The sequence below is a fragment of the Gossypium raimondii genome, chromosome 10 (assembly GCF_025698545.1).
Source record: "Gossypium raimondii isolate GPD5lz chromosome 10, ASM2569854v1, whole genome shotgun sequence".
Taxonomy (NCBI): Eukaryota; Viridiplantae; Streptophyta; class Magnoliopsida; order Malvales; family Malvaceae; genus Gossypium; species Gossypium raimondii.
Window position 1 is genome coordinate 48,665,542 of NC_068574.1, and position 72,089 is coordinate 48,737,630.

The 72,089-nt window shown below is 31.5% G+C and overlaps 6 protein-coding genes across 9 annotated transcripts; 1 reads left to right on the forward strand and 5 right to left on the reverse strand.

The window, feature by feature from the left end:
- The first annotated feature begins 9,684 nt into the window (after window positions 1-9,684).
- Window positions 9,685-13,907, forward strand: LOC105777227 (protein REDUCED WALL ACETYLATION 2). 2 transcript variants are annotated; one of them, XM_012600364.2, is made up of 16 exons: window positions 9,685-9,964; window positions 10,075-10,166; window positions 10,261-10,404; window positions 10,497-10,553; window positions 10,657-10,729; window positions 10,992-11,150; window positions 11,357-11,506; window positions 11,585-11,840; window positions 11,921-12,036; window positions 12,143-12,229; window positions 12,307-12,395; window positions 12,484-12,546; window positions 12,634-12,690; window positions 12,814-12,910; window positions 12,991-13,149; window positions 13,573-13,907. In XM_012600364.2, the coding sequence occupies exons 1-16, from the start codon at window positions 9,932-9,934 to the stop codon at window positions 13,576-13,578; spliced, it is 1,638 nt and encodes a 545-aa protein (XP_012455818.1). In that variant the 5' UTR covers window positions 9,685-9,931; the 3' UTR covers window positions 13,579-13,907. The 2 variants fall into 2 exon arrangements, with proteins under 2 accessions (XP_012455818.1, XP_012455820.1); XM_012600366.2 differs by having other exon boundaries at window positions 10,264-10,404.
- On the reverse strand, window positions 13,899-15,791 carry LOC105777228 (uncharacterized). The gene is made up of 5 exons (XM_012600367.2): window positions 15,675-15,791; window positions 15,014-15,141; window positions 14,730-14,925; window positions 14,577-14,596; window positions 13,899-14,116 (listed from the first exon to the last, which is right to left on the reverse strand). Exons 2-5 carry the CDS (start codon window positions 15,127-15,129, stop codon window positions 14,086-14,088), a joined length of 363 nt encoding a protein of 120 aa, XP_012455821.1. The 5' UTR covers window positions 15,130-15,141; window positions 15,675-15,791; the 3' UTR covers window positions 13,899-14,085.
- A 3,133-nt stretch (window positions 15,792-18,924) lies between these two features.
- LOC105776630 (protein REGULATOR OF FATTY ACID COMPOSITION 3, chloroplastic) lies at window positions 18,925-21,220 on the reverse strand. The gene is made up of 5 exons (XM_012599402.2): window positions 20,881-21,220; window positions 20,537-20,591; window positions 20,378-20,434; window positions 19,681-19,758; window positions 18,925-19,534 (listed from the first exon to the last, which is right to left on the reverse strand). Exons 1-5 carry the CDS (start codon window positions 21,136-21,138, stop codon window positions 19,038-19,040), a joined length of 945 nt encoding a protein of 314 aa, XP_012454856.1. The 5' UTR covers window positions 21,139-21,220; the 3' UTR covers window positions 18,925-19,037.
- Window positions 21,221-21,547: 327 nt separating this feature from the next.
- LOC105776629 (uncharacterized) lies at window positions 21,548-26,996 on the reverse strand. Of its 2 annotated transcripts, none has more exons than XM_012599401.2 (10): window positions 26,591-26,996; window positions 25,066-25,959; window positions 24,658-24,787; window positions 24,120-24,571; window positions 23,792-23,872; window positions 23,615-23,713; window positions 23,264-23,422; window positions 23,020-23,106; window positions 22,726-22,797; window positions 21,548-22,362 (listed from the first exon to the last, which is right to left on the reverse strand). In XM_012599401.2, the coding sequence occupies exons 2-10, from the start codon at window positions 25,846-25,848 to the stop codon at window positions 22,042-22,044; spliced, it is 2,184 nt and encodes a 727-aa protein (XP_012454855.1). In that variant the 5' UTR covers window positions 25,849-25,959; window positions 26,591-26,996; the 3' UTR covers window positions 21,548-22,041. The 2 variants fall into 2 exon arrangements, with proteins under 2 accessions (XP_012454855.1, XP_052477546.1); XM_052621586.1 differs by having other exon boundaries at window positions 25,066-25,982.
- An 18,078-nt stretch (window positions 26,997-45,074) lies between these two features.
- On the reverse strand, window positions 45,075-47,481 carry LOC105777984 (F-box protein At5g49610). 2 transcript variants are annotated; one of them, XM_052621583.1, is made up of 2 exons: window positions 46,141-47,481; window positions 45,075-45,291 (listed from the first exon to the last, which is right to left on the reverse strand). In XM_052621583.1, exon 1 carries the CDS (start codon window positions 47,207-47,209, stop codon window positions 46,142-46,144), a length of 1,068 nt encoding a protein of 355 aa, XP_052477543.1. In that variant the 5' UTR covers window positions 47,210-47,481; the 3' UTR covers window positions 45,075-45,291; window position 46,141. The 2 variants fall into 2 exon arrangements, with proteins under 2 accessions (XP_052477543.1, XP_012456976.1); XM_012601522.2 differs by lacking the exon at window positions 45,075-45,291 and adding an exon at window positions 45,304-45,603.
- Window positions 47,482-58,717: 11,236 nt separating this feature from the next.
- On the reverse strand, window positions 58,718-60,699 carry LOC105775073 (UDP-glycosyltransferase 73C6). The gene has a single exon (XM_012597612.2). The coding sequence runs from the start codon at window positions 60,438-60,440 to the stop codon at window positions 58,974-58,976; it is 1,467 nt and encodes a 488-aa protein (XP_012453066.1). The 5' UTR covers window positions 60,441-60,699; the 3' UTR covers window positions 58,718-58,973.
- Window positions 60,700-72,089: the final 11,390 nt, after the last annotated feature.

Sequence of the window (72,089 nt, forward strand, 5' to 3'; positions counted from 1 at the left end):
TGACTAAAATGTTACAACATGTTAATATAAGTGACTAAAATATAACATGAGGTAAATAAAAGTGACTATTTTACTTTATTATAGATATAGATATACATAATTATTCATTGGAAAACTACTTTTATATTTTTAAAATTTATCTTATTTTTATTTTAAAATATAATTATTTTCTTTAAAAAATATCTATTCACTTGAATAATTCAAGCTTCTTCTTCTTTTTTTTTTTTTAACTCCAATTGTTAATGGATTTCTTTTTAGTTAAGAAAAGGAATTAAAATTATAGTCAAATATGCCAAATGGAGCGGTGAATAGTCATTTTTAAACTGATGTGATGCATTTTGGTGTGTTGGACTTTAGTATTCCAGTGTTTATTGGCTCTACACTTTGAAAGCTACATGCAATGAGGAAACGCCGTCGCTTTCAAGCTTTCCACAGTCCAGATATTTGACAAAGCGGAACATCCATCATTTACTTTGGTTCATGCTAGAACTACCTGAGAATTTTGTTAAAGCAGTAATTACTCCATTTGGTAGGACCCTATTTTTTAATCTTTGTAGAAAATATGGAAAGCCATCATTTATCTTGTCCTTTCGTCTCTCTACTATACTTTAATTTGGAGATTTTCTTTTTCAGTACTTTGAGCGGAATCTTTTTAGTGAAAAATAACTATTTTGATACACATAATTTACCTTTTAAATGAGATATAGAATTTAGGTGAAGACGAGGTAAATTCATTTAACATACTTTAATTTAGATTTTTCTGCACAAAAGTGGTATAATTTTGGTAAAAATATAGGTTCAGAAAATGGACTTGAATAAAAAAAATAAGATCTATTTAGAAAATGGGTCAAATCTCGAGTAAGTTATTTTTAGCCCAGGCTTGATCCGGCCCGAATTTGTCAAAAAAATCTGTTGTTTTGCCACTATTTTACTTTCATTTTATTACTATGTTGCTATTATTTTATTTTTATTGTTTAGATATTGTATAACTCTTGCTTTATTATTTATTTTGCTACTATTTTAGAGACATTTGCTTGTTAAGTTACACCTATATCAATGTTATTTAAGTATAGAGACTTTTTTAAATTTATTTTCAATTTGTTGGGAAACATTTATTTTATTGTTTTTAGTATTTTGATGTATTATATTCTTTTTAAATGTTTTTATATAAAAATAAAATAAAAAATTTAATACGGATAAGTTAGGCCGAGCCCAAATTTTAATATTTTTATCTAGATCGGGTTTGGGCAAAAATCAAACCTAAAATTTTGTTAAAACCTAACCGACCCAACCCATGAACAACTCTAATTTAATTAGAGTTAATTATTATGTGTAGTTGAAATTTGTGCACATTCAATCTTTTTTTTTTTTTTAATGTTGTGTTTGTTAATAATTTGATTCTCTTACCATTCTGAAAGTCTCAAATGTCGGGAGTCCTTTTTGAGATAATTAAACATCAATATTAATTTTTCTCCGAGGATTTCTGGCTGTCCTTAATGCCATGTTGGATTTGGATTTAAAATTTAAATTTTTATTTGGATAATAAATTAAAAGTAGGGTTTTGGACAAATTGAAGTCTAATTTCATAATAGTTAAATTTTAGATTTCAACGTCTAGTTTAAAATTTGGAATTTTCAAAATCTAAGATTAATTAAAAATATGAGAATTTGTTTGTTCTTTCTTCTTCCACCCTTCTTTCAAAACCCAAACAACAAATAATTAATTATTATAATAAATAATTTTCAGACCATTGGTTCTCGGTTCAATCTATACAATTGGTTCGATTGAATAAATTATTAAAAATAAAAATATTTAAAGATAGATAAAAATTGGTTTGATTGGTCCGACCAGTTTAACCGATTCATGAGTCAATCAATTTAACCTCTTACTCCGAATTTTCATCCCTAATTGATTTCTTCTAACACCCCTAACCCGTGTCTGTCGCTAGAATAGGGTTACCAGCAATACCGTAAGAACGTAACTTTAAAACATACATTTTACATCTCAACATAAACATGATACAAACCTTTTATATACATGCATATCGTCCCTTAAACGAGCCCTCGAGGCCTCAAAAATACTTTAAAAATGATTCGGGACTAAATCAAAAATATTTGAAATATTTATGAAAAAGTTAGAACAATTGAACTGCAGTGGTCACACAGCTGTGTCTCAGGCCGTGTAACAGTCGAAATGGGAACACCCAGTCGTATCCCAGCCCATGTCTGTGTCCGTGTTCGTGTAACTCTTTGAGTTGGGTCACACGATCAAACTACACGCCTGTGTACCAGGCAGTGTAACACTCGAAATGGCCACACACGCCCGTGCGTCAGGCCGTGTGCTAGGCCGTGTAACAGCTGAATTTAATGCCTTAAAACCTACAGGGGACACACGACCATGACACATGAATACGATTGAGACACACACCCGTGTCTTAGGCAGTGTGGACATGAAATTGGCCACAATCAAGCCATTTCCATCACCCTTTCCGAGCTTGTACCTAAATACATTTTGCACATATGACCAATGCATCATAAACATACCAAAACATACATAACATGACCAATTCAAATGACCAAATTCCATTAAACTAATATGCCATATAAGGCACCTCAAAAGCAAGCATTCACCTTAACTACGCGTATGCATATTTGGTCACATTGCTACCATTTCAAAACATATCATATTTGACTTATACCATGTCAATATAACTTACCATTTGAACCATTGCTCTCATGCATCTCACACAATTTAACCATTACCAAAATGGCACCAAACAACCAAAATATAGATATACATACCAAAATCAACATCTATTAAACATAAGTCCATCTATACATGTCATTATAACCTTGGCCAAAACATAAAAAAAATTACCGATATAATTATTGGATAGTGTGATAGATCTCCGACGAACTTCCAAACCGATCAAACTTCTGATAATCTGAAAAGTAAAAGAAAAAAAACTACGTAAGCATTAAATGCTTAATAAGCTCGTACAAACTATAAACATAATATCCCATTTCAATAATGAAACTTTGTAGAGTAAGTATAAACATATACCAATGCCACAATATTTATCAACTATATAATCATCAACTCACAAATGAGTAAATCCATCCACATCATATATATTTTCATTCCTAACATAATAGGATCTTATAAGACATATTATACAATCCTTAACCTTTTCATAAGACTATGAACCACTCCGCTTATTTACTTGCCATTTCATTTACTTACTTTCCAATCTATTTACTTAGCATAGCTTAAATAATATTAACAATTCACTAATTAGTGTATTTATTCATGTCATAGGTAAATTCATCTCAGTAGCATAAGTAAATTTATCACACATAAGTACGTCATTTAACTAATCAATCCTACTATATCATCATATTACATCTCAATTATGAACTTACCGTCTCGTTACCTTTTCTTACCCATTTCATTTCCATAAAATAAAACATAAGCATAAACATCAACCTTAACTACAAGCTTGACGCAAGCCTAAACATCATCATCAATACACAAGTTAGTGCATTTATACATAATTATTTTGAGATAAATCACATGATAAGCCACTTCATAAGAAAATATATCTTTTAATTCATATAACCTTTTCATGAACATAAGCATATTTCCATTTAGACACTTACCATTTCAATATATATCATTAAAATTAAGCATAATATAATCCAACCATAAGCTTGACACAAGCCTAAACACCATCAACAACACATGTTAGCATATACAAACATAATCCATATGAATTTAACATAGGTAAACCATTACACGTGAACATAATTCATTTGAATTCGTTATTTTCCTTAACATATCATACTTTCAATGAAACTTACCATTTCAACCCTTTTCATAAATACATAGCATAGTTTCTTTTAAACACTTACCATTCCTTTCCTTTTCATGCCCGTTGAACCGTTTAAAATATCATCAGATACGCGAGATAGTTCACACGAAGTGTGCTAAACATGTAACCGTAACCTTTCCTTTCCTTTACATTATTACTCACACGGTTGTGGATCGGAATGTAAGCTACACAATGCTGTTCACATGAGCTGTAGAGTATCCACAACAAATGCAGGACCTCAGCCATCGGTAGGACATTCAAGAGTAGCACCCGAAGCATGAAAACCCTAATGACATGTCATTTGTATCCTACGAATTCCTTAAGTTCAAACGGGGCTCGATAATCATCGTGACATCGTTAGATTTACATCATTTGGTTACATAGTAATCAACATATTAACATATAGATCAATACATAGCATTGAAATGGTATATATAATCATACGAACTTACCTGGCTAAATTGTAGAAATGTCAAAGTACAGGGGCTACTTGGTAATTTTCTCTTCTCCTCGATTTTCCACTCGTTCTTGATCTAAATTAATAATTTCATTAAATTTATTAATTCAGGTAGAAAAACCAATTCAATTTATACAATTTAGTCTTTTTCGACATTTTTACAAATTGCCCCCAAAATTTTACTTTTATTCAATTTAGCCCCTGAGCCTAAAACATGCAAATTAACCATTTTTATTAAATTTCAAGCTTAGCCGAATCGTGTGGAACTCCTTTACAACCCATATTTGCTTTTTTTCATAGCAAGTCCTTATACTTTTACTAATTTCACATTTTAGTCCTTAACATTAAAAATTACCAAAAATTACTTAATAAAATATGTCTATTTAACAAAAAAAAGCTTAAAAATATATCATAAAATTTCACAACACCTCAAATTTATCCATGGTACATTCTAAAACATTTGATAATTTTGAAAACAGATGTACGGGTTAGCTAGAACTAGTTGCAACAATCTAAAAAATATAAAAATCATTAAAAATGGTTGCAAAATGGACTTACATGCATAAATTGAAGCATGGTTGAACCTAACTTCTCCATGGCTATGGTTTTCGGTTGAAACAAAGAAAACTTAAGGTTGAAGATGACTAGTTTGTATCATTTATTAATTTATTAACCTTTTTTACTTTATTTTAATAATAAAAATAACGTATAAACATATAAAATTAAAAAAAATTTAAAGCTTAAACCGTACACCATCTTAAGAATGGGTAATTTATCCATTAAGGTCATCCAAATATGTTTCTTTAATCAATTAACACCTTTAAACTAATAGCGATTGACATTTTCAACTATTATGATTTAGTCCTTTTAATTAATTAACTATCTAAACATTAAAATTTCTTAACGAAACTTTAATACAACCTTAATAACACTCCATAAATATTTTTAAATATTTACAACTCAATTTATAGAAATGAGGTCCCGATACCTCATTTTCTAAAACCACTTGACTTTAGGGTCATACCACTTAAACCTAATTGTTCTTCCATTTAACCAAAAATTATTAAATCAAATTTTATTATCACACCATAAATTATTCGTAAATATTAAATAATAATATTTACAAACTTAGACGTCGGATTTGTGGCCCCGAAACTACTATTTCCATCACCACTGAAAAACAGGTTGTTGCAACTTTTACCCCTTAAGAAAATTTTGTCCTCAAAATTTCTCACCTGATAATAGCCATTAAGTCGGGTCTTTCTTTCACCTTATCAATGCAGTAGCCTATAAACAAAATAAATCATAGCTCATCTCCAATTAGAACTCATATATGAACTCATATCAGAATTTGGTACTATACCTTAACTTAACTGAACAATTATGATGCTCTCCTGTCATAGCCTTACCATTAGTAGTATAACTACCAAGAAATTCCCAGTAATCATCTGTCAAAACATAACCGAAAAAACTCAGATTATCAAACTCTAACTGATGCTTCCAACACATTTGCATTTGTAACTTCTAATTGATAAATGTTCCATTTCATGAAAAGCTTCAAACAATATCATTTAAATACAAGTGTGATAGTTGTAACTATCGAGACAATTTTAACCCATAATAACATTTCCTGATTCTAGAGATGAACTCAAATATATATAACTCATCTAACTTTTCAAGTGATTAATCCGTTCTGACTAAAAAAAACAAGTCGATCTTGTCATTCAATTAATAGCATTTCAGAATAATTCTTTCTTCTTGTTGTCAAGATAATCTAGACACATAGTCTACCGTAATTCCCTCAGAATACCAACCAAAGATCACCATAAACTGCATTAAATTATACAAAACATGATATCCTGTTTTGACTCGTTGACATAATCTGAGATTACCTGAGTAATGAGAACAAATATGTGAGGTTAAGCTCGATTTTCCACCATCTATACTTTTGTCATTATCTATCCCCTTCATGAAAGCTAGAAATGGGATACATAATAAAACTATTTCAATTATTAACATCAAAGCTTTGAACTATACTGGAGCTGCAATCTTCAAATGAATTAAAACCATAGTGCTATAATAAGACTGACATTACAGCCATATAGATAGAACAATACCTCAAACATCAATAGTGCACTCTGAAACAAAAGAGAGAGAAAAAATCAAATGTAACTCCAGTAACAACCAGTACAGCAACACAACCGCTATAAATTTGAGATTTGTATCACCGTGCTCCCATGATCCAACCAGGAATTATAACCGTAATAGATGTAATTACCTCCGGCCAATGAATATCCTTTACAAATGAACCATGTTTGATAGATTAAACAATAAGAATAACAAGATAGCCAAGATAAAGAAGTCTAATATGTAAAACTCCACTAAATGTCCAAGAATATAACCCATAATAATTGATAAAGAGAACGATGATATCCTAAAGAAAAGTCCAGAAGAAGAATATCACTCATATGCGCCGGAACCAGAAGAAGAAAAATTTAAAATAAATTACTAAATTATGCCACATGGCACAACCATGACGTGCCATGTGACAAAGTTAACGGTGTCAAAGGATGAGGGCTTAATTGATTGCTTAAATTCAATTGAGGGCTAAGTTAAGTGTTGTTTTTGATTGATTATTGAATTATTTTTAAGGGGATTTTTATATAATAAACCTTAAAATAATTTTATTTTTTTACAAAATTATATTATTACGAGGATATTTTTGTTTTTATATTTTTATATAAACTCAATAAAATTCACTCAAATAAAATTTGAACTTGATAATTTAGCATTTAAATCATAATAGTTAATATTGTATCAGTTCATAAATATCTGATGAAAATTTATTACAACAAAATATTTATATACCATGATAATTTAGCATTATATATATACATGAAATTATAACATTTAGAATAATCCTAAACTGATATCAAATTATTTATATTTAATTCTGATCAAAATTTTAATACGTTTCGATAATTTTGATATATTTCGACACGATAAAAAATAATTAAAAACCTTAACTTTACTATTTCAATTGATTACAATCTTTCAAATAAATAACTTAAATTTTGATTTTGATGACATGGTGGAGTGTGCCATGCCCAATGGCCCATGATATAGTTGATATTGAAAGTTGAATAAAAACTATGGAGCGACGGGCTGAGGGTCTACAGTTAGAATGGGCTTATAGGTTGATGAAAATTGGATGAAGGTTGAAAAGAATGGACAATGGCAGCCAGCCCTAAACAATACGTGGTTGGGGGTTATCACTCGCACTGTTCATCCTCAATTCATGTCGGTGGCATATCAACACCAACACGCCCTTCACAATTTCCAACTTTCTGCCGACACCACATCCCATCACGCGTCTTTTAAATTATTATTCTATTTAATTTCTTTAATTCATTAGTTATATCACATTTATTAATATTAATTTTTTAAAATATAATAATTTATTCAACCTTTCATTTTATTTTTTTCTCTTTTACTTCTTAAACTCACATTGATTACCAAATCACTCAAAATGAATAAAAAATTAATATTTATTAACATCGTAATGTGGCATTCACGTGATAGTTCATATATAAGTCATACTAGCATTTAATTAATTTTAAAAAATTAAAAATATTTATGTTTTCTATACATTTTAGTTTTTAAAAATAATTTTAATTTTTTATAATTTTAAAATTAATTAATTTTAACATATCATCAACGTACATGCCACATTGATAAAATTAACCAACGTTAACTTTTTTTCATTGTAAGGTGATTTGATAAATAATAAAATTAAAAATTAAATAAAATTTAAATACAGCCTAATTATTATTATTACTTTTTAAAGTTGGAAGGTAAGATTGTGTCAATTTTTTATTAATAGTTTTGAAGTTACCAGTTAAATAAACCAATACACCATAGTCAAATTTATTAAAAAATTAATATTATAACGTCAACTACTTCTCTAAAATTTTAATTAAAAATTATAAATATAATTACTTTTTGGTTTTTAAAGTTATTTTTGTTTTTATTTAAAGTTTCACTTTTTAATTCTTAAACTTTTCTTCTTTATTTGTCAAATTACCTAAAATATTAACATACAAGTGAATGAAATTTCAGCATTTAATTAATTTTAAAATATTAAAATTACCTTTTATATTTTGTAATAATTTTAATGATTTTTGAACATCATCATAACTTCATAAATTGACACTCAAAACATGACAGATTCCATTTCCCTACTCCATTCCTACATCTCACGGCTATGAAAACAATCGCCTTTTTTTTTAATATATATAATATATAATATATAATATATAATATATAATTTAAATTTAAATATTTATTTTGGTTAAATTCTGTCACTAGTCCCTGTATTTTGAAAAAGTTATTGATTTAATTTTTTATTTGGTCAATTTTAGTCTCTGTACTTTTTAAAATTTAAAATTTTAGTCCTCACCAAACAATAACTATTAAATTCATTAAGTAAAGTTCTACTATTTCTAAAATCCGATCGCTAAATATATTATAATGTGTCTAATACTATGTAAGCTTATTATTTCCACATATTACTTACTAAAAATTAGTTAATGGATTAACAATGTCAATTGCATCAAGATTGAAATTTTAAAATTCAAAAGTATAGGGACTTAGAATGATCCAATTGGAGAAATTGGACTAAATCTATAATTGTACGCATGGTACAATACTAGTAATTGAATTTAACCAAACGTATATTTGAAAAGTACAGGACTAAAAGTGACCAATTTGAAAAGTAAAAGAATAAAATTGATAAAATAAAAGTTTAGAGACTAAATCTACAACTTTCACAAAGTACAAGGACTAATAGAAAAATTTAACCTTTATTTATTGTTTTATTTTCCTTTAATTTATTTAGGCAAAACTATACTATAAGTCCCTATACTCTTTGCAAATTTGAAATTCAATCCCTATAATTTTATTTTCAAAATTTAATCTCTATACTTTTATAATTTCAAAATTGAGGTCAAATTGTTAAATATTGTTAAATTTTTTGTTAAGTTTATTGGTGTGACATTTTAAAATAAAAAATCCAATTGATAGCCATGTAACTAAAAAATAAGTTGTAATGACCCTAAATTTAACAAAATAAATTTTAACAGTGTTAGCAAATGAACTTATATATTTTAATTTAAATAGTAAAGGAACTAAATTTTTGAAATAAAAATATAGAGATTAAATTCTAAATTTACAAATAGTACAGGTAGTTATAGGACATTTTAACCATTTATTTGTTATATAGTACGGAAAACACAGGTCTCTCGGTTATCAACTCTGTTTCTTTACATTTTATTTAATTTTAATTAATCGTTATTTATTTATTTTTTCCTTTCTCTACATGCCCTGCTAGTTTTGAATCAATCCATCTATTGTTGTTCTTCGCTTCGTCGTCTTTATCATTTCTTTTTCTTTTCCTTTCCACTCACTGGCTAGAAAAACCAGATTTCTATCAGATCTGTAAATTTTATTTTTAAACTCATCTGTTTACGCTCAAATGCGCCTGATTTTGGCGGCTTAACTTCACTTTTCATTTTGTTTCTTCGTTTGCCGAAAGTTTCCAAATAATGATGATCTTCGGCCCGATCACTCCCGGTCAGGTGCGTTCACTTCAGCATTCTCCAACACTCTCGGATCTTGCATTTTAAACTTTCTTCTTTTTTATATAAAAAAGAAAATTCTTGTTTTTTTTTTTTTGAATTTTTTCTAGGTTTCGTTTTTTCTCGGCGTATTTCCGGTGATTTCAGCTTGGATCTATGCAGAATACTTGCAATACAAGAAAAATTCACTTGCATCCAAGGCGTAAGCTCTGAATTTTTACATTTTGTGACGCGATTACAATTAATTAACGTACTTTATTGGTGAAAAATTAATTTTCTGTTTTCATGTCTGTTAGTAGGCATTCTGATGTGAGTTTAGTCGAAATTGGAAATGTTGCCGTTAAGGAGGAAGATAGAGCGGTTTTACTGGAAGGCGGAGGTCTTCAATCTGGTTCTCCTAAAGCGCGGTCTTCAACATCTTCCGTGTCTCCAATTCTCAAGTTTGTCATTGGAGCCTTGATTTCTTTTCTTTCCTTCTCATTTCTTTCTATTTTGATCAGGTACTGAATTTATATGCTTTGATTTTGTTAAGGTTTATTATGATGGATGAGACTTTCTTGATTGAGAATCGGTTGACACTTCGAGCAATGTAAGTGAATTTTTTATTTGTTGATTAATATTTGAATCATTTCTTTCAGAGAATTAATAGTATGTAACTTAACTTCAATTCTTTTTGTTTTTTCGTCTTATAGATCTGAATTCGGTGTTCTTTTGGCATACTATTACATATGCGACCGTACTGATGTATTTGCCTCTTCGAAAAAGGTGAAGATGATTACTTCAGTATATAATTCATAGTTATAGTATTGTGTTTAAATAGAATAATAGGTACTTGTGAAAAGATAAAAATGAACTTTAATTGAAGTTAACAACTGCTGAGCACTCTATTCTTCTTATAAAATAGTGCAGTAAGCCATGCATTTCAAATTTAGTTTTACTGCAATAAATAATCATTTAAAACTATGTTATTGCTTGCTAATTAAGTTCTTGCTAATTAAGTTCTCTATTTCATTGTATGTCTATCCAGAGTTACAACCGGGATCTTTTCTTGTTCCTCTACTTTCTTCTCATCATAGTTTCGGCAATAACTTCATTCAAGATACACCATGATAAGTCACCATTTTCAGGGAAATCTATACTTTATTTGAACAGACATCAAACTGAGGAGTGGAAAGGTTGGATGCAGGTTTGTAATTCTTTGAAATGATGCAATAAACCTGCAAAATCTTCTTCTTGAAAGATCTTCATTTACTTGTAATAATAGAATGTGTTGGATTGCATAGAAAGTGCAAACACTTGTGGCCAATGCTGCTTACACGCAAATTGTTCCAGCATTGCTAAACAAGGATTGAAGATAGTCTTGTGCTTACTTTTCCCCCATTTATTTTGCAGGTCTTATTTTTGATGTACCATTACTTTGCAGCATCAGAGATTTACAATGCTATCCGAATTTTCATTGCTGCTTATGTTTGGATGACTGGATTTGGGAACTTCTCATATTATTATGTGCGCAAAGATTTCAGTCTTGCAAGGTTTGCACAGGTATGAGTTCCCTAAAGTAAAGATCATGTAAACTACTCCATGTTCCAAGTTCCAACATTGAGTGTTTTGATTGAACAGATGATGTGGCGGCTCAATTTCTTGGTATTTTTTTGCTGTGTTGTCCTCAATAATAGTTATATGCTGTACTATATATGCCCCATGCATACTCTATTCACTCTTATGGTTTATGGGGCACTTGGTATTCTGAACAAGTACAATGAGAAAGGGTCAGTCATTGCTCTAAAAATCATTGCCTGCTTCTTGGTGGTTATCTTAGTCTGGGAAGTGCCTGGAGTATTTGAACTTCTCTGGAGCCCGTTCACCTTTTTCCTTGGTGGGTAATTTTCCAAAGCATGATTTCTATTTACACAAATTTTGGTCATATTGACGGGAAAAATATAAAAACCATTGCAGGATATACTGATCCGGCAAAGCCAAACCTTCCCCTCTTGCATGAATGGCATTTCCGCTCAGGCCTTGATCGTTATATTTGGATTATTGGGATGATATATGCATATTACCATCCAACTGTAAGTTCTAATGCAATTATTTTTGATCTTTTCATTGTATCTTGCTATGAATTAATGCAATTTATTTTTGGAGTTCATAGCTAGATATTGGGATTTACTATTGCAGGTTGAACGATGGATGGAAAAACTCGAGGAAACTGAGGTGAAGCGGCGAGTATCAATTAAAATAGCTGTGGCAATAATAGCCCTGATGGTATCATATATACCCCTTTTGACTTGCCATTCCTTTTCCTAGAAACTCTTATTCATGAGGTTTCAATAAACTTGTAGGTGGGATTTCTATGGTTCGAGCACATTTACAAGCTTGACAAGGTCACCTACAATAAATACCACCCTTACACGTCATGGATCCCGATAACGTAGGTCTCATGTCGACTGTGTTGATATTTTGACATATCTGAACATTTTGGCTTTTACCGATAAATTTTTGTTCCTTGTTTTCACCAGTGTGTATATATGTTTAAGAAATGTTACTCAATCCTTCCGAAGCTACAGTTTAACCCTTTTTGCGTAAGTAACCCTTAATCGTCTCTTGTTTTATTGTTTTGTTTTCCAATGACCAATAAGGTGGAGCTAATATATGTCTTTCATTTCCAGATGGCTTGGAAAGATTACACTGGAGACCTATATCTCGCAGATTCACATCTGGCTAAGGTAAGCTGAAGTTGACAACATGAGAATTCTTGGTGCTTCAACTGCTCTCTAGGAGTTGATCCGAATTCGAACCTCTAAATCATAGCATATGAATTTTTAACTCAACATCCGATCAATGTGCAGATCCGGGGTTCCAGATGGTCAGCCTAAGCTGCTCCTTTCTCTGATCCCAGATTACCCAATGTTGAATTTCATGCTTACGACTTCCATATACCTTGCAGTAAGTAAATCGTTGTCATCTTTGGGAACTGAAAATATCTCTCATTAGTCATGCCCTGACATTTTTTTTCTTGCCTGCAGATTTCTTACAGACTCTTTGACTTGACAAATATACTGAAATCAGCTTTTGTACCTACCAAAGACAACAAGCGCCTTCTCCACAACTTGATTACTGGTGTTGTAGTCTCGAGCATAGTATACTCTCTCTCTTTCGTGTTCCTAAGAATCCCTCAGATGTTGGTAAGGTTTAGTTCAAATTAATTTAATTGTGTCACTTGAGAGTAGGCCTGTCAATTTTGATCTGAATTTTAAAATTCAAAACTAAAACGACTTGGAACCTAAAACAATCCGAACAAGTAAACCCGAAATGACCTTCATTCAAAACAGTCCAAACAATTAGCCCAAAATTTCCCGAACCTGAATGACAAAATTCAAAATGATCCAAACCCAAAATGGTTTGAATCGAATGGGCCCAGACTTAGAACGAATTGACCCTAAATTATTAGAACTCAAAATGACTTGAAAATTTTAAAATAAAAATCAATCTGACACAAAACCGAACTGATTTATTCAATTGACAGGTATAACTGAGAAAACAGCAAATAGTGAGTATAATACTTGAAAATCTGAATCTGACGACCTTTACTGTATTGGAATTTGCAGGTGTGAGAACTATAAATATAGAGATAGTAGGAGGCAGCCACCATGACCTTGTTCATCACTGTGTCTTTGGAAGTATTTTCCTTCACAATGGAAACGTAAAATTGCAGAATTCAATAGGAGAATACGTCTCCTTGATCAGATCATGCGGAATCTCGGAACATGGAAGGTTAAAGTCGGTATAAAACCTCCAATTTGAGGTTGGTTATTTTTGGTCACTATTATTGTTTTCTAAACACACGATATAGTTACTACATGATTCGTTACCATGTCTAAAACGTACACATATTGGTTTGCATTACATCCATCTTATTAAATAAAGATTTGCCTTTAATTAATATGCCTTACGTTTTATTCCAAGATTTGTTGAATCTAGGAACAAAGGAAAATGGAAAATAAAATGCAATAGAAAGTAAAGAAGAAAAGGTAACAAAAATATGGAATCCGATTGCAAATGCCAGCAGCAAGGGAAACAGAACAGCTTCTTTTCCAGCCGAGATCATAGGAGATAGTTCCTCAGAATATATGCACGATATCATAAGCAAGTCTATTCAAGTTAAAGAAAGTAGTAGAGTATTAAGATATGAAACAAAAGATATTCAAACGTAGCTTACTATTAATCGAGGTTGAATTCACCTCAACAAGGCTACCTCAAATTCTAGTAACCAAAACTTTTGTAGGATTTAAGAAAGTTTCATTATTCAATTAGACACTCGTAAGCTACTTGGACAAATATGATCATTGTTGTACTAGGCTTGAGCAAGCCATCAATTGAACTGAGCTTGAGTAGGTTCGAGCAGCTAACAACCTACTCGACTTGAATTTGCATATATAACGAATTCAAACTGAGCTCCAGCTTCTATACTTGTATTCATTTGAGCTCGAATCTTGTTTCGTGCAATCAATTTTGAGTTGAGCTCAAGTTTTTTTTCCGATCGAGTTCAATTAAGCATGATTACAAAACGCAATGTTGTGTAGAAAGTTTCTAAATCTAAAGAAAAGGATACGTCCAGAATAGCACAAATGACTGCAAAAATAAAAGAAGAATATAAGCCAAGGAAAAAGATGAAAGGCTAGGCAAAGCAAAAGAACAAAATTTAGATTCATTGAAGATATGGGAATACGTAAAGCAAGTCAAAACATTAAAGAAAAGGCTTTACCATAAGCCCACCCAAGAATCCATCGAGTATAATCCGATTCCAGCAATCAAAATAAGAATGAAGGGAGAACTTTGCCTTTGCTATGAGTCCAATTGAAGTAATTGCCATGACAATGAAATACAATATAAAACCCACAAAGCCTGTCAACCCTAAAATCCCAGCAATAGCCCCTCCGATTATCGACAAAAATGTTCGGCTGCAAATGAAACCACAATGCTTATCTCAAGTATTGGCTTTCAACACACAACTTTTAGTATCTTCACTAAATGTGAGCACAGACATACCTGTAATATACAACTTTCATGTTATTCTGCAAATTCTCTGCTCTAAAAGTTGATACATCATTCATAACTTCCTTTGATTTCTTCTCAGATGAACTTGAATCACCCTGTCCTGCCATTACCTGTCAATTCTGCAATCAAATCCCAAAAATAATTCAGAACGACAAATTTTGAAATGATTTAAATCCGTAAAAAATCAAAGCATCAAACACTAATCAAAATGATTTGGAGTCAAAATAATCAATCCCATCCATCCAATTGACAGGCTTAGTAAAAGAAAACGAAAAAGAAATACCATATCAGAAGGTGAATTACCCAGTGAAGCACAAGCGAAATAGTTGAGAAACAATTATAAAGTCCTTACTGCGCTAATCTAAAAGATCAATGCAGCATTACTGATATGAAAAACAGATTCCGAAAACATTTATCGTATTACATGTTCCTTTGACCACGGCAGAGCGTCTCAAATTTTGGAACTTCGATCAAAAGGCAGCGTAGATATACATTATCAAATTTCGAAAATTTCAAGTGATTAATATGAAAGAATATAAGAATTTTACATCCATGATAATTGAAACGTAGGGGATAGTAATGGATCTAAGCATCAACAAACCATTCAAAAACAGATAAGAGAATACAAAAAAAGAAAAAAAAAAGAGTTTACCCAGATGATCGGAGAATACGAGACCCCTCTACTGAGAATTTACTTCGAGATAGCCCACTCGAAATTTTTATTTTATTTTAATCAAGTCTTAAATAATCCCGTCTTTCCATTAAATGCCATTACACTCCCTTTACTTTTTCAAAATTATAAAAAAATCCACAGAAATAAAAATTAGCATTTTTTTTGGTTTTATTTTTTATGAATTATTGTTTAACCTTAATTAAACTAATTTTACAAGAGATGTATTTGTATCATCTTTAAAACATCCACATCGTGCGTATTTATCATTTTTATTATTCAATCTTTATTGTTTTGGGTAAATTAGTCGAATATGCCAATTTCAAAAGATATTAAAGAAAGTAGGCCAATTAAACGCATCCCTATTGCCATCTTAGCTGAAAAAGGATGCGTTTTCGTCCAACAGTAACTTTTCCTAACGGTCAAGAAATCAAACTAATACGGTGTCCACCCATGCTTGGTGTTGGGTTAATTATTTATTTATTGACTAAATTATAGAGTAAAAATTTAAAGGCTATAATTTGCTCAAAGTTCTCGTACTCTTTGCATATTTGAAATTTAATCTTTCTACTTTTTGAATTTAAAGATTTAGGTTCATCTGATAACACAATTAAAATCATTTTGTTAAATTTGTTGTTGTGGCATTTTGAAATGAAAAAAAATACTCATTTAGTATCCATGTAAAAAAAAACATTGCAACGGACCTGAATTTAATAAAAATTAATGGTGCTAACAATTCTTAAAAATTCATATCATCATTTTAATTAGAATAAAGTATTTAGACTAACTAATGACATTATAAAAGTTGAGGTATCAAATTATGACAAAATTAAATTATATAGATTAAATCTCAAATTTAAGTGAAATATGAGGATCAAATTGAAATTTAACCATTCTTATAATTGTAAAGAAGTAGAGGATTGGAGTTGAAATTTACCCATATGTTCTCATGTAAAAAAGAAAAGGAAAAACAATGGACAAGTGTCCATGGATCAAATTGAAATTTCACCATTCTTATAATCTTAAAAATTAGAGGATTAGAATTAAACTTTACTCATTATGTTCTCATGCAAAAAGAAGAAGAAGATGAAAGAATGGACACATGTGTCCACTAATGCCTTCCTTTTATATATGGTAGTATAGTCTAGCATGGATGCTATTATGCTTCGGATTAGATTAGTTATTAATTATTTTTAGGTTAAATTCTAGAATAAATATTTGAATATTAAAATATGCTTTGAAATTTAGTATTTTTATTTTTATTTTTATTTTAGAAATTTAGTTCCTTTGCCTTTTAAATTTAAAAATTCAGATCTAATTGTTAATACTATTAAATTCTTCCGTTAAATTCATTGATGAAATATTTTAAAATTTAAAAAAATTTAACTGCAATGTATTTAAAAACATGATATTGTAATGTATTTTAATTTAACAAATAACTTTAATAGCATTAATAACTCTAAAAGTTACATCATCAAAATAAAATATTTGAGTTAATAAATGACATTGTGAAAAATTGAGTTGCCAAATTACATCAAAAAGTAGAAGTATAAATATTGAATTTTAAATTGGAGTGTAACATAAGGATTAAAACTGAAATTTGACTATTATTTCATAATCTAAAATTTGAGTGTAGCATAAGGACTAAAATTGAAAATTTATCATTATCCTATAAAAAAATAGAGGCTATAATGAAAATAAAAATTATCATTATTATATAATTTTAAATTTGAGAATTTAAAATTTTCCTATAAAATGTAAAAAGAAAAAAGGTAAATAATTTTATATTTACATTATATTAAATTTTCGTCTATTTTTATTTATTTTATACTTTACCCATATATAATGTGTATAGGATTAGTATAAGCAATATTTTGTGAAAAACAAATTGTTTTACTTCCTTCTCATAAAGACTATCAAATTCTCTAAAATAAATAAATGATAATTATAGGTAGTTACAAATATTTGGAAAAAGGCTTATTGGATTGAATTAAGATGTTTAAATTAAGGTGAAACAAAAATAGGTTTGATAAGTTATCATAATTTTATAAAAATTTAAATTAAAAATAATTATTACTTAATTTAATGTACTTTTAGGTAATATTACATTCCATCAACTAATCACTAAAATTCTTACATTCCCGCCCATGATCCAAACAAGTAATGGAACATTTCCGATAATGGCTATATAATATTATATCCCCGTAACCATATTGCAAAAGTAATCCTACATTTTCGAGGATAAGGTAAGATTCTGGAATAGCATTCTATTTAGATTTCAAAGATTACTTTAAGTCGATAATATCACACTCTACTACTGCTAAGATTTTAAAATATAGGGGATAATCGATAATCTGAACACCACCTCTTCCTTAGTTAATCCTACATTCCCATGATAATGTGAGATTTTAGATAATTTTACCCCATTTGTAAAGACTTAAATCAAAATGATAATTTTGTTTATCCTTTGATATATTTGTAAAGTAGATGTATACATGTACCAGATTGAGCCAACACAAGAAGTTTCTACCTATTATCTTTACTCAAGCTTGGCCTGGAACTGCTGCTAGAGTAAGTACAAAAAGAAAAATTCCTATCACTTTTATATATATATATATATAAAAAAAGCCCCAGCTACTTATTCATCTTCGCTAATTTCCAATTTATTTATTTAAAAACTAGATATAAAATAGTATAAGCTTAAATAGCAGCAATCTTATATTTTAGCTAAATGAATTTAAATAAAAGAATGTATAACGTTCTAAGTAATCTAATATTATGTGAACCTGAGGCGCTTTAAGGGTGCATTTAATTCAAGGAATATTATATTCTCAATAATAATGTGAGATTTTGGCATATAATTCCCAAGTTTGAATTTCAGATATTAACAATGGATGCAGACGAAATGGAAGTAACCATGGGTTTTTTTTACTCTCAATTATTACTCACGGTGTACTTGGTTTTGCTAGTGGTAGTGACTTACAGGTATTGCTTAAAGGGCGAAGTGGACCTCAAAGAAAGCTAGTAGTGTTTATCTATTACTCGGGATGACTGGGAGGAGTTTGGTTCTTCTAATTAAGCTGGCATTAAATTCTTAAATTATTGTTGATTCAACAAAAAATCAATGGCTGGGTCAGCTGAAGTGTTTTCTATCAGTAATTTTAACCTGCCATTGGAAGTGTTGTCATAGCAAGTGTGGGTCTTGAGGTTTGTAGATGATTTCCATTGCTCGTATCAAAAATATAATTTCTTCATTTAATACTAAAAATAGTCATGAAATTTCATAAACATACAAACCTTCCAAGAACACCTGAATGCTGAGAGAGATTTAAGAAGAATGTTTACCTATTTAGAAACTTTTTGAGCTTTAAGATTCCTTCTACCTTCATTCCCAACACTACCTGATTTGTGATTTGATTCTTCTATGTAATCATCATCTCCAGCAACAATACCATCTTCAAAGATATCCACATCATCTTCTCCATCCCAATCCTCCTCCTCCAGCTCTTCATCATCATCAACTTCATATACATCATCACCATCATCATAATCTTCATCATCTTCGACTTCAGCTTCATCATCACCACCTGCACGAACAGTGTGCCAGTCGGGTGGAGGTGGACAATCCTCAGTGATTGCCTCGTCTCTTTTTATCACCAGATGCCGAATGACTCTTTCATCTTGGTCTAACATGGTCTTAAACTCATTAATCCATCTAGCTTCCAACTCAAAGTTCATCAAGATGTAGTGGGCATTCTTAGCTTTCTTTATCTTGTATGCTAGTCTCCGAAGACCCCAATCATTCAATCTCCATAACCTGCCTTTCTTCTCCCTCAAGAAATCTGCAGATATAATATAAGAAATTTACACCAGGTTACCTTGAACTTTCTCATTGATTCTTTCAAAAGAATATGTTGGGAATTCAATAAAAGGATACTAATAGCCCAAAATGAAAAGAACAATAAGCATACAATTTACACCAAGTTACCTTGGACTTTCTCATTGACACTTTCAACCTCTTCATCATGCTTCTCATGAACTAAATAAACAACCTCGTAGTGCCGCACTGTATAAACAAGGAGAATAATGAATCATAACAAAGTGAACAGATGTCAAACAACATTGAAAAAAGAAAATCCACGTTATCTATACAATGATAAAAGGTTTGCTTCTCCATATTTGACAGAAATCAGAACCCCAAAATGCAACTTTGATATTACAAAGGCTAATAAAACCATGAGTTTCCCTGAATTATTCAACTCCCATTTTAAGATATTCATATTCCATCTCCTTGGAAGGCTGCCAAGATGTTGATATCTTTGGCCTCATATTCAGGAGTTCGATAAATCAATTTATACTTTCTAAAATCAGCTTTGAATCCAACACTTGCTGAAGTCCTTGTTAGTAGTGACATAAGTTCATCCTACAATTCATGAATCAAGAATTCTTGCAACAACATGGTCCGCTCAGACAAATACGAGGAGTCAATTAAACCATTTCAAAGATATTTTTCGCTTTTTAAAAGGCAAGAAGCAGAGAAAAGAGTATAATTGTGAAAACCAAATAAAAAGCTTGATGACTATGATAGAATAATAAATTTTTCAAGAAAACAAGCATAAATTTCTTTATGTTTAATCCTATCATACTAGCAGAAACTACAAAGTAACTACGAGAAGTAGGCTTACTGCGTTCCAAGTTCAATGAGCTTTGCAGCTCAAGGTTAAGAGATTCATACAATTCTTCTGCAAATTTACAAACAATTTTCATGAGTACAACGCGGCTATATTTATTCATCTGAAATATAAAAGCAGGTTATACAAACTTAATGACCACAATTGACTTACGTTCTTCTTCGTCAGCAAACTCTGGGAGAAGTCTACCATCTTCCTGAACTTTCTTCTGCAATTCAAAGAGAAAACCCACACCTCAAATTCCATGAAAAAAAAAAGATTAAGCAGCTAAAATTTCTCAAACGGAACACAAAAACAGTACGTGAAGCAGTGGTAGTTCACAATAAGAAAGCCTTGGCCTTTTCTTCTTACTAAGCAAAAAAAAAGGGGAAAAAACTCTTATCTTTACTGAACATAGATATATAACCCAATTGATATTGCAGAGTTATAATAACACAGAGAAAGAAAACATAAAAAGGAGAAAAAAAAAGGAACAAGGGTTTATGCAGAAAAGAGACCTCTTTGAGAAGAACAGCTTCAGGGAAGAACCCAGTGGTCTCATCTGGTTTGGGGATAAAACTGTGACTGTCTTGCTTATTATCGTAGTTTTTGTTCTTCTTTGCCTCCACAATAAAAAGCTTTCTACGACCAAGGCAAGAGTTTTGTTGCGGGAATATGGAAAAAGAGTGTTGGTTTCCAAAGAACCCACATTTTATTTGAAGTTTGGGTAGGGTGGGAGCAACAATTTTCGTAGAAGAGTGTAGGAGTGACTCCATTGCAGGAACTTGAAGAAGTTGCAGAGTCTAATAACATATATCTTTAAATCTGGAGTTATGGATAAAAAAGATGGTTAATTCACCACCCAATACCCACCTCTTAAAGCCCATTTATGAGACGTGCGAATTTCATTTTTTTAATCACATAGTTCGCAGTTGGTAAAATTCGATTATTAGCCCCTACACAATGCATAAGTTATAGATTTAGATTCTTTACTTTAATTTTAAAGTCTGTTTTGAGCCAAACAGCTAACAGTAGCTGATAAATCCTTTGTTATATCAAATTCAACATGAAATCTTTTTGTGATTACACAAAATTTTAAAAATAGTAAATTTGACAACTACCGTTTAATTCAAGACTTAAAACTAAAACTGAACAAATCAAAATAAAGAGAATAAAATTTGGATCGTACAAGAACTAATAGGAGTATTTATCCTCAGAAAATACAATATCCTTTCAACTTCCATTTCAGTAAAGAAAAAGGGAAATTGTCCTGAATTATAGTTCTACCATCTTGTGTGGCAATTGAGAGTATCGTCAGGCATTTCTTCAAAGGAAAAAAAATAAAAATTGAACTAGAAATTCAGTTGACGCTTTGATCAGGATACTGACAACAAAATGAAATGAAGAATGTGTAAGAAGAGAAGTGCAAATTTTTTTAGTAATACTATAACCGGGAAGATTACCCTCCAGGGTCTGCAATCTATTTCATATTTGGTATGATGCTCCATATCTAATTATTTGAAGGAAGATGATAGTAAATGCTATACAAAATCTGCATGAAATATGCCCCACGGCCCGAGAACAAGTTAAACATGGATTCAAGTTTTCTGGATGTTTATGGCCAAAAATTGCTTTCTCTCTCGACAATCCGGGGCTACACAAATCATGATGACTGCAGCTTACCATTGTTTCTTACCCTTTTTCTTTCTCTTGCTTCCACTACCGCTGCTGCTGCTCTTCGAGCTGCTTTCTGCTTTCGTAGATGGATTTTCAGCAGAGGTGCTGCTACCATTAAAGTTGTCAAACATGCCTCCTTGTACTGCATTCTGTAACCACGCTAAGAATTCTTCTTCGGTCATCGTTTCTTCCAGATTAGGAGGAGTTGGCATTGTGCCACCTCTCTGTCCTGAACTTGATCCCTTGCCGGTAGCATGCTTGGATGTCACACTAGTGTTCACATGAAAACTTGGCTTATGTGTGTTAGGTGGACATCTCATTCCCTGCAACATAATCCAGCAGTATTGAGTGTAGACATGATTCATATCAAAAGACTAATACAGTCTCATACACGAAGGAGATGGATGTCAGTGGGTACAACTTGTGAAAATTCCATGTGAAACCCATTTAGCATCCTATTCAACTCCAGATATCTTCGTATTAACAGTTCCCCATAGGTATTTTTTGGTCGAAGTCAAACTTCTTACTAACAGCCAAAGATCGCCTTAAACTTTTTTAGGCAACCAGAAAAAGAGCAGTAGCTCCTGTTAATCTTTTGAATAAATGCTTCAATCCTCCTTAGAAATGCATCCATGATGGGTGGCAGATTAACATGATAACAAATACCAAGTGAAAGTTGACTTTACCTGACAAATATACCATTCAGTAGCATCGTATATCTTGCTATCAGCACAGACATAGGCAGAGGGAGCTTCCACCTAGACCGACAACCAATTAACTTTATGTAAAAAAAGTAGAAACAGATCTTAAGAATATCAACTCAAACAAGACTTGACCCTCGACTAACTGGGGTAAATACTTCTAAAAGCAATCCCTATAACTCTTTCTTTTTCAAGAGATTGTATTATCACTTGTGTCAAATCAAAGAAATTGAAAAATGGAATAGTATCTGCATGTAATGAGAGGTGGACAGTGCATACCTTAAGCAAAAATCCGAAAAATAAGGGCTCTGACGATTGTTCAACCCATCCATCACCATCTTTTGCTTGATGAAAATCTTTGCATTCCTTAGGTAAGTTCCAAAAACAATATTAATTTCTTGTTAGGGAACAAATGAAATCGTCAGACATTAGGGGATCTCATGCTCGATGAGAATGTGCTAATTGTCAAAGTCATAAACAGAACAAGCTAAAATGATACATGTTTTAGGGAGCAAGAAAATACCTGGCACCATCTTGCTCGAGATTTTGATTTCTTGGTGTGTGCCCAGACATGAAAGTTACCACATTTTTTGCAGGCAATACGCCTGGATTCTCCAAATGGTTCCTCCCCATCAGCCTCTGACCGTGCAGATCTAGAGGGAAAGAAACCATGTCTGCCATTCTGGCGATGAATTGCAGAAAAAGATCATGTAAGATGCAATGATTGATATATCTACTGCAAGAAAAAGATTTTATGGATGTACTGCTTAAGACAGTCATTTCCTTGCAAGAATCAGCAGAAACTTTAAACTAAACTCTACAAGATAGTCTTTCTTTATATTCAAGTGAAAAGTTGCAGGATGTATGCTCAGACCTTTTGAGAAGCATTTTGAAATCTACGGAAATAGTTTAACAGCTCCTCCCGCCTAAGCTCATCATCATATGTTTTTCGCTTCAACGAATCAAGTAAAACCTATAAACGAAGCTCTATTATTATCAGAAAAGAAATGCCAATCCACAAGGGGGAGAGCATAATAAACCAAGAGATTACCTCATATGCATTTTGAAGCTTTTTAAAAGCTTCTGCAGCCTTTTCATTGCCCATGTTCTTATCAGGATGGACCAGCATTGCCTAGCAAACAGTCTGCAAATTTCAATACCGTAGACATCTTGCTCCTATTTTTTGTTAAAACAATTTGAAAACGATAAAAAAAAAAACAGTGGGTATCAAGGGTAAGCTGATCCAAAAGAACTTTCACAAAGGCTCACTTAGATTTTACCCAATTGACTAGATACATTTGGCTAATAAAGCTCCAGAAAATTTGAAGAAATACTCAGAATGAGTGACCAACACAATGCAAAATAAACACAGGACGTACCTTTTTTCTGTATTCTCGTTTCAGTACATTAACATCGACATTCTGATACCGTGACAAACCCAATGCAGAATAGTGATCAGAGCAGTTCAACAATCGAGCAACTTCATCTTCAGAAGTCATCACAGTGTCAACCCCACTAGTTGAAGCTACCCCAGGACCATGGTTTGCAGAAAACCCTGGGACATTTTCAGAGAACGAACCATGCACTGACTCGTCATTGAAGAAGCCTGAATGACCATACATTCCATCGGTTTGCTCAGGGTTTCCATCTGGTGCTGCTTGCTGATTTATGTGGTTCTTTAGGTAGTAGATCAATGCATCACTTGAGATAAATGATAGATTAAGAGCCAAAAGCAAACCAAGCCATCCGGCATACATCCAAGCACAGTATACAGAATATATAGTGGCGACCAATAATGCAAGACGCTCATGGCTAAACGAAAATGCCAATCCTGAATTGCAAAACCAAAACTCCATAAATTTGGTGGAATAAATTAGCAAATAAGACTAATCCAACCAGAAAAAGAAAAATAATAACCTCCAAGGAAGATCACCATAAGTGTTGTCCAGAAACTTCCATAAAACCACAGGAAAATAGTTCCAAAAACAGCTACTACCAACATTGCGACAGTGAGCCCAACAAAAACTGCTGTCAGAGCAGCTATGGCCTGAGCAATCAACATTTACACAAGTAATAAGAACCAATAACTTGTCAATAGCTCAAGAAATGTCTCAAAATATTCAATAAATCATTGAAACATTACAGAGACTTAGCAATCAGTAGTCCAGGAAATTCCTCAACAAAATCAAATAAATACTTGTGAAAACATAATTTTATGCAAATGGTGGTTCAAAAAAATCATCAATATGCAAATTGAGGGGCGTCATGATCTCACGGAAAAGGAAACCTTAGGAAAAACATTGATGACATAGAACAAGTGCTTACCAACACCAGAAGAAACTTCATCATCCCAACCATGGCAATTACTGAGAAGATACTGCACCATATAACCAGAAAAAGAGATGCTGTACCCAAGCGGAGGAAGGAATCAATGCCTCTAAGAGCACAGTCCAACCAGATTATTGACAAAAGAAGCATTATATTTCCAAAGTGCACAAGCCATTTCAAAACAATGGGATATAATCTCTCAAACTTTGCTCTGACATGATCTCGAGCATTATACACATTAGTTGTTAGGGAAATTAAAATTGGTCTTTGTCTCTCAAGCCACTGGCTTATCACCTTGAAGGTGGACACAGCTATTGCTCTCGCATTCCTTACCGCCGCAGTATCAGAAAAATCCACATTATCCATGGCATTTTTAAGATGAAAACCATTAAGCAAGCAGCCCCAAGATCCGTTTTTATGTTTCAGATTAAGGTTCCCATCAGGTGAGATTTCATTTTGTTCCCTTCCACTTGAAGCTTCCTTTGAAGGTTTGTTTTCAGTGCAAGACCCTGAATTACTCCCAGAAGATATTGATTGGCCAAGATCCTCAGCTGAATCTCCATGCTTCTCCGTTGACACAAATTTCTCAGAATTCTGCCTATATTTATTCTCAGTCCCTGCACGATGACCTTTAGTAACATTCTCCTTTGAAGGATTGCCATTTGGTAGTTTATCTCCAGAAAAGTCCTTTACCTCACTTGTTTTCCCCCTTCCTTTTGCATCAGTGACTTGATGACCTGCCTCTGAACCCCTTTTTTTCCCATTCTTCCCCCGAGCCATGAAATTATATGTATTCTTGTAGCTTCTTAAGAAAGGAAATAACTTTAAGCCATCCCTAGCATATTAAGGGAACAGACAAAAATAGCTCTGACATGAAAGAAACCCTCACCTCTGAACAAAAAAAAAAAAATCACCTGTCACCAAAGAACGAAACCCAGCAATAACAGTGTAAGCCTAAGAATTTAATTGCATGCACTAAGTATTCAAAAGATTTTATGTTGCAACCTGATACCAAACAGAAAAAGAAACAATAAGATCTAAAGTTACCAATTGAAAAACTACCGAAAGAAAATATATCAGAAATGTATATATTTCAGAACAGCATCAACCAGGGTTCCAAAGGGGAAAACAAAAAATCATACATATATCAGAAGGGAATTATTTCATAGAAAGAACACCAAACCTTGCTTGCAATTTCCACACGAAATGAACAAACGAGGGTTTTTATTTTATTTTTTAATTTCCAGGAATAACAACCAACTTTTCATCAATATGTTACTAAATACAGCCTATACGGAACATTTCATATCCCTCTCTCAACCTGGCAGATGTAATAAGCAATAATAGCAAAGAAAACTCATTTGGGAACCAAAACCCATAAATTCCATAACAGAAATAGGGAAATACTTGAAACAAATATGTATGATACCAAGTACAAAATGAAGAACACCACAGAGTCAATTCTTGCAAAAATGGAGAGTTGATGTTTAATAAAGGAAATGGTAGGCAAATGAAGAATCACCTTGAAGCAGTGCAAGTGGAGTCAATAGAGAGAAGGAAGATGAGAAAACCCAATAAGCAGAAGTAATAATAATAAAAAAAAGCCCTAAAAACGGGAATCAAAGAAAAGGGGGTCCAGAAAGTATGAGATTCTTTTGGTCTTTATACTGTAAGCTAAAATTTGGGTTTTGTCGAACCTTTTTTGCCCACTAATTGAAGAAAAAAGAGGAGGGTTAATCGAGAGGAGGGTATTAAAGAAATTAAAAGGTGTGTCGATGGAGGAGGTGAGTGAAAAACAGATAAAATAAAGAAAAAGCAAATGCAGAAAGACAGTGATAAACAGAGGGGGAGTAACGAAGCTCTAAAAACAGATTGGATGTTGTTGTAGGGTTCTGTTTGGTTGCTTATCTCCGCTTCAGTTCTGACTCGGATTTCTTATTCCCGGTTGTTTTTATTTTCAATTTGTTTTCTTAATTTTTATTTTCTTTTATTTAAAGACACATGACATTATTTTACAATTTTTTAACCATTTTTCAAATATCAAATTTCATATTCTAGTTAAAATTCAAATATGTCTTCATTATTAAAAATTTATGAAACATAATTTTCAACTTTTAAAATAGGAAATAAAACATATATATATATATATGCAGGTTAATATATTTGCAAATATTTATATATTTTAATTCAAATAATATTATAATTTAAATATTAAAAGTGCGTTTATTGATTGGGTCTTAGTTCAACTGACATGAGTATTGTTGTCAACGTAGAAAGATGTAAGTTCGAGTGTACTTTAATACATTATCCTCCTATTTATAAATTGGGGATATGATAAAAGAATAGTAAAATATGTTTAAACACCAAAATAAAAAATAATAAACATCCTATTTGAATTATGCAAAACGAAAATAAATACGAGATAAGGATATCCACCTAATTTCTTCTCTACGAAGGGTTTTGTAAAATAAATGTGTGGATGTATTTAAGAGTCAAATAGTTTGTACAGTCTTAATTAATTAAATTATAAATATTAAGGACGATTTAAATGTGTGCCAGCAAAAGTTTTTTTATCCTAAAAGTATAATTAATAAAAATAATGTTAATTGCACTATACATACTAAAATTATAACTCAATTTTAAATAATTTTAATTTTTATTAATCAAGACTTTTATCAATTAGCTTAAACATTAAATATTAACTCAAATATAATTTGAAGAATATTTATAGTTTATGAAAAATATTTTATGTATTTTCTTATTCTTATAGAAAATAATTTGGTCAACCAAAATAACTTTCTTTTCTTTTAAAAGCTTGCTTTCATGCTATTTTTAAGAAGATCACCCTTACAAGGAACTTTATTTTTGTATGAAAGTTAAATAAAATATTTATATAAAATATTAATCCTGCATTGCTTATTATTAGCTTCATATAAAATATTAATTATTATAAAATATTGTCTTATTATAAAATAAATTTCAATTGTTAGAAAATAATGTTTTAATAATATTTTGTAACAAATATATTTTATATTGTGTTTGTTTCACTAAAATTACTTTTAAAATTGATTTAAAAAATTGTCGAAATAACGGAAAATATTTTACATAGGATGATCCAAATACCAAAAAATCAATATATTTTTAGAAGTCATTTTTAGAAAATTATTTTCGTGAAATAAACATATTCTTAAATTTTATTTACTTAGATTTTCTAACACGTATATAGCAACTACATGAACAACTTGGAAATGATGTATTAAAAATATATATCCTTCCTAAAATACTACACAAACAATTTGGAAATGATGTATTAAAAAAGGATATCACTCCTAAATTTTATTGACTTGGATTTTTCTAACACGTCACATTAACATTGTCAATGCGGTAGGTACATACATTTTACACATTGATCCATATATTTTAAATATGCTCCATGTTAGATCTAAAATAGTTATCTGACAAAAAAACCTAATTGATACAATACTAGTAATTTGAGTTCAGAATCAATTGAAATATTTTGAAGTTTAAATACTTATTTAAAATTAGGACAATAGTTTAAGAATGTTTGATGAAATTAATCCAATAAAATATAATAAAATTGAAAGGAAAGGAAATTTGCGAAATATAATAGTAATAATTATCCTTTTTATTTCTTTTTATTAATATACTTGGGGAAAATCATATCCAATTTCATTATTCAATTATCAAAAGTTTGAACCCAATGATGGATATATATATGGGGTGTCGAAACCGTTTTTTTTTAAACAAAAATTTAGTTGTCGACTTTAAAAACAAAACTGGAGTCGCCACCGATCCTTTATTAAGGTGTGATCGGCTCATCTTAAAAATTATTTTGGTCTACGAGTTTTAAGAAAACGAGTTCGGGAGTCAGTTACGTACGAGGAAGGGTTAGCACCCTCGTAACGCCCAAAATCGGTACCAAATCGATTATTTGATGTCTTAGTGTTGAAGGCTAAAAAGATTTTAAAATCAAATCAAATGATGGAATTTAAAAAAGGATAATCAATTGTTCAAGTCATGTAAAGAAATCGAGTCCCAATACGTTAGGGTACAATTCCTCATAATCTCCGAACTTTGAATATCACTTTATTTTATGCAAAAATTTTCATTTTGAGAAAGTAACATGCCACACCCAATACGTTAGGACACAAAAAGTTAAGTTCCCAAAATAATTTTTATACTCATGCATTTTGAATAAAGAATATCCTCGGTTATTTAAGATTAACAAAGAAAATCCGAACCCAATACGTTAGGGCTCAATTTCCTTCGAAAATCCCCAAACTTCGAATAATGCTTTTATTCAAAAAAAAAAACTTTCGAATCAAGAAAATAACTTTGACGTACGGCTAAAACCAAAATATATTTTCAAAAAGGGTATATCAAAAGTTAATGTATAATATGAAGCAAAAACTTTAATTTAGAACATATATGAATACGTATTTACAAAATATATATATGAGCACAATATACAAGTAAGCTTGAAAATATGTACGAGCATGCATTTAACACGTAAATACGAGTGTACATATAAAAGGAAGGTAAAGAAATATATACAACAAGCTCACAATAATTTCTAAGGATATGCATGCAAAACATGTGTATGTATACGTGAAAATTGTGAAGATAAAATATCAAAATACGCATATGTATATATATTTACAAAAAAATATAAGTATATCGTAAAAAAATATAAAACATATGTACATACATATTTATAAAAAAACTAAAATATAAAAGTTTATTTATATATGTAAAAGTTAGAAAATAAAATAAAAAATGTATAAAATATATAGAGATATGTATACTATAAAAAAGAATGCATATATATATATATATTGTTGACACCATTTTTTTTATAAAACGGGGTCGACTTGGTTTTTTGAAAATGAAAACGAAAATGGGAGTCGCCACCAATCTTTTTTGATGAGGTGTGATCGGGTCACCTCGAAGAATGATTATTTTTAATAAACGGTTTAGATTTATTAAAACAACAATGATTATTTTTAATAAACGGTTTAGATTTATTAAAACAACGCTTTTGGTCTACGAAATTCAGAAAAAATGGGTTCGGGAGTCGGTTACGCACGAGGAAGGATTAGCACCCTCGATGCGCCCAAAATTGGTACCTAGTTGATTACTTAATGTCTTGGTGTCGAAAATTAAAAACTCGAAAAGAATTTAAAAATACAATCACTCTTTACATTGCATTATTTTAAAAATGACCCGAATAAATCAAAATGAAAAATGCCTTCTTATCTCGAATTAACAAGATGTCACATCTAGTAAGTTAGGACACGACACCTCGTATTTTTTGAGAGTAAGCTTGCCTTTTATTTTGTATTTAAACCGCATGCGTTTTAATTTTAAAAAGGATATTCAGTTATTTAGAATCAACGCGAGAAAAATCGAAGCTCAGTGAGTTAGGGCACGATTTTCTCAAATTTTCTAAATATAGAATATTGCCTTTATTTTCAAAATTTTATGTGTTTGGAAATTTAAAAGGATATTTTTGCTATTTGGGTTTAACGAGAAAATCGAGACTCAGTAAGTTAGGGTACAATTTCTCGAATCCCAAAACGCAAAATATTGCCTTATTTTAGAATTTTTTTTTATAATGACGATTACAACACTTGAACAAGATGTATTTGTTTTGTTCGTGATAAAATAGACCGGTTTATTATTATGGGTATATACAAATCAAACATAACTTTGAAGCGATGAAAGGAAATGAAACGATAATATAGAACATGAAATGATAATTCACGAATAAAATATCACGTTAATAAATGACAATAATGTGAAAACAAATGAACAAATTACGCGTGTATAATGATAATAATCATACCACATGCGTCACTTTAACATGCCAATATTAATAATCCGAGTAAACGAAATAATCGAGAACAATTTTACGTAACTAATATTATAAAACAAATAACATATGAGATCAATTGAAATGAATGGTAAATATCTCAAGCAAACAAAATATGAAACTTAAAATGAAAAATACTAATATAGTTTAAAATAAATAAAATACAATAAATAAAAACACAAAACAGTATCCTTTTCTTTATCAAAAATAAAAGATAAAAATAATTAAAAGGTTAAAGAACAATATATATATGATAGTTTAAAACAAATAATGTAAAATAAAAATTTTAAATAAATATTAGGTGAAACATTTAAAATAAATAATATATGTAAAACTTAAAATGCATAATAATAAAGAAGAGTTCTTTAAAAAATAACAAATGAATTAATTAATAATATTTTTTTAAAAAAAAGAATAATAAATTAATTAAACAAAATAGGACGAAATTAAAATCGGGCCCAAAATTCGAGGTTTAAATTGCAAATAAATGAAAGATGATGGTTTGAGACTGAAATGAAACGCGCTCAAGGCTCGAAGGACCTTCAGGGAAATATTCCCCAGTCCAAGACGCAGCGTTTCAGCCGAGAGACTAAACATGGTCGAAGGACCTGATTGCAACAGAATCAAAATTTGCAGCCCAAATCTAAAAGAAATAAAGAGTCGTATTGCACCTCAACGCAAGATGGAGGGATTAAATGCATAAATTACCCATTAGGGCAAAGCATGCGCAGATCCCCCATCAAACGGCGCCGTTTCAATCAACATAAAGCTAAAAAATTATCGCTTCATAGTTTCATTTTTGCAAAGAACACAAATAAAAATAAAAATAAAAGGAGAACCCTTTTCGCTAGGGTTCTAAGGCAAGAAGCCCCACCGCCAGAACGCCTCCCCACCGCCGGTGGCCGGAGCCTCTGAGGCGTCTTCCACCAGCGCTTGGGAGCGTTCAGAGACCAAGGCTCAAACGGGAAACGAGGGAAGCGGAAAGCCTCGCCTTCCTAAACTCGCGTCCGACGACGGCGAAGGGCCGACGACGACAACGGCTTCAGGGGCCGATTCAGGTGAGTATTTTCTTTTCTCTTTTTTTGATTTTTTAATTACTTTAAAATAGATTTGCAAAGAAGAAGAAAAAAATAAAACAAAATAAGATAAAATAAATAAGGGAAAACGAAGAAGAAATAGCAAGAATTCAACCTTTTAAAATTTCTCTTCCGCTTTTTGATTTCTGATCTGGGTCAAAAAAAGTACAATCAATCGTTTTGGCTTTTATAGCCAATATTCAGACTGTTTGCTTCTATTTTTTTGTCCTTTTCTGCTTGGTGTTTTTGCTGTTGTGTGTTTATTGCTCTCTGCAGGTGTCAGAGGCGTGGCAGAGGCTGTGATAGGCTAATGGCGGCGGTGGCTAGTAGCAGGAGGAGAGGCAGAGGCGTGGGAGCCATGCGGCTAGGTTTTTTTCTTCTTTCTTTTGGCTGAAAGTTTGTGGGCTAGGGTTTAGTTGGATATTGGGTTTTTTATTTATTATTGGGCCGAAAATTTGGGCTTCTACATATATTATATAAAAGCCATGCGTATGTGTATGCATTATAAAAACCATGCACGTATGTTATAAAATAATAATAATAACGTATATAACATATGCATATAAAACATTTAAATATATATACAGTATATACATAGATATGATAAAAAAACGCATGTGCGTGTACATAGATAGGTATAATAATGATAATAAAAAAATTAAAAATATGGACCAGATTGAATTAAAACGAAAAAAAGTAAATTCGCAATAAACAAAAAAGAACCAAATTGAGACGCGCGAGCAACAGTGGGGACTAAAAGGGAAATTAATCCCACCCCCAAAACGCTGCGTAGCGTGGGACCAAATTGAAGCAAAATTAAAATAGGCGGCCCAAATTTTAAACAACAAACAGGTTTAATTTGGGGCGCATTGCAAAAGCCAGGGGCTAAATTCACAATTAGACCATTAAAGCCAAACGCGGGGATCCTCCCCTTCGGGTTGGGTCACCGCGCGGGTCAAGGCATGGACAAAACGGCGCTGTTTTCAAATCAGTATTTAAAACAAATTTTTCTTTTAAAATCATTACAATCGAATGAAAAGAAAAAAACTAAAAAAAAAAAGAAAGCTCCTCTGGTGCTCTGCTAGGGTTTTCAGCCCTTGCCCCTAGCGCCGCCGTTCAACCGTGCGCCACGGCTCCGATCGCGACGGAGGTGGCGCCGATCACTGCTTCCGGCCAAAGAGGTGAGTTCCCCCTCCTTTTTCTTTGTTATTTCCTTTAAAATATAAAACGCAGAAGGAAGAAAAAAAGAATATAAACACCCGATTCACCTTAAAAACCTTGTTGTTCTCAGTATTGCTTTCTATTTTCTTATGTCTTTTTACACTGAATTCCCCTTTTACAAAATATAAATGGCCTTTTATAGCCCGAAATCGAAAAAATAATTAAATCTAAAGGCTATTTTTTTGCTGTTTCTTCTCTCTGGGACTCTTTGAGTCCGTGTTTTTGCAGGTGTTCGTGGAGCGACGTGCGTGGAGAGGAGGTTGTCCCGAAACGTGCGCCGATCGGGGTCTACTGAAGGCGGGGAGGCTGCGGCGCTCGCTTGCTACTACTGTTTTAGGTGTATTGGGCTAGGGTTTAGGTTGGGTAGTGTATTGGGTCTTGTTCATTAGCTTGGGTCTTGTTCATTAGGCCTCTTTTAGTTGATTTGGGCTCAAATGGAGGATTGAGTAATCAAACTTTATAATTGTAGTGTTCGGTAAATGAAGGTTTGCATAAGCTTGTTGAGTTAAAACTTCCAAACGAAAATTCAGGGATGGACAACTTTTTTTCACAAATGATTGGGAATGAGAGATGTGGAATGACATATGTGACCATACTTACTAAAAAATTACTCTATTTGCCACATGCTTTCAAACCTAATAGGGTTGTTTATTTAAAATTTCAAAAAATTAACTAATTAATTTCTATAATTGATGTTTTAATTCCTTGGTAATAATGTTTTATTTCAATAATTTCACCCAATAAATACTAAAGTATTATAAACAAATAAATATTTAACAATAAAATGTGTCATACTCTTATTCGTCATTTTACACATCAACTTTCAGCTATCAGCTAAGTTTTACCAAACAGTTTTAAATAAACAGTTAATAGAATCAGTTGGTCAAACCAGCCATTGCATTCAGTAATCAACTATCAACTATCAGCCAATTGCCAAATAAGGGCATATTTATATTAGATTATGGTATACCCACAATATGAGTGAATTTTTTTTTATATCAAAACTATTTATAAAGAAAATTTATGTAGAACACTAAATAGGTTTTATTTGAAATAAGAAAGTTAAAGCTTTAATGACTTTAGTGTTTTAGGTTCAAGCTAGTCATCACACAAGCTTATCACATGGAGCGTAATCAATTAGTTTCAAACTCAAGCAATTCCAAAAGAGTCGGAGATGAAGACATGGATAATGAAGACATGGCAGACCATACTAACTGTGAAAGGCGTCGAGTGGAAGCATCAGATGATGATTTTGTTAATGATGAAGAGGAGTTCAAGTGGACTGTCTCACAACACTCCCCAAAAGGGCCATGATTGTACTTAGTTGTAATGTTAGGGAATGGGGTGTCCTCTAACAACTAACTATATTAGTAATCAAGTGAATAAATTTAAGCCTTGTGTAGTGATCTTAATGGAAACTAGGAAACCTTTATCAAATATGTCTAAGTTAGCTAGTAAGTTAGGATATAATGGGTGTGTTGGTACTAGTTCTAAAGGCAAAAGTGGGGCTTTTGCCTATGGTGGGAGGAATCATGTTTTTGGGCTTTAAGCCCTATCCTTGTCAATTAAAATCTAATCCTTGTTTGTGCGTACGATGAAAAATCTAGACAATGTTGGATTACAAGTTTATATGAACACTCAACTTTACATAAAAGGTTTCAAGTTTGGGGTCAAATAAAGAATATCGCTCGACTCATCGGCTCGAACCTATGGCTCATACTTGGAGACTTCAATCAAGTCTTAAGTAGAGAGGAAAAGTTCTCATTATCTCATAAGGACATTAAGGGATACAAAAGCTTCTTAAGTTCATGGAGGTATCTTTATGTAGACAAAATGATAAGAAATAGCAGACTAAGATTTTATTCAAGTTGTTTAACTCGAGAAAGAAAGATTCAGATTTGACCAGTAAAGAAGAAATAAATAAATTTAGAAATAAAGAAAATGAAAACACTAAAATAAAAATTGAGTATAAATAATAAATAATAAATAATAAATAAATAAATAAATAAATGAAAAAAACAAAGTGGAAGATGGAATTAGTAAACGATGGATATGATAGATAGATTGATAACTGTCCAATTGAACCTTTTGAGATATAATACTAACAAACTCAATTAATGACTTTAATCAACTCTCCAATAAATAATCCTTGGCAAATTGAATGATGAAGAATGAATTTTCATAACTCTTTGAAGAAAATCGACAATGAAACTACTTCTAAAAATCACAAGAAAGAAGTCTTGCTCAAAGAAGTTAACTCCTTGAGTTGAAAACTTTATTAGTGAAATCATTGTGTCTAACGAACAATGAAGAGATCTTTTTATAAGCTAGCTAAGTGCATCCAAATAAAACTCTTAACTATATTAAAATTCCAATTAATCTAAACAATAAGTAGTTTTAAACTAGACTTTCTTGTTTAACTAAAAAAACATAAAACTTTTATTGTTTGACTAGAAAAACATAATACTCCTACACAGCTTAAAATACTTAAAAATGTCTGAAATTTGGAATAAATAAATAATAAATAATACCTAATAAATACAATATTGGGCTTATATGTAATAAAAATTAAGCCTAAAAATCAAACCCAATATGATTTAAACTCGAATTAAAAGCCCCAAACTCACAATTTTCATAATAATCTCGTCCAGAAATTTTGCTCACACAGTCTTCACTAAAATAGTCAAAACTTGAGCTCTCGAAATCGAAATCAAGTGATTCAAATTTTGTTTCAAATTTAAGAAATAGATCCTCGAACGCTATAAAGACATCTCAACCAAAAAAATGTCTAGATCCCATCCAAAAACTCACCGTAAGTCAATTGATTTTCCAAACTTGAAAATTGGCACCTTCGATGAATGAAATTAAATAAATTTCACTCTATCTGTGTATGTATCACAAACAATAGAAGTGAAGAGAATGCAATATGGGAAAATCTTGATTGCGCTTTTAGCAACATGACATGTAACAACCCAAAAGTTAGTGGTATTGAAAAATGTGATTTTGAGACCTCGTTTCCATAAATAGTTTATAGGTGAATTGAAAATTTGATTAGTAATTTAACTGAAATTGTGATTAATTAGGATTCAGAGACTAAATTGTAAAGTCTAATCGCTATAGATTTATTAATTGGCTAAAGGTTCAGGGATTAAAATTGCTATAAATCCAAGGTCTAAATTTTCAAATAAACCATTTTAGACATAATTATAGTGCACAGTGGTGTATTGTGTAAATTTATTATTATTAAAATTTATAATTTAACTTTTATAGTTTATAAACTAAACAAATAAAGGTGGAAAGAAAGAGAAACTTAGCTTCATCTTCCTCACCACCACCGAATTCTATAGCCAAAGAAACCAAGAAAATCGTCCAAGGGCTTCAAACTTTGAAGCTTCAATCGGTTAGTGCAATTTAGCCAATTTATTGGAATTTTTATGCTTTTGAGATCATAGAAGCTTAATCTAACTATCCCATGTATCAATTTGTAAAACTGTTAAACTTTTAGAAAGTTACCTTTGTTGATTTCTTAAAGTTTTAGGTGTTAAATTGATGGATTTTAAGCTTAGATGTGAAAATTGACTAAATTATAAATTTAATTGATAGTTTCGTACATTAGGGACCAAATTGAATAATTTATAAAATTATATGTAAAAATAAGAAATAGGAGGTTCGTAATGGAGTATAGTGAAATCAGAATGCAATTTGGAATTTTAAATTGAAAGTTCTGTTAGTCCCGGTTTTAGGGACTAAATTGAGTAAAATGAAAATTTTGTATAAAATGACAATTGATTGTGAATTTGGTTGAATATTGATGGTGTTGTATATTTATATTAATTCGTAGCTAAAATCAACCCGGATTCCTCAAGTCGTCGATGAACAACTCGACATTCTCGATTTGTATTTCTATAATCCGATCCAATTTAATTATTGCTCATTCATGCTAAACTGCATGATTTAGTCACAGGGTAAGTATATAATGCTTGTATGAGTTAATTGATATGATACAGCGAGATAAATGACTAAATAGAATAGAATAGAAAGTTGTGTAATTTATCTGATATATGAAATTATCATGAAATAGAGTTGAGATGGTTATATATGGGATTGGAATGGCAAATTGATGATGAAATTGAGATTGATAGAATGTAAAATGAATTTATAATGGAATTGGGAAGTGGCTATCTATTAAATGTACAAGTTATGCTTTGGTATATCCGATGATGCACTATGTGTGCCAGTACATTACCTTCAGTTTATCTGATGATGCATTGTGTACGCCAGTATAAATGTTTCGGTATATCCGATGATACACTATGTGTGTCAGTACATTTTTTTTTGGTTTATCTGATGATGCACTGTATGCCAGTGTAAATGCTTCAGTATATCCGAAGATGCACTATGTGTGCTAGTATATTTTCTTTGATTTATTCGATGATGCATTACGTGTGCCAGTATATTTCTTTCAATTTATCTAATGAAGCACTGAGGTGCCAGACCAGAATGCAGGTTGTATATCAAGGTAATCAAATTGAAAATGTTATGTTTGTATACATTAAGTTGTGAAATAAATTTTAAATGATGCAAAATGAGTCAAAAATGAACTCGTAGGGCCAATCAAGAAATTGAGCTAATAAACTCAGAAATGATTGAAGTAAATGAAATGGAATTGAATGTGTATGCTTATAAATAATGTATATAAGTGACTAAACCTATGTTACAATGATGTTGTGAAATTGAATAAGTATATGTGTATAGATGTGGAATGGAATTATTAGGTAGTTGTGAGATATAATGTGGAATGGAATGGCAAGTAATAGTAATGTGGGAAAAGAAAATTTTAGTATGAAAACTATATGTTGATTAATTTGTGAATTGGATTTGAATTAGGTGCATACATTTATATAAACTTGTTAATATTATATTGGATTATAGAATTACCACTAGGTTTTATCGCTCAGTGTACGATTTTGTTTCCCGTGATCAAGTTAGGTATAAGATGTGATCCCGAGTGTTGACTTCAGCATCCAAATAACATTTTGAACTCAACGAAGTTGGTGAACCTCTTTTTTTAATTACATTGTATGTATCTAATAGAGTCACCTTAATGTTTTGTTATGTTTTGGATTGTTGAATTTGAAATAGGTAAATAAATACAAACATGTATATACCAAGTTGGTGATTGTAGTTTGGCATGAGTTGGGTTTATGTGTGTTATTGTTGATTGATGATATCTAAGAAGTATGCAAACTTGGTATAAGGAATGGAGTAATAATGGTTAGTACCTTTATGATATATGTATGTTTTGGTAATGGTTAGAAAGTTTATAGATGTGTGAATTGGTACCATTAGGATATGAATTAGCATGAAATGTAATGGTTACTGCTTGGATTGTGTTCATAGCAGGTGAAAATGACAGGTTGAGGGATGATTGTCTGATGAAATTGGTAGAGAGGATATTTGTGGACATTGTGTATGTTTAAGTATGAATTGGGAATGTTTTAGTACGAAATGATTTAAGGATTGAAATGAAATAGGTACCAAAAGTAAAAAGCTGGAAATTTTCTATGAGTTATCGATACCTTGGCAACGGTATCGATACTTTGGTGATTTTTTTTAAAATATTCTAAATATCGAATTGTAAAATGGCATCGATACCAGAGTAAAGTATCGATACTTTGAGAAAGGTACCGGTACTTTATGACAAGTACCAATACTATTGATTTTTACTCAATTTTTCTAAACATCGAAGCTAAGAATGATGCCGATACCTAATTAGGGTATCAATATTTGTTTTAAAATTTTGAAAATTTTGCAATTCGGTCCTACTTCATGCTCAAGTCAGCAAAAGAGCTTTCGTAAGCTCGATTAAGGCTCAGATTTTATTGTGCATCATAATGTACATGTGTTTATGGCATGATTGATTGTATTGATGGTTAATTTACAATGTACTTAATGGTAGTTACTTCGACAACAAATGTGATATCTCGTAACTCGGACCCAATAGCTAAGTCAGGTAGAGGGGTGTTACACGACATTGCCGAAAAATCATCCTAGAGCCCATTTGTATAATTTTCCAATCATAGAATTAGACCATATCATGATCTTACTTGACATAAATAAAAAGGACAAGCTTTCGAAGAAGGTTGTTTCGCTTCGAAGCATTAAGGTTACTTGAACCACAAAGTAAAGTAATAATAAATGAGGATTAGGTGATGATAGTGGATGGATTCCTATCGTTCAAACTCCAATCCAAATTAAAAGTTACAAGCGAGAACTGAATGTATGGAATAGGGAGTCTTTTGGTAACATTCATAAGAGGAAACATGTTTTAGCAGATAGGCTTGAAGAGGCACCAAATAACATAAAAGATAGTTCTTCCATTGACAAGGTAAGGAATATAAAAGATGAGTTGGAAAAAAATTCTTGGAAGAAGAGCATATTCTATGGCATCAAAAATCAAGAAAGGATTGGATCATAAAAGGCAAAAGGAACACAATGTACTTTCACCTCATTGCTAATAAAAGAAGAATTAGAAACACAATTTATATGATCAAGGATGAGAAGGCTAGAACTTGGGAGAATCAGGAAGATATAGAAAATTATTTTAAAAACTTTTTCAAAGGCATTTTTTTTAAAGATTATCTTAACAATGTGCAAGACATTGAATGTTTTCTAAGTGGGTTGGAAATTCCCAAAATCCTAGAGAATTTAAAATATATGCTAAAGAATCTATTTTCGGAATACGAAGTTTAGAAAGCATTGTTTGAATTGGGGCCCCTCAAGGCTTCAGGGTCAGATGGTTACCCAACTATCTTTTTTTCAAAAAAACTAGGATGTAGTTGACCACTGGTAACTAATGCATGTTTCAATTTTCTTAACATAAGGAGAATGTTGAAAGAATTAAACAAAACCTTTATTGTACTAACTCCAAAAGAAAAATCTCTGAAAAAGATTAGCTAAAATCATCTCATGTGTCTGTGCAATGTAGTATACAAGGTAATCTCCAAAGTCCTAATTCAACGTTTAAAATTCATTCTTAGTGAAATTGTTTCCCCATATCATAATGCTTTCATTGGGGGAAGACAAATGGGTGAGAACATTATTTTGGCTTCAAAATTAATTAATCTCATCAATAAGAAGACCAAATGTAAATGAAGTATGGGAGATTTGAAATTTGAGATGGATAAGGCTTATGATAGGTTCAGACGGAATTTCGCACACATAATCCTGAAAATGAGTGGATTTTAGGAAAAAAAGATTAATCTCATCATGTAATGTATTTCAACTATATCTTATTAGATTCTACTGAGTGGATCACTCAAAGGTAACATCAATCCTATTAGAGGTTTAAGACAATGTGAGTCCCTTTCTCCCTATCTTTTCGTTCTATGCCAAATATCTTATCATTAATGATTAGTAAAGAGGAAAAAGAGGAAAACCTATAAGGACTCAAAGTGGGAAGAAGGAGCATCCCGATAAATTACTTATTTTTTTTTTGCAAATGATAGTTTTTTATTTTTCAAAATCGAAAGGGAGTCATGCCATATAGTTAAAAGGATTCCGGATCAATATTGTGTCTTTTCAGGACTGTGTATCAACTACAATAAATCTAAACTCAGGATTAATAAAAATTATCATCCGAAGTTCAAAAGAATGTTCAGAGGTATCTTACAAGTGAGAATTAATGGGGAGAATTGTAAATACTTGGGGATGGATTTGGGTTCTCTAAATAAGAAAAACAAATTCTTTCAACCCATATTAAACAAAATGGAATAAAAACTCTCCCTTTAGAAAGGCAAATTGTTGGGCCAATGAGGCAAGCTTACCTTAATCAAATATGTACTTGCAAGTTTACCTACCTATTACTTATCATGCTTTCAAGCCCTAAAGAATGCATGTGACAAGATCAATCAATTGCTGCAAAAATTTTGGTAAGGAAAGGAAGCAAATGAAAGGAAAATCTATTACATAAACTATGAAAAAATCTGCTCGAGTACATCTTTAGGGGACTTGGTATAAGAAAAATGCAATTGATGAATAAAGCCCCGCTAGCTAAAATTGCACAGAGGGTAGTGGATGAGCAAAGTTGGATACTGAAAGAAACTTTGGTCAAGAAATACTTCACAAAGGGTATATCCTTTAGTGTTAGGTGAAACCATGTGATTCATGGGCTTGAAGGAGCATATTGATGGGTAAAGAGGTCATTAAACATAATATCACATGGAATAATGACAACAGATGAAATTCATAAAAGGATACGGAGGCATCTGATTAGATAATTATTAGAAACATAATTGACAATTTAGATATGCAATAGTTGAATGCATACTCAAGATGCATACTTAGGATGCCTTGTTTGAGGGTCTTACGAAACCTAAATGGATGCATACTCAGGATGGGAAATTATCGGTTAGATCAACTTATTTTCAGGTTGTTAATAGCATGCAATTTGAAAGTTTGAATGTGCATAAATGTTTCGAAAAAAAATTGGAAATTTCTTCAGTCACTCAAACTACCATAAAAGGTGATCACCTTTCTTTAGAAAATCCTTAATGAAGACCTTGCAAATATGAGATAAGAAAGAGAGCAAATTCCATAAGTCCAAAGTGTGTTTTTTTGCCAAGGTAATAAGGAGGATGTAAATCATTTATTTCAGGAATATGATTTTACTAGAGCAGTATGGCCTTGCTCAGGATATGGAATTCCCACCAAGGATATCAACATAAGCTCGATAAAATAATGGATCATTCGAATCATGAAATTGGCATTGAGTGAAGATTCTTGAATGATAAGGCTACAAGATTGGCCATCATTGTTTGGAAAATTCGAGTGCACAGGAAAATTTGGGTCTCACTATATGTGGTGTTATTATTATTATTATAGATTTATCATAGGTTTAAATAGTATTTAGTAAGTTCTATATAAAATATAGAAAGATAAAAACACCTTCATAATAGAATTTGTTATTCTTTAAAAAGAATAATTTGTAATTGTTTATCTAATTGTGTTGGTGTTTAGTAAATTTGAGCTATAAAACCATTCAAAGATTTAACAAGAGATTATGACACATCCTATGATTGGGTGTAAATTTTTAATGCAAAATTATATAAAATTGATATTAAAAATAAATGAGGCTGATGAATTGATAAAAGGTTTTAAAAATTTTAAGGTATTATAGCTCAAATCCTATAGATTCATTCTATTTAACTTGTGTTTATAGATTTTATGTAAAAATATAAATAAATAAAAATACTTACATAATAAACTGTCATATTTTAAATATAACTGTGGGGTGTCCCTCGCATTTACCGGACACGTTGAAGGCACCTTAGACGAGAATCGACGAGCAACCAAATAAGGGCCAAAATAGGTTCGACGTCGGGACGATGCGACAGTTTTTGGCAATGGATGTGGCGACAACGTCATGACGATGAGAGCCAACATGTCACGACATCATGACAATTCTTGATGTTATGCAGCCACGTTTTGTACAGCTCAATAGGACTTCTTCTCCCAATTGCACTTTGATTACTTCAGGGTTATTTTAGTCTGATTAGACCTCTAATCTAAGCCTATTTAAAGGGGTCATTGTATCCCTGTTTCGTTACACTAATCAACAAGGGTTTTTCTTTGAGGGCGACAAGATGTAGTCGCATATGAGTTCTGGTGAAAGTTTCATAGTAACTATGTAGATAATTTTGTGCTCGAATTAGTGCTTCTTTTCGGGGTTTGGGTAATGTATGCTTAGTACATTTAGGTTTATTTTCTCCATATTGTGCTCTTGTTTATTTACTCATTCAGTGAAAAGCCAATAACTCGCCTGTGGTTTTTCCCTCTTTGAGGGTTTTCCACGTAAAATATTTGTGTTCATTTTTTGCCTCTTTTACTATCTCGTTGTTTATATGGGTCGATCCCCAAGAATAATGGTTCTTTATCCATTTTTCAATTAAATTAGTGTCTAATTATTGACTTATGATACCAACTCAGTTGCTCTCTTTTCCTTTCTTGAATTTCATCTCTAGTTTTTTTTTTTATTTGGACAAATCCTTTTGATGGGTTATTTTCTGTAGGTACCATTTGCCACCCACTGACGCGTTAGATAGGTTGTAAAAAATAATTATATTAATTATATATGCTAAATTATAATTTTATATATTTACATTAAATTATTAACTTAATGACAATTAAGTCTATTTATTATATTTATTGTCGGAAATTAGATTGCAAATTTAATTATTGATGAACACTGATTCAAATTTAGAAAGTGATGATTTATCATTCAATGGATACATTTCCATGAGACATATTGTTTTTAAGAAGTATGTCCAACATAAAAGGGTTGTGACTCTTCAAAATAAGATCCATTGAGTGCATATAAATAGAGGGTCTATGGTGCTCACAAAAATTATTACAATCAATCCTATTTTCAAAAATTAGAGTAAGTGTTAGGGAATTCCTCGATTTTGCTAATCAAAGGAAATTCAAAAGCTTCATTGTATCTCGGGAGGAACTTTGTCTTAACCCTCTAGCAACTTTGTGTGGGAGCAAATAGTTCTCTTTGGAAAGCATCACTCGTGCCTTGAAGTCTATTGTTTAATTCAATATCGTCCTAGGATCTATCTTCTGCACTCAATATATCATACATTTATTTGAGTTTTTTAATATGATAAAAACATGAATTATATTTTAGAGTTTTTAGTGCATTTAATGTATTATATTTAAAAAAGTATTTTAAAATAAAAAATTAATCTAAAAAAATCAAATATGGGTTAAGTCAAGCTTAGATTTATCTTTCTAAGCCTATTGTTCTAGTTAAGCTCAAGTTAAAAATTAATCTAAATACCTTGTATGGACTTGACAAAAGCACCTTGTGACAGTTGACATGGAAAATTATTACCTTGCAATTGATGTAGAAAAATTCTAAAATTTTAGAAATATTCTAAATAATTTATTTAAAAATTATAAAAGGCTGTTAGAAATCATTAAAAAATTAAAATATTATAAATAGTTATTAATTTTAAAAAATTATTAGAAAGTATTAAAACATTATAAAATGTAGAAATGTAGAAAATTATTAAAAAATTAAAACACTACTCTTTCTTGTTTTCCTCAACTAAAATTTTAATAATTTTAATAAATTCTTATAATTTTTTATCATTTGAATAATTTTATGTAAAATTCTATAATTATTTTATATTTTATAAAAGTTTATTAATTTCCTATAATTTCTAAAATGTTAATAATTTTCTATATTCTTATATAATTTTAAATAAATTTTCTATAATTTTAAATATTTTTTAGATTTATATGTTAAAAACCATGATAAAAAAATAAAAATCAATTAAGTAGTTCAAATGCCAGGTCACTTGTCATAGTACTACATTATTACTTAACTATCTATCAAGAGTTATATGAGCGGTCACATCATCACTTAATGATCCATCAAGAGCTTAATGGAATTTAATCCATGAGCGCTGTTTTTTAAAGACTTAATTTTAGGACTTTTTAATTAATTTAAGCAAATTATATAATATTGACTATGCATTTCGTCAACTTAAGCAAATTATTAATATTGACCATATTTTTTCCAGATGTAGACTTCCTTCTTCAAACATAAAAAGAAGTTGATGCAAAAACACTTTTATATCTAGTTGAAGCTTAATCTTAACGCTGTCCACAACGATTACAAATTGGAGATGTAATTATAAAAGTATTAGCTTAGAAGGTGTGTGTGTGTAGATACCCATTTTCAACGGAATTAAGTAGAAAGAATTGAAGACATTTAAGGATAGAATACTGTCTAACAACAAACCAAAAACAGTAAAAAGAATTAAGATATAAACATAAGCAATTTCTCATCTTTGGGGAAAAAAAGGAAAAGAAAATACCCCATGAATTTAGATTTAGCAAAGACCAAAGGATGATTACCATTTGCCAATGTTGTTAATGTCCAAGTTCGACAGATAATTGATTAACATCTGCATGCTTATCTTTGTTTATTACCGACTCCATCTATCTAAAACCAAATCATTCCTGCAATAAGTCAAACATGCTAAATTCCATTCAGTTATCCAAACATATATAAAGCATTATCTCACCTTTGAACGCCATGGAGAAAGCCAAAAGCATAACTCCATTTACAAGCTTCAAGATGGAAGAGGAGAAGAGGGACAAAGTAACATGCACAACTTTTGACCTCATATCCACTCTTAAAAAAGGTATATAAATGGCTAAAAGGATAAGGATCAATGGGGATATTTGATCTGTTTTGGCTTTCTGGAGAGGAAAACCTTCTAGCCTTCGATAAATAAACAATTCTGGAACGGGGTTCCATGGCAGTGAAACCTAGACGAGGAAACAAAGGTGAAATGGATACTTTTCTAGGATAGAATGCAGGCATTTATCTTTCTTGTGTTAAAACTGAGATGGTGTGATTTCATCGAATATTAACCGAAGCTTTCATCTATAGTGATGGTCAGCCAAAATACAATTAACATACTTCATAAAGATAATAATAACTTATGACAAGAACTGCTGCAAACAAAAATATAACTCTTAGAAACCACAAGCAAACTCTTTCATGTATTCTTTAAATGATAAATTTACGAGTCACGGTGTCTGAAATGAGCTATTTATGTACAGAAGTTCCTTATATGTTGACCACAACACCTTAATCAGAAGGGATGATTGTGATCCGAAATGCATGTGCTGAGAACCACAATGGGAGGGTAGCACCCAGCTTAATAAGTAGTTTATATAAACAATTGCATATACTAAATTCTAGATGACAAAAGAAAAAGTTTAAAATCAGAAATGTACGACTCACAATGTCTAAAACAAGTTATTTATGTACAACGAAAGTTCATTATATGCTGGCCACACCTTAATCAGAAGGGAAGATTGTACTCCGAAACGCATATGCTGAGAACCACAATGGGAGGCTAGCACTATTCTTCACAGAGTACATTTCTTTCCACACTCGACTCTTCTGATGGTATACTAAGACCTGCTTGTGAGTTGCCAAGAATATACATTCACCAGTTTGTGCAATGGGGAATATGCCAGGCACTAGTCCCCTAATGCATCTAAGGCTCACTCTATCCACCATATACCACACTTCTTTTTCGTAGTCTTTCATTACCCAAATATTCATCCATGCGTCCGAAATCTGAATCAAAGATAAGCATCCATCGGAATCCAACAAATAAACTCGATTTCCAGTCCCATAACTCACTTCATCAGGCAAAGAAATCTTCCTCCAAACATCATAATCAAGATCAAGTGCAAGTATATAGGAACAACTACCGGTCAACCAATGAAGGGCACCGTTAACAAATACAACTTGGTTCTTGTTCATATGAGTGAAATGATCGTCTCGATGTGAAACAAACTTCTTCCACTTATTTGAATCCGAATCAAATATCAAACATATGAAAGTCCCATCAGGTCTATGACCAAACGTACGATGATACCCTGCTAACACAACATTAAACTTGTTCTTTGATACATCACATGCTAAACCAACAAGCGTGGCTTCACCATCGGGATAAAACCGAGTAACAGGCCTCTCCCTACACCTAGGAAGCAACTTAAAGTCTCTAGTCATAGGGTTACAAACGTAGTAAACACCCTTATCGGGAATGCTAGAGCAACACAGCAAGCCATTACATGAAGCTCTGACCTTGACTCTATCTTTCAGGAAATCCAACGAGACTTCAGAGACACCCCTCAAATTATCAACACAGACCAAGCTTGATCTGGATTCTGGTGAACCCGAAGTCTCAATCAAGACCATTGGGTTCTTAGCAGACACCTCATTATAGAGTTTTATGAAATACTTGTCAGAGACTAATCTATACCAAAGTTTGCAAACAGTTTTGGTTTTGAAAAGGGGCTTTACAGGCAATCTCGCAAGGATTTGAAGGATAACTTCATCAGGAAAAATACCCATCTTTCAAATTCATAATTCAATCAAGAAAAGCGAAAGAAGAAAGAAAATCAAGGTTTGCTTACCAGGAGAATGAATGGGGATTTCAACTGAAACAACAAAAAAGAAAGCCTTTTGTTTAGCTTTGTGGGGGGTTGAAGAATCGAATAGTAAAGCAATTTATGGGAAGAAGAGGATGATGGTAGTTTTGAGGCAGATTAATTAGCGATCTGATAGGGAAGAAGCTTTTTCAGTTTTGTTGCCGAAGGGAGCGAACCGCAAAGCGATGAAATAGCAGAGTCAAGGGCTAATGGGTCCACTACGCATCCATGAAAATATAACTAAATGGGCTTTTTCAGCCGATTGATTTTGTCCAAATGAAACCAAGGATTTTGGTTAAGAAAATAAAGGTTAAAATCTGCTATTAGTCCCTATACTTTGAAAAAAATTAGGATTTAGTCCTTTTACTTTAAAAGATAAAAATCAACTCTTACTTTTTTATTTAAAAATCTCACTCCAATAATTAAAATAGTAAGTATTTTCTGTCAAAACTTGTCAATTTAAAATTTTGATTAGGCTATCATCATATGATGTGACATATAATTAATAGAAAATAAACATGATAAGTTAACAAATTTTAACTAAAACTACTAACAAACATAACGATTCGATTAAGAATTTTGGATTAAACTTTTTAACCTTTAAAGTATACGGGCTAAATCTCAAATTCTATATAAATAGAAGGACTAAGAGCATATTTTAACCAAAAATAAAATGCATAAAGGCACACAAGAAAAGAAATAGATATTTCATAAATTTAATAAAATAAAAAATAGCATCTTCAGGTAAATAAATTTATTGTCGAAGAAAATGTCCTTCCAATAGTGTGTGCAGTCGGTCGGTTCAGTTTTTTTATGCCAAAAATCGAATAAGTTGAATTATTCATGTAAACCGAATAAATCAAACTAATCTAAGGAGAAAATTTGAATAAACCAAATAATTTTTTTTTGGTTCAGTTCGGTTCGATTTTTCAATTTATAGATTTTTTTAGTTGAAAAGAAATTTCTAATTGAGGTACTTATAATTTTAGTTCCTTTAATTTTTTTCACATAATTGTCTTCTTTATTCAATTTAGTAGATCATATTAGTTTTAATTTTATTTTAAATTCATTATAAAAATATTAAAAATTAAATTAAACAATTTTAATGAACTCAAAAATATTTATTTTCTTACATGGTCAACATACAATTTCCATGTCTTCTATTATTCTTAATAGGTATATATCAATTTGGTTTTATTTATATTTTAAATATTAAAAATTAAAATAAATATCATAAAAAATTTAAATTGTAACACCCCTAACCCGTATCCATCTCCAGAATAGGGTTATAGAGCATTACCAGAGTTTACAAATTAATTTACAGGCATTTCATTTCATCAAGCATTCATATTTAAAATCAATCAAAATTAAAACATTAATGAGCTAACGTTGGCCAATTTATCTCATACATGTCATTATAACTAGAATCAAAACATCCAAAATTATCGATAGAATTAATGGATTGTGTGATAAACATTCGTACATCCATTCAATGCATTATTCCTTTTTATCAAATATATCAATGTTTCATCAATTTTCATACAATGAACATTCAAATCATATTCACATCAATAACATAAATTTCAAGCATTTAAGAATATAATTCAAGTTACACGAACTTACAGACTAAATTACGAAATACCATAAATTTAGGGACATTTTGGTAATTTTCTATTTTCCTCAATTTTCACCCAATCATGATCTAAATTAATATTTCATTCAATTTATTAATTTAAATAATAAAACAATTCATTTCATGCAATTTGGTCACTTTTGACATTTTACCAATTTACCCTTAAAATATTACTTTTATTCAATTTAGTCCTTGAACCTAAAACATGCAAATTGGTCATTTTTAATGAAAACTCATGCTAGTTGAATAATCATTTATTGTCTTCCTCCTCCTCTCCATTCCACATCCTTAATGTATAATATTCTTATATGTAACATTATCTATAATTCTATCATTTATTTAAATATTAATTCAAAGCTGTCCACTTGAGTCATAGTCACTAAATTATTTATATCTTGAGCTACGGAACTCCGAATTAAGATCCGATAAATTCCTATGAAACTAGACTCACATATATTCTTACTATAAAATTTTCAGAATTTTTGGTTTAGCCAATAAGTACAGTTTATTCTTTAAAGTTTCCTCTGTTTCACTGTTTGACAGTTCCGACCTCTCTTCACTAAAAATTAATTATCTCTTTGTATAGAATTTGAATGATGTTTCAGTTTGTTTCTATTGAAAATAGGCTCATTCAGTATTTTAAACATATAAATTTAAGCCTCTAATTATTTTTATTAAAATTTTGATGATTTTCCAAATTCAGAACAGGGGAACCCGAATTCATTCTGACCTTATCTCACAAAATTTATTATATCTCATGATTTACAATTTCATTACTTAAAACGTTTCTTCTATGAGAAACTAGACTTAATAAGATTTAATTCCATATTTTTTTCATCCTCTAATTCGATTTACACAATTTGTGGTGATTTTTCAAAGTTAACCTACTGCTTCTGTCCAAAACTGTTTTAGTGCAAGATGTTGATTACTAAATTTATAACTCCCTTATTCCCTTTCTCTATAATATTTCCCATCATTTTCACTTATTTCCTTCAATAATATATCAAGAACATAAGACTTTGTTTAAGAAAACTCTACTATAACATCATTTCCATACTTTTTCAACAATAACAAACTTAAAAATATATTGAAATCTTGATGTTCTTACCTTATGCTATTGATTTCAATCTTTAACTTGATTTTCTCTCTCCTCCAGATTCTATTTCTTGAACCTAACTTGACATTCTAGCTCCCCATTGTCTCCTTATTATTTTTCTCTCTTGGAAGCTATGGAAATTCTTTTGATTTCTAGGTGAAAATAGTGAATTTTTGGTGAAAGGACCAAATTGTAAAGAAAGCAAAACTTTCTTTCTTCTCTTCTCTTCTAACGTTGGTTGCATGGAAAGATGATGATTTTTCATCATCTTTTCTCCCTTTTATATTAATCATTTAATAATAAAATAATACTAAAAATCTTAATAAAATATTAATTAAATAACATTTATCTAATTAATTAATTAAAAATATCACAAACATCATCATTACCTTCTAGAATTCTCTCTCTCTATTTGACCATTTTGCCCTTTATAATCTTTTGAAATTTCATCCTTGAGTCATCACTTAATTTGGTAAAATTGCAATTTAGTCCTTCAAAATTCTTCACCTTTTTAATTTGGTCCTAATTCATCCATTTTCCTTAGTACACTATTGGTCCTTCAACTTTTTCGTATTTACACTTTAACCCCTCAAATTTTGAGTATTTACTCTTAGGCAACAAAATTTTTCTCACTTTTGCAATTTAATCCTTTCTTGAAATAATATGTCGTAATATACTTCCCAATGTTGACATAACTCAATATTACCCTTTTTATCACTTTATTTCCTTATTTTACTATATCAAGGATATTATCTTACTTTCTTACTATAGTAATTTTCGGAGTATTACATAAATTATTAAATCTTAATGGATTTAGGCTTTTAAGAGCATTAAATTTTGGTCGAAATCATTTTTTTGAAAAGGGGATCGACTTAAATTTTGAAAAAACAAAAATGGAGTCGCCACCAATCTTTTTTATTTAGGTGTGATCGGATCACCTCATAATTAAATCGTTTTAATAAAAATTTAAATATACTAAAACGATAATTTTTGGCCTTATAAAATCCAGAAAATGGGTTCGGAAGTCGGTTACGCACGAGGAAGGGTTAGCACCCTCGACATGCCCAAAATTGGTACCTTGTTGATTAATTAGTGTCTTAATATAAAAAATGTGCAAATATTTTAAAATACGATCCTTGTATTAAAAAAAACTTGTATAAATCAAATTACATGTTAAGACCCTCTCATTTTGGAGAGAGAAAATGTCACACCCAATGAGTTAGGGCATGATATTTCACATCCTCAAAAATGAGCTTGTCCTTTAAAAAACTCATGCAATGAAATTTAAAATGATATTCAATTGTTTAAGTCAGATGAAGAAATTGAAGCCCAATACGTTTGGGCCCAATTTCTCAAAATTCCAAACATTGAATATTGCCTTTATTATTTTTTATAAAAAAAACCCTCATCTCAAGAAACCATCATGTCATATTCAATGCGTTAGGACACAACGTATCGAATTCCCGAGAATGAGCTTTTTATTTATTTGAAAGATATTCGATTATCTCGGTTTTTTAAAAAAGAAGATCATATTCCGTAAGTTAGAACACGATCTTTTATTAATTCCCGAGATTGTTACAAATTTATGCTTTAAAAGGTTCGTATATTTGGATTTGTCGAAAAAATGGAAACCCCATAAGTTAGGACACGACCTTTTCGAATATCAAAATACGAAGTTTTGCTTATTTTAAAGTCATAATTTATCAAGTAAAATTAATGTAACACAAATTGGTAGAAATAAGATACGGTGTATGTGCATAACAAAATAACAATAAATGCGATAATGTAAATAAAATAATACGAGCAAAAACTAAACAAGTAAATATTAAGTAAAACAAGTAAATAAAGACAAATCAATTATATATATACAATAACAAGTAAATAAATAAATAAAAACTAAAACATTTTTAAGAAATAATAATGGACACATAAATAAATAAATAAATATTAAGTAAAACAATTTAATAATAATAAAATAAATAAAAATATAGAAACAAAATGAAAATATAAAAGAAATAAAAAGAAGAAGATAGTTTTAAATACTAAAGTACCTAAATAGTAACTATGTATTTAAAAAAAGATAGTAAAATATAAAAATAAAATAAAACAAAATATATAAAAAATAAAAAAATAATAGTAATAATAGTATTACATTGATTAATTTAATAATAATGAAATAGCAAAAATAAATAAAATGGGAGCCAAATTGAACTTTAAAACATAAATTCGGGGAAAATCTAAAATAAATAAAAGGAAAAGGACCAATTGGAACGTGCGAATAACAAGAAGGGACCAACAAGGGAATAATCTCCACCCTCCAAAATGCACAGCTTCAAGATGGACCAAAATGAAACGAAAACAAAATTACGCGGTCAAATTTAAAAAAATAAAAAATTGAAAATAGGACTAAATTGAAACGCAATGTAAAAGCGGAAGGACTGACTGCGAAAATATACCCTTTGTTGAAAACACGCGGATCCTCTGGAGCGGGTCGGGTCAACACGCGGGTCAACACACGATGGCCGGAAGTTCAAAAGGTAATTTTTTTTTGTTATATATGTGTATGTTTTATTTTTTAAAAATAAAAGGGTAAAATAAAAAAATAGTTTCGAAGTAGTTAGAAAAAAAGAAAAAAAATAAACCTTTCAACGTTTTCTTTTCTCTTTCCGACTTGCTTCTCTTTGGTGTTTTTTTTCTTGAATCTTCTTTTTATTTCACTTCAAAAAAAAAAAAGCTTCCTACAATCGATGTTTTCAATGGCTTATATAACCATTTTTACATATATTTTTATATTTGCTTGCTGTCACTTCTTCTTTTGATTTTTGCAAGTGCAAGTGGTGGAGAGTCGGTGGCGGCAGGTGATAGGTGCGGCGCTGGTCAGAAGAGGCAGCGACGGCTGCGGGGCTAGGGTTTCAGCTTTTTTGAAACCCTAGTTTGACTGCTGGGGTTGGGTATTGGGCTAGGTTTAGATTTGGGCTAGGATGTTGGGTTTAATTTTGTTGGGCTGTAATGGACTGCCTTTTTTTGTTTGGTTTTTGTTAGTTTGGGCCCTGGCTAAAATTGGGCCTTACAATTTTAATGAGTATTTGCATTAAAGATTTAAAATTGATGAGGAAAACTTGGTGATTTGAAATTATTTTCACTATAAGTTGTTTATTATTGAGTAAGAAGATGATCAATGTCGATATTGAAATTGACATCGCACTTGAGGCGTGAGTTTTTATCATATTACTTCCTTATTGTTTCGAATTTATGCTATTTTACATTCTATTTTCTCTTCTTTATATTTATTTTATTATTTTTTAAATAATTAAAAATCCTTCTTATTTATTTTCCTCACATAATACTTAGGGTAGTTTTGGATGGGCGATTGGGTGCGGTGCGGTGCGGTGCGTTTAGTTTACTTTTTGTCTCACGTTACAGTATCGCTACAGTGTCTAATCTCACTGCCACCGCTGTTTTTACACTAACCGCAGGTAAACGCACCGCCCATCCAAACTCACCCTTAGACATGTGCCCATGACTAATTTCTGTTCAAAACAAAATTTAATCCTTTTTATTAGTCTCTATAGGATTCGACTCTATTTTCTTATTTGTAAGTTTATTCTGGTTTTAAATATATAAAAAATATTAAATTTAGTATATTCAACGCTCATCAAAATTTTAGTACTATTGTTGAGGATTGGTACTAATAAATGTTGATTTCTTTTAATAACGAGATCTAAATGCATAAGTATTCTTGAGTTCGATCTAAAAATCGAGAACACAACTTATACATTAAGAAAGGAGGCAATTCGAGGAAGCAACCTAACAATTCTTCTTCTTTTTTGCTCCTTAAAGAAGAGACAAACATCAATACAGAGACCCTTAAAACCAAAATTGAAGTTATGGTTGAAAATAACCATACACTAAGAGTACTTATCATCACACCCAGTGATCAAACACCATTTTGCATCACTTATCCAAATTTGGAGTTGGCATTTGAGTCGAAATCATGTTTGATCCACTTACTTTTCACATTCCATGGCCTAGAAAATGAGGACCCTCACAAACATCTCAAGGAGTTACATATAGTGTGCTCAAGTATGAAGCTGCAAAGGGTAAACAAATAGCATATTAAGGGTGGGTTTGGATGGGCGATTGGGTGCGGTGCGGTGCGTTTAGCTTACTTTTTGTCTCACGTTACAGTATCGCTACAGTATCTAATCTCACCGCCACCGCTGTTTTTACACTAACCGCAGGTAAACGCACTGCCCATTCAAACCCATCCTAAATTTTAAGCTATCATTTTCTTTAGTGATTGGACAAAGGAATAGTTATTTTACTTACCACTAGGTTTGGTTAACACTTGGCAGACATGACAGGTATGTTCCTTGACAAATTCTTCCAGCATCTAGAGTGGTTAGAATTAGAGGTAAATACAGAGGATTAAGATGATATAATCGTAAAAATAATATCTAATATAAAACTTTATTAAAATTAAGATCTGTTATGTTAGAACATTAAGAACAAAACTATATGCAAAAGCATACCTGAATTTATTGTTGGAAATTGCCAAGAAGGTTTTGATCTTTTAAGAAAATAATTGGTTTTGATCTTCCAAGAAAATAGTTTTCCTCTTAATATAACTTTTTGATGGGGATGGAAAAGATAAATGAGATAACCCTATTTCTTGGGGATCATTATCTCTTTAAGTAGCTGGTTATTAAATTAGTTTTGGGTATTTATAGTTTGGCCCCTCATCAAATTATAAATACAACTTATGGTATCTAATACATTATTTCCATAACACTTTAATACCTATAATACTTATAAAATAATTGGTCACTTAATTTTGTATCACACTTTATAATAGCATTACACGTTATGCATATGTGCCCATAATTGAGGATTTTAATCCAACATAAGAAAAAAGAGTCAAACTTATTGTATGAAGCAAACCCGACAGTGAGAAATCCAGCACCCCAAATAACAGCGGCCCTAAACCGCACTTAGATTGCTGGAGGAGCGTTCGTCACACACAAAAAGAAACCCACCAGCCGATAAAAATGATCACAAAGAAACGCCAGAAGGAAAAATGGTGGCAGCAATTTGCAGTATCACATCTGAAAAAGAAAGGAAACAGAAAAAAAATTCTAACAAGTGGTATCAAAGTATCGTCATATCGAATCGAATTATTGAGAATGAATTGATTTTCTATTATTTTAGATTAATGTACGAATATTTCATCTGAGATTGAGGTGCGAATCAAATTACATTTTATTTATATTTTTTAGAAATAAAATTTTGTTAAAAACGATGTTGGTGTTTGGGTGTCATCATGGTTTTCTTTAACTATTATGCGTCATATTTTAAGAAGGAAAATATGTTGAAAAGAATTGATTCTCGAAAGAGGGTAAGTTTTATGTTTTAAATCTTAGCGTAGAACTTTTGCGCAATTGAATTTAAATTATGAATAAATCATCAATGTTTCAACAGTATTGCTTTGGTATTAATTCTGTTCTTTAATGCCATACATATTATATATAGATCAATAAGAAAGAATAAATTTCAAGTAATTTTTTTCTATTTTGGAATTTGAATATTGGGTATTGAAGTTTTAAAATAATTTTAAATTTTTCAAGTAATTTTTATAATTGAAGTTTTGACGTTTGGCTATTGGGTAATTTTAAATTTGAATATTGGTATAATTATATATATTTTAAAATATTTTAATTGAAATAATAAGTTACCAGAGTGACATCTAATATTGAAATTATTTTGTTTTAAAATATAAAAGGTTGTGTGCATGTAACTTAAGCTACGTTAATGTTGATCGGCCCAAAGGAAGGTTAATATTTAACAAATTACATGTGCAACTATGGTAATAAACATGTGACAGTTATTCAGTTTTACATGTGATCAGTAAATCGGCCCAAAGGAAGATTTATTGTTCGACATATTCTTATTGTTAGTGTTTGATTACTATACCAAGATATCACTTACAAGTTAATATTTTGTCCAAAGATGAAATGTTAACGGAGTGTCCAATATCTCGACATGAGATTTACCTTTATTCAAATTGTTTTAGTTTAAATTTGAAATATTTTGAAACAAATAAATTCAAATTTTAGGTTTGAGATTTAATTAAGGATGTCTAATATTTTAAATAGATTAGTTGAAACAAATGCCACCAAAATGACCTCTTTTGCATAGAGTAGTTTATTTAAAATATTAATATGATTATATGTTTTTGTGATTCATGCGTTTATTAATTGACCCAAAGGTAAGCTAATATTTGGCAGAATTTCAATGACATCTGTGGTGATAGATGTGTGACAATTATAAAGTACTTTATGTGAGCAATATGTTAGTCCAGAAATTAATTCATTATTTGACATAATTTATTATCAATGTTCGATTGCTACAACAAAAGTACCGCTTACTATTAGTATTACTGTCCAAAAACTTGATATTAATGTTATGTTTGGTATCTTGAGATGATATTAGACATTATCTTGAATTTATTGTTTACTTATGAATATTGATGTGAGTATATTTTTCTTTATTTTTGTTCTATATTTAGCTAGTTCATTTTCTGCTGCCACAATATCTGCTACCATCAATTCTATACCCATGCTTAATGGAACCATTTTGGTATCTGAACTTGACTCTTTTTCTTAATTTGGTACCTAATCTTTTTTTTGTTCAATTTGGTACTTGTTAAACGTTTTTACAAATTACTCCAATATACTAACAATGTTATTTTTTTTATGAAGTAGCAAAAATAGTAATTGTATGACTGACATGTGACAGATGATATGATATTTTTTTTATTTTATATGTTCAATTACTTTTATTTTAATTAAATAATTATTTTTATTAATTAAAATAATAAATTTATTTTAATTTGGAGTTTTAAAAATATTTTTCCTTATTTAATATTAATTAGTTAAGCATAGCTCAATACTTATTTTTTAACATGAATTTCGTCTAATCTTGACAATATTTTTGTAGCATAACAAGATTTTATTTAACACCATTAGTGTTTTGCATAATTTGTATAACACTTAATAAATTTAGGTACAAAATTGAACCTAAAAAAAAGCTTAGGTACTAAATAAGGAAAAAATGTCAAGTTCAAGTACCAAATTGGGCCCGAAAAAATTTAAGTACCAAATTAGGAAAAAAATGTCAAGTTCAGATACCAAATGTTATATTAAACCTTAAAAAAATAGGTTTGACTTATAGTCCAACATTAAAGCATGAGCTCCGAGGTGAAAAAAAAATCAAGTTAATTGAGTTGATGAGTTCTATTTTGTCATCCTAAATTGATTTGAAATTTTTTCGAATCGAATCGAGTAAAATGAAATTCGAGTCGAGTTGAACCGAGTTGAGTGAAATTGTTGGAGTTAAACTAAAAAAAAATTAAAAATATCAAATTAAATTTTGTTACAATATAACTAATTACATGTTAGAGGATATAAATTTGAAAACTTTTTCAAAGAAAAAAAAAGAAACTTTAGTACGATAAACTTGAATAATTAATTAACTTATTTAGGTCCCAAAGATATTATTTGAGAAAATTTTTAAAATTTTAACTTTCTTTATATATTTTTAGAATTTTTATAATTTTTTAAAAATATAAATTTTATAATTATTTTAATTTTTAAAATTATTTTGAAATTTTTTATAATTTTGTTGAGAGAGAGACCAATTTGCTCATTTTCAAAATTAATAGAGACTAAAGAGATATTTACACTAATCTATTATTCGAATGATTCGATTTATTCAAATTGTAAATTTTAACTCGACTCGAACTCGAAACTTGAATTATTTATTCGAGTTGACTAAAAAAAATTCGAATAACTCGATTTCGTTAACTCGAAATTCAAAATTTTTTTGATTCGAGTTGAATTTTACTTGCCCTTACGAACATATTTCAAACCATATTTAATTTTCATAATATATTGCTTCCATATTTAAAATTTTAATAAAATATATATAACTATAAAATATTAATTAAAAGTAACATATTTTGGAAAAACTAACATGGATAGATAGTGATATTTGATTTGGCATTTATAAGTATCAATAAATATGGATTAAATTTGATACACATATTTAGATCACGTTAAGTTTCAAAAAAATAAAATATACTTAATTAACATATTTAGATAACGTTAAGTTTGGAAAAATATAAAATGTATTAATATCATACTTAATTGAAATATGGTTTGACTATCTTTTAATCGAAATTCTCAATATTTTTTTAATTCACAACTTTTTATTCTATATTTAATTCAATTAGTTACATTTTACATGTTATTCTTAATTGCTAGGATTAATTCTCTTTATATATATTTAAAACTTATAATATCACTTTTGGCATATAAATATATATGTCCATAATACAATAAATATTACAATTATATCACTTAGAATTATTAAATATTTTTTAATTTAAATGAAATAATAATTATGAATATATCATTAATATGGGAGATAAAATTACGTTGCTTTTAAAAATATTAAATCTTTAGAAAATTATGAGCATCTCATTATTATGGAATATAAATTTTAGTGTATATATATATTATTGCAATATTAATAATTTTATTTTTATTTATTTTGCACATTTTTTGAAAGAAATTTATCTTATACATTTAAATTATATCTTATGAAAACGATTAGCACTAATTAAAAATTTAATCAACATAGTGTTAAATTCGTTGAACAAAACATATTATTAATACAAATACAAATACAAAAATATAAATATAATACTAAAACATTAAATTAAATATAAAATAAATTTATAATAATTATTTTAATATTGACCTGCGCATGGTGCAGGTATAATCCTAGTATACATTTATTAATACCAACCCTTAAACAAAGATTTCATGTAATAATTATTGGAAGCTAGAGTGTCGACTGAATTACATGAACAATGATAAAAGATTTACATGAAAGCATTTAATTCTGACTGGTGGCTTGTTGCATGATGTATTCAATTAGTAGCGTAATGTTAAGATAAGATGACCCACCTGCTTCAACTGCTACCCTCGCCATTTTCGCAAGCTTTTTTGCCCTTTTCCTTCTATCTTCTCCTTCATCTCCTCCATCCATTAAACTCTCCATTGCTTTCATAATATCTCCCTTCTTCACCATTGCCCCAAATTTTTCTTCCTCTCCCATTTGCACTGCAACTTCAACCCCTATACTTACGCCAACTTTCAGTATTTGTATAAGTAGCTTCTGGTTCATGAATTGTTCGGAGAATAAAGGCCAGGTTATCATTGGCACGCCGGCGCAGATCCCTTCGAGTGTCGAGTTCCACCCACAGTGTGTCAAGAATCCTCCGATCGATGGGTGGGATAAGATCAAAACTTGTGGCGCCCAGCCCCGTATCAAGAGTCCTCGTCCTTTGATTCGATCCTCGAATCCATCTTCTTTTAGCCATTTCTCCATTTCTTCCTTCTTATACCCTCCTCTAATAACCCAAATGAATGGCCTTCTTGATGCTTCCAAGGATAAACCCAGTTCAATCAACTGTGTTGGTATTAGTCGATTGAGGCTCCCGAAGCAAACATAGATTACGGAGCTTGGTGGCCATGAATCAAGCCATTTCAAGCATCGGTCTTCATCGGTTATTGAAGCCTCGTTTCCTCTTCGAGCTTTGTCAAAATCGTTTTTGTTGCTTAGTGACACGGGACCAATGCACCACACGTTTTGTTTCTTAACCTTTCCAAGTGATTCACAATATTCAGTTTCCAACTCTTGAAAACTGTTTATAATCACCCCATCTGCTCCCCTTTCGGCCTCCATTGCCTTTTCAGCATGTTCTTTCATGGTATGTAGAAATCCAGGTACCTGTGCTGGTGTGAGTTCGATTCTATCAGGCAGTCCAGGCACCGGAAAGGTCTCCCCTTGGGAGACACATTCATGGACCCTAGATGTGATTATATTATGGTAACACAAAAGAGAGAAGCAATTCTTTCCATCAAACCAGAACTTCGGAATCTGATACTTGGAAGCCAATGTAACTATCCATGTGAAATTCCTGTCATATATGATGCAGCTTGGCCGGGGTTTTAGCTCCTCCAACATCCTCTCCACGGGTTGTTGCAGCAAGCTCAATGCGGCGTAGAAGCGGCTCATAAGCTCCATCGACGGAAGATTATCTATTGTTTCGCACCCCTCCGGTAAACCAACCTCTGCAGCAGGAAACCCGAGCTGTTCGACACGAATAGCTAGACCAGACTTGATGGCGCCATTGATTGAACTGCTGAAGCGGGCAGCGTTCTTAGGTGTGGTGATTACGGTAACGATCACACCACGCTCTGCCAATAACCTGGCTATATCTACCATGGGAATAAGGTGTCCCTGGCACATAAATGGTATCAACACAAAATGAGGTTGAGAAAATGAGTTTAAGGCCATCGAAATTCTCAGTGTTTAAGCTATGACGAACCAGTAACAATGAATGGAAAATCTCAAACGAATTGGAATATGGTGTTTTTGTTTCTTTCTTTTACGGTTATTTTCATTAGCTTGATAAAGTGGGTTATTTATACATGCTGTAGTGGGTCTAGTATTATGTAAGGATATACATGGGCATGTAGAACATGAACTGATGTTGGAAATCATGACTCATGTCATCTTGGTCAATTTTGGTTTTGGTTGGTACCTTTGAAGGACAGAGAGGGAAATGCTTAATATTCAATTTCCGCCTGATTTAACACTGCTTTATGTTGTGACAACATCCATCTGTAATTAGACAGTCAAGAGGTATCTTGTAAATAAAGAAATATAACAATATTATATAGTAGTTGTTTTAGTTTGACCATGTCTAAGAAATTGAGGGTCTTCTTAGTAATCTGTTTTGGTTTGACATATGTTTTATGTTTTGGTTCTTGAGCTCTGTAATTTGCTTAAAATTCTTTATTAATAAAAATTTATTCTGACTTGGCAAAAAAAATTTATAAACTATAGTGCAAATTATCCTCACAAAAATTTTACAACTTTTAGTCACCCAACGTGACATTAGGACTAGACCCAACAAAGAGATTGGGTATTCAACCTTGAATTATGACTGAGTGTCTACATTGCGGATCCTTGAGGTCCAAGACAGAAAAAACTTTGGAAATATGGCAACATTCCAATGCCATTGGTGTCGACACTAAAGACAAATTCAAGCCATAAATCTTTGACCTTTTATAAGATATATAACTGTTTTCAATGCAGCAAATAGCCAGTTGCTTTTCTCCCACTGATCTGTTCAATATCTTCGATTCATCTCTTGACATTAATATAAGATGCTCCATTGTTTTCAATTGCCAACACCCCATGCTCCATTTCTCTTTTCTCCTTCTCCTCCATCCATTTTCTTACCCATAGCCTCCATAATTTGTTCAACTCATCTGATTTATATCCTTGTCTTATGACCCATATGAATGGTCTCTTTGATGATTCTAACCCGATGGCCAATTCAATAAGTTGTATAGGTTCAACACAACTTAGTGTTCCATGGCAAGCATACACGCCTGAAATTTCAGGCAATAAATCGAGCCACTCTGAGCACTGGGTTACATCAACTGAAGCTACGTTATTTCCTCTCTTACGCATATCTGGTTTCCCTTTGTTATAATTTGACGATGGACGGATACACCAAATCTTGTCTCTTTTCGCTTTCCTATATTCTTTTAACATATTTTGGTTTCATTTCTTCAAAAGAATTTTCTTTTGTTCTTCAATGAGATAATGAAGTTAAAATGTGAGATAAATCCCGAGTATGTAAGAATTCGAGTCCAAGATCGATTTAGTTCAAGTCTGAGATAAATGAAATTCAAAGTTTGGAAAAACTCGAATTTATAACTGAATAGTCATAATAGACATTAATAATTAATATAATTTTATGATATTTTTAAAATGAAAAATAATTATTTATTTTATGAAAATTGTGCTCACAAGCCTTACATATTTATATTAAAATTTCATTAATAGTAAAATTAATTAATAATAATTTTTATGTTAAATTATACAGTAAAATAAATTTTAAAAAGAATATAAAATATTTTTAATATTATAATTATATATTAATAGTAAATATATAAAATTAATCGTTATTAAAATCCAGTAATTTTAAATTTAATGATAATATAAAATTAATATTAATTTAATAATATGATCATTAGTCTTACTTGTCACAAATGATTCAACATAATTTATTATGCAATACTAATAACATTACTAATAAATTTAATTTTAATAATATGAGAAATTAGGTTTTACTTTTAGTTTTTTATTGATTAGTTTTAATATTTTATTAATATTAAATTTTATTAACATTATTATCTTTATATTAATTTTTGTTTGGGATGGGTTTATTTTTATTTAGGTTGGGTTGTGAATAAAATTTAAATTAGATTTAATTTTGGGTTTGAGTTTAAATATATATTATATGTAACCTACGTAAATTTGGTTCATTTGGTTTAAATAGTTTTGAATCAAAATCGAAATCAAATCGAACCGATAACATCAAATCAATTGATTACTTCACTCAACCTTAATGCGTGTATATGATATGATATAACAATATATAATATAGTAGAAGGGTTAACTTTTAAATATACGAAGAGTATAGGGACTTAGAACATATTTCAATCAATATAATAATAAACAACAATAATTAATAATTAATAATAATACTACTAGTTTAGTATATGATATAGAATTACATATTGTAATAATATATTTTAAAACTATTAATTGGTCCAAAATCAAGTACATTCTAGAATGAGCAAATACATTCATTTAAATACAAGTACATGTAAGTAATTAGCAAGTATATTCTAGAATGTTACAAATTATAATATCCAACGCTTCCCCTTAATTTGAACTTTTCTTAATTGCCAAGTTTTCTACGCATTTTTCGAAAACCTTCAACCTTGGGAGGTTTTGTAAAAATATTCATTGTCTTAAAGAAGACTTGTCGATGCAGCTATACCATGCATGGGATGCTTGTTTTAACTCATATAATGTATTTTTCAACCTTAGGCATTTATCTTCTCGCCTTTGGGCTTTGTATCCAATGCGTTGGTCAATGTAAGCTTCTTCTTTCAAGAAACCGTTAAAAAGTTAATATATTTTCCACTTTATTTAAGTCGCCAAAGAAATAAACAAACGAATTGCTTCAAGTTGGACAACCGATGCAAAGACTTTATCATAATCGATCCCATGCATTTACTTATAGCCTTTTAACGACAAGATTTGCTTTGTATCTCACCACTTCTCCACTTGCATTCATTCTTTCTCATAATTCAATCTTCTTTCCCATTTTCATATTTTCTTGTAAAGAAAATTTTGGAGTATGGTGTAAAAAAAAGAAAAGAAAGCTCATCATAACATTGAAACAAATAACAACATAAGAGATTTAAAAATTAAAAGAGATAATTAAATAGAAGAGAATTTTGGAAAAAGAAAGTGCTTCAGGATTTCAGAGTATATATAAGAAATAATTTTTGTTCCCATAATTATTGAGATAATTTATTTAAAAAAATATAAATGTAATAAGTAAAATAAAATAATACTACGTGTTAAAAATTAGACTGCAGTCTTAAATATTAGAATATATATGATATATAATTAAATAAGAGTCAAACTGGCCTTACCTTAATTGCGTGTTTGATGTAAGAGTTTAGACCCATCCCGTTGTCTAATTTGCTTTCAAGTTGGTCTCGCTTGCTTTTCGTGATAGAATTCATTATTGCTAAATTCACATGAAATTATTAATTAAGATTTAATGTCAATACCACAGATCATGATAAACTCATATATGTGGCATCCAAGGTTAAAAGGATAGGTAAAAATTAGATTTCATATGAATTAAAATCTAAATACATTATACAAATATGATATTTTTGATATATCAAAATTGTTAACTTTTGGACTGCGGGATTGATTGATTTATTTGATAAGTTTTTCCAATATTTTTATATTCATTTTATTATTTATGTTTGATGCTGTTCTTAATAATAACAATTCTTTGTTAATTTTAACTAAATAGTGGTTTTTATTAAATTAAATAGTATTTGGACTCTTTTAATCCTTAGCTTTGTGTTATGGATATTATAAAAATATTATAATTAATATCTATTTAGCTAATCGACGATGATGAATTCTATGGAACGCGAGAGTAGTGACGAAGGAGAACCTGCAAAGCGTTTGACAAAGAAGGTTTGTATCAGGGAGACAGAGGGAGATACGGATGTGGCAATGGATTCAGCTTTGATTACAGAGAAACCTTTGTTATGGAAGGATCGCTTAATGAGGACTCGCCTTCAGGCCAAAGGACAAACAACAACCACGAATGATATTTCTAATGAAGGGGAATTCGAGTTACCAGAAACAGATGTCGTGCGTTCTTCAGTTAATGGCATCCCATCGATCAGTTTTTCTGAATGGGTGAACCAGATCCTAATTAATAACATGGCTCATATAATGGTAATCAAGCTTCTGGGAAGAAGCACTGGGTATTCTGCGCTTTATAATAAAGTTTGTTCCCTGTGAAACTGTTTCAACCATTTCGCTTATTGGACGTTGAAAATGATTACTTCTTGGCAAAATTCCAGAGCCCGGAGGACTTTGAAAAGGTCATATGTCAAGGACCTTGGATTATTTATGGGCAGTACCTAACCGTCCAACCATGGTCCATGGATTTCAACATAACACAAGCTTACTCACGTATGGTCATGGAGTGGATTCGGTTTCTTGGATTGCCAGGGCACATGTACAACGGAGAATCCTGTGGGACATAGGAAAATTGGTAGGGAAAGTGGCAAAATTATATTTCAATATGGGTAATGGGGTTAGAGGAAGGTTCGCAAGGATGGCGGTATACATGAATCTGGAGAAAGCTTTAATCTCCCAAGTTTTGGTCAAATGAGCACTGTAAAGAGTTAAATACGAGTACCTACCCGCCATTTATTTTTCGTGTGGCCATAATGGCCACATAAAGGAAATTTACCCCAAAAGAGCGAATGAACCAAAAGAATCTGAGGAAAGTGTCACTCATGCAGAAAGAGAACAAACAAAAAACATTGCACACGGATGACACACCAAAGAACTTGAATGGCTATGGCCCTTGGATGTTAGTGGAAATGAGAGGCAGATGACCGCTGAGGACGATTAAGAAAAGTGGCGACCAAGACTCAAGACCAATAAACAATTTACGGTTTCATGCTTTGGAAACCTTAGCTAAGGTAGAGGGTATCCAGGAACAAGGGACTGGACTAAGGAATGAAACGGGCCAAAGGAAAAGAGGCCTAGAGGTTTCACTCATAATGAAGGAGGTAGGACCATCACATATGGGTCTGGGCCAACAAGGGAAAGTAGGCCTACTGAAGGAAGTGAATTAAGGGCCAAAAAGGAGCGGGACCTGTTGAATTGGATATAGGGGAAGAAACGAGTGCATTCAACCTAAGATTGAGGCAACGTCGACTGAATGAAAAAAATCCCTTAATTATGGGATTGGGCTAGCACAAGCCTGTAGAGGGGAAATGCCTCGTAGAAGGAAACAAAGAGAGGATTAGTTGAGGTGGGCTGGATAGGGCTAGTTTGGTCAAAGAAGGCCCATACATGTTAGCAATTAGGCTTAGAGGGAAAGGGGATACCAACTTGGTACATGGCAGCGATACCTCGAAGGATGTAAGAATCTTTCTCGGTCTGATAGAGTCTAGTGTGGGGGAACAAATAATATCTAACATAGAGGAGCATGTATAGAGTACGATGTCTGTTGGGAAGTAGGGAGAAGAGGTGACGAAAGAAGAACGTCTTGTGGAGGTCGCCACGGAAGCTAACTTTCACTCTAGTTAACGATTGAGACTCTATAGACTGCAGGAGGTGATGATGTCTACAACGAAAGGCGTATTGGATTCGACTCGGCATTCAGTGGTGGCATTTAAGGGAAACATTTGGCCCAGTTCTTCAAAAGGTTCACCTGCAGGCAGACTTGGGGTCGTAGGTCATTGAGCAACACAAGTAATTTCGCGCTTTAGAAGGGGTAGGTATAGTGGGAATAAGAAGAGCAAAAAATTGAATAAAATTATTAGGGACAAGGACAGTCTTTTAAAACCTTTTCCCCAAAAGTTCCTTTTGCTGAGTCATTAAGTAACATTGTGGAACTATTACAAAGTTAGTTCTAAAAAGGTTTGGTGATTGAGGTATCTAAGGAGGTGGGTGTGAGCCCAAATGTTCAAGAAAGTGACCGACAGTAGGAGTAAAAGCATCTTACAGTATCAATTTTTAATAACGAATTCCAATTTATCTGTATTCACTTATAACTGTCAGGGGTGTGCAAGTGCGAAGTTTTTGCATCTTTTTAGAGAGAATATTATAGAATACAAGCTCGATGTCGTTAGTATATTAGAAATGAAAGTTGGTGATGGTAGAGCAGATGGGAGAATTGCAAAGCTAGGGTTCCAGAACTCGCTCCGAGTCGAAGTAAGGGGAATTTCAGGTGTAATTTGGATTGGTTGGAAGGATACGGTCTGACTTGAAATTGTTCAAAACCACCCTTAGTTTATTTGCACAAGGGTATTTATAGGGACTCCTGTACAGGTTGTTATGATTGTTTTCGTCTATGGAATTCTGAATAAAACTAAAAGGAGAATGCTTTGAGAAGCATTAAAAGAAACCATCCTTAATACTTCTATTCCCTAGATGGTAGTAGGGGACTTTAATGCTATCCTTTCTGAGAGTAAAAAAAAAAGAGGCGGTAATGTTGGGAGACATTGCCCTTATTTTAGAGAATTTGTTGAGTCCAATGGACTACAAGACTTGGGGTTTAGAGGGCCTTCGTTGACCTGGTAGAGAGGCGGGACCTTTGAAAGACTGGATCGAGCTTTAGGGAATTTGGCTTGGATTCAAACTTTTTCAAGGTACCTAGTAACACATCTAGTATGAATCAAGTTAGACCATCGACCTCCTTTCATTAACCTTTGTCCAGACCTTAACTTACCAAAAAGACGTCTTTTCCACTTTCTGGCCGAATGGACCCAACATCAGAGCTTTTCAGATACCGTAAAAGATTTGTGGAACTATTGTGGAGACATGTTTGACACTTTAGTTAAACTCACCGTGGGCCTCAAAAAGTGGAATATGAATGTGTATGGGTATATTGGAATTTGCAAAAGGAAATTAGTACAGTCCTTGAGTCATATTCAGAAGGAAATGGAAAGGCCAGATTCAGACACGTTTTTAAAAAAGGAGATGGATATGAGAGAGGAACTCGAAGAGGTGTTGAATCACGGAGAGTTACTTTGGAAGCAAAAATCATGGTGTGATAGGCTTAAATTAAGAGATAGGAACACAAAGTTTTTTCACAGGCGTACAATGTATAGAAGGAAAGTTAATCGCATTATGCCCTACGTAATAGGAATGGTGAGTGGCTAAATGATCTAGATGAAATTCAATCTGAAGTAGTGAGCTATTTTTAAAAATTGTACAGCCAAGTGAGATGGGAGAGCTACCTCCTAGCCACTTTCCTCAATTGAAGTAGAGTGACATTGAATTTCTAGGAAAAGAAGTCTCAAATGATGAAATTAAAATGACACTTTTCGATGTGGCGCCATTAAAAGCATCTTGAAGTGATGGCTATAACACGGTCTTCTTTCAGAATCAGTGGGATAGTATTGGGGATGCAATTTGCAAATGGGTTAAAGAAGTTTTTAAAGGTATGCCTATTGATCAAGATTTAAATAACACATTCATTGTTCTTATTCCAAAGATTGCCCAACTTGATGAGATTCGCAATTCGACCCATTAGTCTTGGTTCAGTACTCTACAAACTGGTTATGAAAGTTATAGCTAATAGATTCAAGGTAGTATTCCCCAAGATAATTACACAAGAGTAGGTTGGGTTTATTGCGGGCTAAAATATCTCTGATAATATCATCATTGCTTAAGAGGCAATTGTCGCATGTGAATATGATATGCGAATTGTGCAAGTATACACGTCCAATCAAGTAATAAAGTAATAAGTGAGATTGTCTCCATAGAGATCAGATTAAGTATAGACATGGTCAAGTTATGATAATGATTAATGTTATGGCAAAGTTGAGTTTAGTACACAGTGATAAATTAAAATAATAAAGATGAGTGTGAAATATATACTAACTAATATTGAAAAATGCTAAGGCAAAGCAAGAGTAAAAATGCAATGGCAATTACGAGAATATTTATGTGAATAAAACATGAGTGAATAAATAAATAACTAAGACTGCTATAGAAAAGATGCTGCAGCAACAGTTTGAAGGTCTACGATGTTGATTTGGAAGGTTGAAATTACTAAGAGTCTGGCCTTACTTTCAGTAATGACTGAGCATAATCGTACTCAATCTACTGCTTAGAAGAGACCTAAAGTGACCTGCTTTATTAGAGAGCTAGATTTCAAGTTACCTGGCCAGTGTCTATAGACCTTAGCATGGTACCCTACACTGTTTTGTCTTCATTCTATACAAACGCTGCTCTATGTCTAGAGTATGCTGCAAGTATTCGATCGAATACTCACTTGCATAATTCAATTTAGGTCTAACTAATCTAACCATTTTAGAATTAGATTTAATTTAGAGGCATTCTGCACACTCATCTATGTCTAGGGAATTTATGCATACAATTGGGAAATAAAAATAATTGAATGAAATAGTATTTTAAATTAAATATGTGCTTCAATCATTAAAGAGACTAAAAGTTTTCATCACGTAATCCCAACCCTATGAGATTTAGCTCATAGGTTGACGATTAAAATTTAAGTTCAAAATAACATTCAATATCATTTCAATCAATTCAATTCAAGGGAGAGCATATTAAGAAATAATGGAAGAACTTAGGAAGATGATTGTTGCCAAACCAATCCGCAATCCAGTAGCATGGTATCTTGTAGTGGCTGAGAGGGACTGACTGCCTTCAGTCTCCTCTTTCTATCTCTACTCAGCCGCTACCCTCTATTGTTGCCCTTAGATCTCTACACCTATAGCTTCATCCTTTGGCTTTTTCTAACCATTTCATCCTAGGGTAACTCAAACAGCCCACGATATTTTCTCCTTTTTTTTAGACAGATTTTTCTAGTAAAGGTAGAGTTGGGTTGAGATTGGTATGCGCTGAATGTTAGCTCGGTCATTTTCCTGGATTGCCACGGCATACAAGATGAAAAATTGTCCAACATTTTGCCTCAACAAACCTTCACTCCTTTATTTCTTTCTCTACAGCTTGCACCTGCCAAACCACCAAACACAACCCTTCCACACACAATTAAAATTATCTAACATGTAAACACTGTCCAAGATCCTAATACAAATGGTAAATACTAATAAAATGTCTTAAAATGCCACTAAATGTACCAAAGTACAAGCAATTAGCTAGGTTTAAAGGCATGAAATATAACTCTTTTTGAGAGTTATCAGTGATTCATTCCATGTGAGGGAAAAACAAGAAATGGATGGCTGTTAAAATTAATTTAGAAAAAGCATATGATATAGTTAATAGGATTTCATAAATAGTTCTATCCAAGTAGTAGGTATACTAGAATTTTTACAAAAGGTGATCATGTCTGCCATTTCAAAGTCCATTATGCAAGTGTTATGGAACAGAGTATCCACAACAAAATTTAAACTTGCAAGAGAAGTGTGTCAAGGATCTCCTCTATCACCCTACTTATTTGTATTATGTATGGAATAGCTAGGACACAATATCAAAGTGGCTGAAATCTCAGACGAATGGAGCCCTATTAAGCTAACTAGAACAGGGCCAACTTTATCACATTTATTTTTTACAAATGATTTGATGATCTTTTCAAAAGCAGACATAAAATATGGCTTGTTACTAAAGGACATTCTGGACTATTTTTGCAACATTTTAAGAAACCATATAAATGCACGAAAAACTAATATGTTCTTCTCCAGAGGGGTGGATGACACTTTAAGCAATCAATTAAACGAGTTACAGTTTCAAGAGTTGGGATCATACCTAGGAGTCCCGCTTCTACATAAAAGACTTGCCAACTCTACCTTGGGGTTTGTGATCAAGAAGGTCAGAGCTAAATTATGTAATTGGGATGCAAAGTAATAATCTATGGCAGGCTAATTTACTTTAGCTCAATTAGTCATTTTCTTTATTCCAAACTATTTTATGCAGTTCATGCGAATCCCGAAAGGGGTTTGTGAGGAGATTGAGCGTTTGGCAAGACAATTCATATGGGTCTAATTCAGAAAGAAAAAAATAGTGTTGGTTGATTGGAATTCTATATGTCAACCTCAAGCATGTGGCGGCTTAGGCCTTCGACATTTAGAAGACCATAATGCTTCATTCATACTAAAATTAGCATTTAATCTCGTCTTTAAAGAAGAGGTTCTATGGATCAGTGTTTTGCGCTCAAAATATGGACTGAGAGAGAGGATCTCGATAGCATTGTGCGAGGGAATTTTTTAGCCATTTGGAGAAGGATTGCAAAGGTATGGCCTTTACTGAAAGAGAATCTGTGTTTGTCAATTGGAACATGAACCTCGACTCGCTATAGGGAGGATTCTTGGATCCCTAAAGTAGGGTTGTTAAAAGCATACATATCTCCCATAGACAGACCAATCACAAATTGCTCTATTAAAGATATGGTAACAGAAGATGAAGCATGGAATCTAGATGCTTTTAGTGAACGTCTATTGGAAGAAGTTGTTAAAAAGATTGCAAACATTCCTCCTCTATATCCACTAGCTGGCCCAGCTAAAATCTTTTAGGTACATACAATGAATGGGGGCTTTTCAATTAAGAGTGCATATTGAATGTTAAAAGAAGGCATGTGGGATGCGCAAAATACTAGGTAGAGAGCCTTTTGGAAGTATCAGGGACCGCATCGAGTTCGCTTCTTCTTATGACTCGTTTGTAAAAAATGATTCCTTAGTAATCTGAAACGTGTACGTAGGGGTATTGAACAAAATTTGTTATGCCCAGTCTACCACCATGAGACAGAAGATATTTTTCATGTCCTCAAGGATTTCTCGGTTTCTAAAGATGTTTGGAAGTACTTTGTGCAGGAAGACTACTGACCCCAATTTTTTTCAAGAAACCTCTCAGATTAGGTTAGGATAAATTTGGAGAATTCAAGGTAGATAGTGAGGAATGCGTTTCTTTAGCCTACTCTTTTTGGTATGCTAGCATGTCGCATATGGAAAAACAGAAACCTTTTTTATTTTCCAAGGTCTATCTTGGAGCTTTTTAGAAACTATTAATATATCCGTATGTTGAGCAAAACAATACAACACATCATATGGCTGAGATCTAAATAGAGAATATAATTTTGTTTATGGATGTTCCTTAGGAAATTGTTGGAATGGTAGGGTAGTTACATGATAGCGTTGGGAAACTAGTTTAGTTAGGTTTTCTATAACACCCTAAACCCAGCCTAGACATTATAGCTAAATCTGGGAATGTTTCGAAGAAGGGTTTTGAAATCAATATTATGTTAAAATTTCTCGTGTTAATTGTTATTAAGAGAGTCCACGTTTTAAGAATAACATATTATTAAACTCTTTTATAAAACCATCATTTGTTTGTCTTTTTAAGTAAAATGTAACTTTTGCAGCGAAAGTTTGGAAGTCATTGTATTTGAAATCTGAACTTGTATTTTCAAAAACATTTGTTGTATAAAGTCGTTGTTTGCCAAACATTGCAGTTGAAAAATCAAAACACATCCAAAACTAAAATTATAAACAAACAATCCAGAGAGTCCCAAAATTATAAAACTCTCAAGAAAATTCTGATAATTAAATAATTTACTAGTTAAAAATAGTTTCTGCACTAGTGGTCACCGCTGAGCCTCCGTCGCACCGACCCAACTATGTCTAAGGATTACCTGAATAGAACAAACAAACTGATATGAGTTTTCAAAAACTCAATGTGTAACTTAACAGAGACATGCATGCACATAAACTTAAATTTCTCATGTAGCAGATCAGATATGGACATAGGTTCTTAACAAAATCAAGTAATATCATAATCAGATTATCAGAACATAAAGATATGCAAAATCCTACCCCCATC

Coding starts and splice junctions, on each gene's coding strand:
- LOC105776629 (XM_012599401.2), bottom strand. CDS start 25,848: ATGGCTCGGGGGAAGAATGGGAAAAAAAGGGGTTCAGAGGCAGGTCAT. Junction 24,572..24,657: donor TATGGTGATCTTCCTTGGAG/GTTATTATTTTT, acceptor TTTGCAATTCAG/GATTGGCATTTTCGTTTAGC. Junction 22,798..23,019: donor TTTTCGGATTTTTGCTTAAG/GTATGCACTGTC, acceptor TTGTCGGTCTAG/GTGGAAGCTCCCTCTGCCTA.
- LOC105777228 (XM_012600367.2), bottom strand. CDS start 15,129: ATGGCAGGACAGGGTGATTCAAGTTCATCTGAGAAGAAATCAAAGGAA. Junction 14,926..15,013: donor ATGAAAGTTGTATATTACAG/GTATGTCTGTGC, acceptor TTTCATTTGCAG/CCGAACATTTTTGTCGATAA. Junction 14,597..14,729: donor GATTCTTGGGTGGGCTTATG/GTAAAGCCTTTT, acceptor TTATTTTTGCAG/TCATTTGTGCTATTCTGGAC.
- LOC105777227 (XM_012600364.2), top strand. CDS start 9,932: ATGATGATCTTCGGCCCGATCACTCCCGGTCAG. Junction 12,547..12,633: donor TACAGTTTAACCCTTTTTGC/GTAAGTAACCCT, acceptor TTTCATTTCCAG/ATGGCTTGGAAAGATTACAC. Junction 12,691..12,813: donor CAGATTCACATCTGGCTAAG/GTAAGCTGAAGT, acceptor ATCAATGTGCAG/ATCCGGGGTTCCAGATGGTC.
- LOC105775073 (XM_012597612.2), bottom strand. CDS start 60,440: ATGGCCTTAAACTCATTTTCTCAACCTCATTTTGTGTTGATACCATTT.
- LOC105776630 (XM_012599402.2), bottom strand. CDS start 21,138: ATGGAGTCACTCCTACACTCTTCTACGAAAATTGTTGCTCCCACCCTA. Junction 19,759..20,377: donor CTCATTGAACTTGGAACGCA/GTAAGCCTACTT, acceptor TTGTTTATACAG/TGCGGCACTACGAGGTTGTT. Junction 19,535..19,680: donor TGTCAATGAGAAAGTCCAAG/GTAACTTGGTGT, acceptor TTATATCTGCAG/ATTTCTTGAGGGAGAAGAAA.
- LOC105777984 (XM_052621583.1), bottom strand. CDS start 47,209: ATGGGTATTTTTCCTGATGAAGTTATCCTTCAAATCCTTGCGAGATTG.